Source organism: Triticum urartu, chromosome 2A (assembly GCF_056163025.1).
Source record: "Triticum urartu cultivar PI428250 chromosome 2A, HENAU_Tu73, whole genome shotgun sequence".
NCBI classification, from domain to species: domain Eukaryota; kingdom Viridiplantae; phylum Streptophyta; class Magnoliopsida; order Poales; family Poaceae; genus Triticum; species Triticum urartu.
This window is the reverse complement of record NC_141874.1, coordinates 687,857,634-687,929,722: the sequence shown is the minus strand read 5'-3', so window position 1 is coordinate 687,929,722 and position 72,089 is coordinate 687,857,634. Positions and strand designations below refer to the sequence as shown.

Here is a 72,089-nt window from a genome sequence, read left to right as displayed (position 1 = left end):
TCTTAAAACACCACCCGTCGACTCATGTCCTTCTTAACTATCATATGATGCATCTACATTCAGTTTTAATTGGTAAGAATCCTGTTCTAACCACTTGATTATTTCTTTGACACCATTCCCTGTTTTGGCAATTGGTCTGCGTTGTTGCATGAGGACAGAACCAATACCTTGACCTGATGCATCTATTTAAAAAGTAAATGGTAGGGTCAAATAAGGCAAAGCCATAACAAGAGCAGTGACCAGACAATTCTTCAATGTTGTGAAGGCCTCAATTTGAGCATCTGACCACTGGAATGAATCTTTTTTTAGACAACATGCCCTAAATACTCAACTTGTATTTGTAAAACTAGAATTCAATTTCTGAATCTTTTTTAGACCACTGGAATGAATCTTTTTTTAGCATATATTTGTAAAACTAGAATTCAATTTCTGATTCCAATAAATAGACAAAAAACACTTTGTTTTGCATGACAACATTTCCTGTTCCAAGTTAAGTTGCTCCAAAGTATTTTCCTCACCGGTATCATCAGTCACAAGATAAGGGATAAAGATAGTAGCCCATAGCTCCTTCGTAACTGCCGACGACTAGACAGTTGGATTTAACCCTAAGTAATTGCATATACCAATTGATGAGAGGCGTCGTAGCAAGGCATTGCATTCCACTGTGATAAAGCTTGGTCTATTTTGACATTTTGATTATGTCGTAAATCTAGTATCGACGCATCACTTGACGAGCACACTGACATCAGTTTAATGTCAAATTAGTCGTACGAAATGACAAAACAATCTCTGTCTCTCAGATAGATGAAATCGAGTTGTATGGGCTGTAGCGTAGTTCTGCATTATGCGTTGACTTGTCAGTGTGCTCTTGGCATTTTCGTCCATACTAACAATGTTGGAGAATTAGTATTGCTGCTCTCAGAAAGAATAATGGTTTCTTGATTCCAGTAGATAGAAGAAACCCCCGAAGCCTTTTTTCCAATTCCAATCAGAATTACACCTGTAACAAGTATCAAGTATCATTAAACCAAGCCACATTATGAATTCTTTCATGTGTTAATTATGTACTTCTTGTGCACTGTCGGTGTGGAACGACACCTATGGGATCACAAGAATCCCTACTACAGTTGCCCGGGCGCAGGGTTGCGAGGAGAGCAGGGCTAGTAGACAACACAAAGGTCGTTTACCCAGGTTCGGGCTGCGAGGATGCGTAAAACCCTAGTCCTGCTTTGGTGGGTGTATTTCTGAGAGTTCTTGAGCTCTCGAACTAGCTGTGGTCAGCGTGTGGTTCGAAAGAGCCGAATCCTTCTCCTGGTCGCCTCGGGCCTCCTTTTATAGGAAAAAGGGGCTGCCACAGTGGCACACAGGAGGTGGAGAGGTTTACAGTGGAACGAGGTTACACTACAAAAAAAATACACTTCCGTGATGATCACGTGTTTGTCACAGTAGGTCGCTTTTTTGTCATGCATGTACATCCATGACAAATTTATGACAGAATCAAGATAGTCATACCTGTGTTGTCGTAGAAGTGTTCCATGACATTACCAAAATTATCATCACGGAAGTGTCCACTTCCATGACAATAAATCGTGCGTCACAGAAGTGCTTTCGTCAAGGGTGACCGACACGTGGCATCCACCGTAACGGAACGCCGTTAAGCTATCGGGTCGGGTTTTGGATCCGATAACCCGTTAACAGCCCCGACCAATGGGGATTTTCCACACGTAAAATCATCATTGGCTAGAGGAAACACGTGTTGGCTCATCGTTGGGACAGATGTCATCCACTCACTGGACAGAAGGCGCCTATGATACGTCGATACGTGGCACGGCCCAACAGTGGCCCATTCCTATGAAAAGGCCGGCCCGTTTGATTTGGTCAAAAGCTGGCGGGCCGGCCCATGGAAAGCCTGTTAACGGCCTGTTCGCATATAGCCCATTTACAGCCCGCTAACCCAAGGCCCGTTACGCCCTATCCGAATTAGGCCCAGTAGCATCATTTGGGCCGTCCAATATGATTCCAGCCCGTTTTCACTTCTGGCCCATGTATAGCCCATGACGTCTTTTCGGCCCATATGAGGCCCTTTGTAACTCTTGGCCCATTAGCGGCCCGTGCTGAAACTGGCCCGTAATGAATAGTGTATTACTTTACACCCATTAACGGCCCGTGGTGAAACTGGCCCGTAATGAACAGTGTATCACTTTATACCCATTAATGGCCTGTTATTCCGTTGGGCCGTTTCCAGCCCAAGTTAACTTTCGGCCTTCTGAGGGACCATTTATTCTTGGGCTCATTTGCAGTATTCGGTTACTTACGGCCCGTTACTGTCATTTTCTGCTTGTGGGCCAAATTCAGCCCGTCCTTACAGTCGGCCCGTTTGTGGACCGTTAGTCTGTTGGGCCATTTTCATAGCATCACCAAATACGGCCTATTAACGGCCCGTTATGGTCAGCCCATAAAACGTATGATTTCCATTAAAGGCCCGTCTACGGCCATTAAAGGCCTGTACAAGACCCATAAATGAGCCGGCGACCCATGGATCCTACGAGACGTACAAGGCCCATGGATCCTACGAGATGTAGAAGGCCCATGGATCCTACAAGACGTAGAAGGCCCATGGATCCTACGAGACATAGAAGGCCCATGGATCCTACGAGACATAGAAGGCCCATGGATCCGACGGCCCGTGAAGGGCCATGGTCGGGCAAATTGGCCCCCGTTTGAACGATATAGCATATTCAAAGAATTATCCTACTCAATACTATCACCTCTAAAAATCCTACACTATTACAACAAAGAGATCAAGGCATAGAAAGGTAGAATAATCCTACACTATACAATAAAGAAATTGCAGCCGATTATACCCACTGGGCATTATGCTTCGGCACAGGTGATAATAAAGCATACACAAACAGCAAATTACATACACTGGGCAAATACAGCTCATACATCATGGACGCGCATCAACTTAACTCCATTTGAACTATAATCTCTTCAGAAAATAGGATTGGCCGGATTCAGATAGCACAAATTTCAGTCTGCAAAATCTCCAATTCCTTCATGGTTACCTCAGTGTCTTGTTTCATTTTTTGACTCCTGCATCTAATACCTACATGTCCAGTCTCAACTTGTTGATTATACGTTGACAATCATGTACATGTTTTCTTGCCACCTCTAGTTGATGCTCGAGAACATCAGCACATTCCAATTCCAATCCATAATCATTCAGTAACGGCCATGCCGCACTGCTTGCAGATCTTTGTGTTGATGTCACTTCATCTTGAAATGTTTCTGTAAGTACACATGACTAGGGCAAAAATATAGTTACAACAGTGAAGCGAACAAGACACTATTTTGTACTACATGGCAAAACAGGACTAACAATAATGTTACACCTCACTTTAAAAAAAAAGGGACATTTACATCTATGCCCTTAACTCGAACCCACTACTCAGTTTTGCCTCTAATTTTTAGGTATGCTCAGTTTTGCCCCTCCGCCGTTAGTTTCACTTATAGAAATGCCCTTCTCTGCCGTTACCGTCCGGTCAAAGGTCTTTGACCGTCCTGAAAAAATAGCAAAAAAATCAAAAAAATATGGAATTTGGTGGGATCGAAGATAGTCATGTCCGCAAGGCGCGTGCACATTTTCATGCCGTTCGGACACTCCGGGAGCTCGTGTCATAGGAAAACATAAATTTTGTACGCATGTGAGCAGTAAATTAAAAAAATTAAAAAAATAGAAAAAAATCAAAAGAATATGAAATTTCATGGGACTGAAGATATTCATGTGCGCAAGATGTGTGCACGTTTTTGTTGTGTTTGAACATCGTAGGAGCTCGTGGAGAAAAAAACAAATTTTAGCTCAAAAAAACTTTGAAAAATGCACTATTTTGTTTTTTTCTCTAGAGCGCCTCGTACGTCATTTGATCACCAAAACTTGCAAGCACCTTGTGCACTCAAGCCTCTTTGACGCCAAATAAATTCAATTTTTTTGAACTTTTTTGCTATTTTTTTCGAATTTACTGTTCATAGGCATAAATTATTTTTGTTTTCCTTTGACATGAGCTCCCGGAGTGTCCAACCAACACAAAAAATGTGCACGCGCCTTGCGGACATGACTATCTTCGATCCCACCAAATTTCATATTTTTTTTCGCTATTTTTTTCTGGATGGTCAAAGTACTTTGACCGGACGGTAACGACGCAAAAGGGCATTTCTATAAGTGACACTAACGGCGGAGGGGCAAAACTGAGGATACCTGAAAATTAGGGGCAAAACTGAGTAGTGGGTTCGAGTTAGGGGCAGAACTGGAATTGGCCCTTAAAAAATGTTACACGTCATGAAGCATAAGCAGGTGATATTTTAAAAATTATAAAAAAGATAGTCTGTGCAGCCTGCATACAGAAATCCCTCTTAGCTCACCAGAGGAGCATGATGTTGGAGCCCAATCGAAAACACAGACAAGTTACAAATTTAGACAGCATGTTGCGTATAAGTAAGCAAGCAGTTGGCCATTCTGTGCCTCAATTAAAGTCTCAGGGAGCATAATGAACAGCAGAGGGTTTCATACAAACATACTACAGCAGGCAAAACTATGCAATCATTAGCGTAGTATAAACTAGATTGTGAGCCTCATGCAATAATAGTTGGTTAATAGACTTCAAAGCTTCAGGCACACTTCGACAGAGTAATTAAATGGTAAGACCTTTAATTATGTCAAGTAATAGTGATACAAGTACCGAACATCAGGCATGATTATTTGGGCATCTCATTAACCGAGGACAAATAAAGCAATTGAAAAGAGAAAATTAACTATGCCTGAAACAAACAAGGAATTGAACTGTTGAGTTGCATACAGTGACTTACCTTAGCAGGTTGAAGAGGCTCAGCGCAGCTCCTACTTCTCTTGCAAGGCTCCTTCCTAACATCTTGTACTTGGAAATCCTCAATCTTATCTTCATTGCACCCCCTCCGCAAGGTGACACAAACTAGTTACTCGTCTCCTTGGAAGATAAATATGCATACTTTCCAGTCTGTGAACACAAAATGATGAGATTATAACAAAACAACACCACATAATGAAACATGCCGCATCTCTTGCACTTGCACACAATGAAATGAGCATTTACTATGTCTGCACTATGTAAAAACTAGGCATACCTTCGAACTGGATCTCTAGGTACTCTTGGAGAGCCTACTGTAGTGTACAGCCAAACCTTTATGTCACCTATGAGTTAGACAAGGCCCCACTACAGCAGCCCTTAGTGTTTAAATCATTGACAAGCTCTGTTAGAGTGTTAGGTCAAGAACAACAAGTAATCAAAGCAAACAGTCCTAGTATGGCTGGCTGATGCAAACAAGCAATTGAACAGATGTTTGAGCAAGTCTTACATATCAAGAAAAGAAGCAAAGAAGGAGGCTTAAAGACCATCACTTGACTGACCAGATTTAAGGGGCATTTAAACATCATGTGCAACATATGAACTAATATAAACATTGCATATTCCAGATTCTACAATGGAATGCACACGTATTAGGTTATGCCATGTATGATGATGCCTAAATGTACAGATAGCAGGCAGGAGTGATTCATCATTGCACACACAATTGAATTGCAGGTTAAGGGCCAGTTCGATTCCGCCTTTTCAGGGCATATTGTCAAAATAAGCCATAAAAGATGTAAAGAAGTCATTTTTGAGTTATGGAGGGGGGTGTTTCGGGTAGAACCTCACTAAAAATTGAAGGGAAGGGGAATAGTGAAATGATTCTGTTGTCTGCCTATATTACACTCAAAATGCAACTGTTGACGCCCGTGTCACACCTAACCCTCAAGTAAAAACAAACATGCAAGCATTCATTGCCCCGCCCGCTTGCATCTCCTCTCCCCTTTCCCTCTACCTCGATCCCCTGCCTGCAGCACTAGGGTTCATCCAGCGAGCCGCGCCACTGGTCCCATCTGGCCTTGTCCTCGACGATGCTATGTCCAGCTAGGCTACATGGCCGGCGGGTAGGGGCAAATCTCCCTGGCTTCTCCTCCCTTTGGCGCCGCCCCTCATTCTCATGGTCTCCAGCAGCTGCTCCACTGTGGTTCGTCCAACGCACTACTCCGGCGGGCGCTGCACAACTACGGCTGATGCCACACTGCGGCAGAAGGTACCTTATTCCCCCTCCCCTCCTCCCAGGCCATGGCCTTGAGGTGTTGTTGAAGGATGAGCTCATCCAACAAGGTGAGGATCTCCTCTGATTTTTTGCCAAATTTTCATTCTGATCCACTATACGATGAATTGCTATGAGCTGCTTCTGCTGCTGCTATATGATGCATTGCTATGAGCTGCTCCTGCTGCTGCTATATGATGAATTGCTATGAGCTGCTGCTACTGTATGATGAGTTGCTATGAGTTGCTGCTGATATATGATGAATTGCTATGAGCTGCTGCTGTTGCTATATGATGAGTTGCTACAAGCTGCTCCTGCTGATGCTATATGATGAGTTGCTACAAGCTGCTCCTGCTGCTGCAATACGATGAATTGCTATGAGCTGCTCCTGCTACTGCTATATGATGAATTGCTATGAGCTGCTGCTGGTATATGATGAATTGCAGACTGCTGCTGCTGTATGATGAGTTGCTATGAGCTGCTGGTGCTGCTATATGATGCTTTCAGGTGGTGCTGCTATATGATAATAACTAGCCACTTGGACCATCGAATTTCAATAAATAATTGTTCTTCATTTAAATGTGGGTCATGCGTTCTTCGTTTAAATTAGGCAATGGGATCTCTATGGAAAACATTGACCAAAGTAGATTGTTCCAAGTAGATGGTATCTTTGTATTTGCATTTTGAGAAAATAGTGATGGTATGTTTTCCTATCATATTAATTACTGCATTGGGTTCAATTTGTGATCTTTACAAGTCAAATTAATTTCCATATGGGCAGCAAAATGAAAAAAATATAATGCAATCTAGACTTTCCACTGATCATACCAAAGATAAGCTGAAAACGTAATGAAAAGAACTGGTTGGCTTATTACATGGAGCTTATATTCACAGGTGCTTATTTTCTTAGGATAACTCGTAATAACTGTCCCTAAGAAACTTGGCTAATAGAACTGGCATACAAATAACATGTCACGATGATTGCAATGGAGGAGTGACGTACCATAGCACACTGTATAGGCTCACCGCTGCCTCTCCTTTTTTTGCGATGTTCCATGAAATTGCCACATACATCTTGTACTTTTTCATTGTGTAACCCTATCTGCAAGTTGACACGGCTAATTTCAGACATCTCTAGATGATACTACATTGCATATCCCTTGCGCATATTTAAACCACCAATTAACGATTGTGTGCATACCATAAACTAGCCATGACTCTGTATGCTGGACTAGTAGGCACTCTAAGGGAGCCTAATGTAGTGCACTGGCATTCCTACATGCCACCTACGATTTTGTGTAATGTACTGCCCCTGTTCCTAAATATATGTCTTTGTAGAGATTCCAGTATGGACCACATACAGATGTTTATAGATGCATTTTCGAGTGTAGATTCACTCATTTTGCTCCGTATGTAGCCTATAGTGGAATCTCTATAAATACTTATATTTAGGAACGGAGGTACGAGGTAGTATCATGTATGACATCTACATATCTAATTTAGCAGCCAGTAGTAGAAACCATTGTCTCCACAAAGGGATTACTGGTCGAAAATCCTAGCAAAGCATGCTGGCAGGCACAGAACAATACAAGAGAGAGAGACACACTTACAAGATCATAGCAATGCCTCAGTCCAGGATCTTGGTTGGCCAAGTTGTTAGATCCAGAAGAAACATCATCCTTGTAGTTTTTGCCAGCTGCATAATAGGTAACAGCGACCGGTTAGTATATTTGAAGTACATCGGGCAGGTGATGCTGGACGGGTTTAAAGGTGACAAGTACCTAGGCCGTGGCAGGTGCTTGGCATCTCTCCAGACTGTGGGAATCAGGTTAGAAACATCGAGGGTGATGACACTGCGCTGGCTGTCGGGGTCCAGTAAGGAGATCTAGAACCGTCGAGTAGGGTGTTTGTGGAGCGGCTCCGGTAGGGTGGACTACTGTGTGGGCGAAGCGGATCTATGGCCATGGACGAGGGCGTAGGTGAAGCTGCTCCGGTGGTTGGGTTAAGGATGGTGTCGATGATGCGGATCTGCGGCCGTGGACGGGGCGTCAGAAGCTGCTCCGGTGGTTGGGTTAAGGGTGGTGTCGACGATGCACATCTGCGGCCGTGGATGGGGCGTCAGAAGCTGCTCCGGTAGGTTGGATGAGGGTGCGAGGAAGCGGATCTGAGGCCGTGGACTTGTGAGTTGGCAAAGCGGCCCCGGTAGGGTTGAGAATGGTATAGGCGAAGCTACTCCGGTAGGGTTGAGGAAGGTGTCGGCGAAGCGGCTCCGGTAGGGTTTAGGAAGGTGTCGGCGAAGAGGATCAGAGGCCGTCGACGGGGGCGTCGGTGGGGCGGCTCCGGGGGGTGTGGACAAAGCGTCTCCGGTGGGGAGTACGAATGAGCCGCTGCAGATGCGCGGCGGTTGACGAGAGTACCGACGAAGCAGATCCGGCGCCGTGGACAAGACCGGCACTGAATGGGCTGTGGTACACTCATGGATGAGCAGTCTACTTGTTTCTAGGGGAGGTGAGAGGGGTAGATTCAGCCGTAGAAGCAGATCCGGCGAGGTGGACGCCGCTGGCAGTGAATGGGCTATGGTATGCCAGTGGATGAGCAGTCTAGGGTTTCGAGAGGGGAGGGGAGAAAGGCGATGAAGTACGGACTGCGTGATGTAAGATGCTCTGGTGCTGTGGAGTTAGTGGTTTTTGCGGGAGGGGGAGAGGAAATGGGGGTGCCGTGTAGTGGGGGAACCGGAAGTTACCAAAGCAGCCCCGACCTATCATGTAGATGAGGGCGGTATTGTAACTATTGGTCTCCGTGCACCAAGGACAAAAGGGGGATCTCGCATGCTAAAGACTAAGGTGGCGGAAATTTTAGAAGGAGGCGGGAGATTTTTGCCGCCCGCGGGATCGTCCGTATCCATTTTCATCTATTTTTGGACCGTGCTAGCGGGAAGGTCATGCTAGACTGTGTACACGGGGCACGCGTCAGCAGTTAATAACTGGTGTGAAGTCCACCCTAGAAAAAAGACAATAACTCGGGATGATGCGCCGATAACTTGGACGTTCACACGGGCGCGGCCAATCGTACGGGTGTAGTGGCGCATTCACAAAAAAGGGATCAAACGCTCAGCCTATGTATTTCTCGTGTAAATGGACAATTTAGTGCCATTGGTTATTTACTTTAAACATAATGCATTGACGTGTTAGTGTAGAGGCGCACAAAAAGAAATGGATATTGTAGTCAGCTACTTAAAAGTGTTACCTCATATGATTACATAGCCTCCATTTCATAAGTTGCGTACCCGTTGAATTCATATATGTATATTACATATATTACTTCAAAATAGAAACTTAAATCATCCAAGACTAATGAATTTGAATGCAAGAGTAACAATGGTGCATGTTCATGATAGCTACATTGGTTGTTTGAAGAAACATCACTGTGAATTTGGCATGCACAACTAAAAAGGCTTATTTAAATAGAAAAAATGTGATATGTGAGAGTCCAATCTTTATAGCGTTGAATCGATATTGTACCTTTGGCCACAATACAAAGTAGATATTGACTTATGTTCAAGCGATGCACGTCCACGATCGCTAGATAGTGATACGTGAATGAATTGTGCAATCTCTCTCACACGCATACATATCTCATTTCCCTGTGGGCATTGCAATCACACACGCGCACTTCGTGTATTTCTCTCCCTCCGTCAGGGTTAAATTCGTCTTTCTACCCCGTCCTACAAGTCTCTCACACAGAAACACACACGCTCTCTATGTCTAACACGCCCACCCCTTTAATTCCGCCCACCCACAGCCACTAATGTCTCTCACACATATGCTATCTACCTATCCCTTAATATAGCTAGATATGTGTCACACAAACTCCTTCTCCCTACTAGCAAGATGCCCATGCGTTGCACGGAACATCAAGATGCATTTGTATGAGAAGTTTATCTTGTGGGAGAAAAGGATGGACGAGGGAATGCCTTATTTGCAAATGCGGAGAGGGGTGTGGGTATCTTTTTGCAAAATTTCCATAGTTTCCTTCCTGTCCGTCGGATATAAATCGGATGGCCTATATTGCAGGATGGCAGGAACACCATCATCACCAACTCTGTTTTTTTATAAGAGTAGAGATATGTGAGTGTCACTGCCCCCCACACACCCACACTTCCCAACACTGAAGGAGTAGGGTGACACCTCGATTTTGATACTAATCTATCGACTGGCTTCTCTCTCAAACATACACACACACACACTACCCGGCACCGAAGGAGTAGGGTGGCACATCGATCTTGATAATAATCTATCTACTCCTCTTTCAAACACACACACACACACACTCGCTAGTTGTGCCTCTATGCCTACCGCGCACACTCTCAATACGTCTTTCTCTCCCTCCCCCCCAACAATGACAGCAGAAGGGTGACAACTCGATCTGATCATAATCTGTCAATTGGTTTCTCTCTCAAACATTGTGTCTCGGTGCCTCGCTCGGTAGCCCCCTCGATATGTAGACTTCTCGCGCGCGCAGAGTGATGTCTACTACACAACCTTCTTCTTGTAGACGTTGTTGGGCCTCCAAGTGCAGAGGTTTGTAGGACAGTAGCAAATTTCCCTCAAGTGGATGACCTAAGGTTTATCAATCCGTGGGAGGCGTAGGATGAAGATGGTCTCTCTCAAGCAACCCTGCAACCAAATAACAAAGAGTCTCTTGTGTCCCCAACACACCCAATACAATGGTAAATTGTATAGGTGCACTAGTTCGGCGAAGAGATGGTGATACAAGTGCAATATGGATGGTAGATATGGGTTTTTTGTAAACTGAAAATATAAAAACAGCAAGGTAGCAAGCGGTAAAAGTGAGCGTAAACGGTATTGCAATGATAGGAAACAAGGCCTATGGTTCATACTTCCACTAGTGCAAGTTCTCTCAACAATAATAACATAGCTGGATCATATAACTATCCCTCAACATGCAACAAAGAGTCACTCCAAAGTCACTAATAGTGGAGAACAAACGAAGAGATTATGGTAGGGTACAAAACCACCTCAAAGTTATTCTTTCCAATCAATCCGTTGGGCTATTCCTATAAGTGTCACAAACAACCCTAGAGTTCATACTAGAATAACACCTTAAGACACAAATCAACCAAAACCCTAATGTCACCTAGATACTCCAATGTCACCTCAAGTATCCGTGGGCATGATTATACGATATGCATCACACAATCTCAATTCATCTACTCAAACCAACACATAGAACCTCAAAGAGTGCCCCAAAGTTTCTACCGGAGAATCACGACGAAAATGTGTGCCAACCCCTATGCATAGGTTCATGGGCAGAATCCACAAGTTGATCACCAAAACATACATCAAGTGAATCACGTGATATCCCATTGTCACCACAGATACGCACGGCAAGACATACATCAAGTGTTCTCAAATATTTAAAGACTCAATCCGATAAGGTTACTTCAAGGGGAAAACTCAATCCATTACAAGGGAGAAGAGGGGGAGAAGAAACATAAGATCCAACTATAATAGCAAAGCTCGCGATACATCAAGATCGTGCCAAATCAAGAACACGAGAGAGAGAGAGAGATCAAACACATAGCTACTGGTACATACCCTCAGCCCCAAGGGTGAACTACTCCCTCCTCGTCATGGAGAGCGCCGGGATGATGAAGATGGCCACCGGTGAGGGTTCCCCCCTCCGGCAGGGTGCCGGAACAGGGTCCCGATTGGTTTTTGGTGGCTATAGAGGCTTGCGGCGGTGGAACTCCCGATCTAATCTCCGTTCTGGAAGTTTTACGATACGTAGGTATATATGGGTGAAAGGAGTACGTCGGTTGACCGAAGGAGGGGGCCACGAGGCAGGGGGCGCGCCCCCTACCCTCGTGAGCACCTCCTTCATCTTGTGACGTAGGGTCCAAGTCTATCCGGTAGGTTTCCTTCCAAAAATAACTTCTCCAGTTGATTTCGTTCCATTTTGACTCCGTTTGATATTCCTTTTCCTCGAAACATTGAAATAGGCATAAAACAGCAAATCTGGGCTGGGCCTCCGGTTAATAGGTTAGTCCCAAAAGTAATATAAAAGTGGATAATAAAGCCCAATATTGCCCAAAACAGTAGATAATATAGCATGGAGCAATCAAAAATTATAGATACGTTGGAGACGTATCACACAGCTGTAGTGACGATGACTCTGAACCCAGTGTGCCTTGTTTTTACCGGCCTCATGTGATAGTTTTCACCCTGTTTTTTGTTAATTAACAAGGCAACCTTTTCTTTGTTACTACTAGTGAATCTGAAATCATTCGGGGCAGACATAAAATATATCACTTCAACCCAATTATCGCAGCAACTATTTTAAAAGAAATTAGCTAGCTGCCCGTGCGTTGCACGGAACATCAAGATGCATTTGTATGAGTAGTTTATCTTGTGAGAGAAAAGGTTGAACGAGCGAAGGCCTTATTTGCGAACGTGGAGAGATGTGTGGGTATATTTTTGCAAAATTGCCATAGTTTCTTTCCTATCCGTTAGATATAAATCCGACGGCCTATATTACAGGATGGCACGCACACCATCATCACCAACTCTTTTTCTACTCCCTCCGTCTGAAAATACTAGTCATCAAAATGGATAAAAAGAGATGTATCTAAAACTAAAATACGTCTAGATACATTTCCTTTTATCCATTTTGATGACAAGTATTTCCGGACGGAGGGAGTATTTGTCTTTTTAGAGATTCCAACAAGTGACTATGACCGGACCTTACCAACATACTCAAAAAAGTAGTCCATAATTTTGATGTTACCCTCTTTTCTTGGCAGTGTAGTGCCATCTGGATACCTCATAAATAAATCAAGGACAAATCTGACCCTTCCTGAAAAGACATACGGAGCAAAATGAGTGAATCTACACTCTAAAATATGTCTACATACACATCCGTATGTGGTAGTCCATTTGAAATCTGAAAAAGACAAATATTTAGGAACAAATGGAGTATATATAAGAGTAGACATGGAGATATATCTCCAGCATGGTCTACAACAAAAATGTGCTGGGCTGGTTAACGCCGGATGCTTGCAACGCGATGACATGAGTTCAAATTCTGTCTTTTAACTTTATATTTTTATATTATATATTACTCTACTTATTTAAAATATACTTCTTTCGCTACTGTACTGACAGTGGAACCCACAGAGTACTTAGAATACAAGATTAAGGATGGACTTGTTTCTTTTTAACTTTCTGTACGAAGCTGTAGCCACCCTGCAAGTCACGTGTACACTGTACATGCAATTAACTTTTTATAGAGGGACAATCATACAGGCAATTAACTCAAATGGATTGGACGTCACCAACATAAAGAGCATCTCCAACGGCAGCCGACAAATTTCCTCCCGCTTCCTTAAGCGGAGGACGACATCAAACTCCAGCGGCATACATTTTTACAAATCTAATCAACCAGATGAAATTCGTGCAAACACGGACTGATTTCATATAAGCATGAAGGATTTCGTATATAAAAGCTGGATCTTCATATAAACATGATGGATTTCATTACATTTACATGAACTAAGAGGTGCCAATCCGGCTCTCTTGTATAATTAATACTCCCTCCGTCTGGAAATACTTGTCCTAGAAATGGATGTATCTAGACTTATTTTAGTTCTAAATGGCCGCCCGCGGATCCCTTTGTCTTCCTCATGTCCGTCAGACACTTGCGGGGTCGACGAAGGTCCTCAGAAGAGACGAAGCAGCAAAGAAACCACCTGAATCCGCGGTCGTCGCCTCGGCGGTGGCCTTCATGGGTCCCAAGTGGCGGCGGCCTCCCGTGTTCTACTTCTCCTCGATGATGGCGGCGGACACGGAGAAGCTGGCCACCTTCTCGTCGCTCTCCACGCACCCGGCTTCTGTCTCTGCCTGCATGGCGCGCCCACAGACACGGGAGGCGCGGCCACCACATACACTGGTGGCGCGGTACGACGCGGCAGCGACGGTGCCCGTACCGGCGTGCTCGCCGCCGTGCTGGCGTGGAGCAACTCGCCACTCCTCATCGAGCTGAACTGGAGCGGCGAGTTGCTGAACCACGCACCTGCTTGGGGAGGCAACTGGCTCCGTCAGGCCAAGTGAGGTTGGTGAAGCACCGAGCAGCCTCGCCCGTATCTGGAGGGCTCGGCGGGCCACCCAGCCGGGTAATATGCCGGTGAACGGCTCATCGGAAGCCATCGGAAGAGTGGAGAAAATGGTGAAGGAGGAGATGGGGAAGCGGCGGAGGGGTGTGATTCTTGCCCGCTGTCTGTCTGGCCTCGTGTAAATAGAGGGCGGACGGTAGGAGCTTGGCCGGCGTCTGGCCTCGTTTAAACTGAGGGCGGACGGGAGGAGCTTAGCCGGTGTTGCGTTTAATTCTGGCCCGCTCATGAATGGACGTGTGGCCGGAGTAGGATTCTCGGTTTGCATGCGGGTTTAACGGAGGGGTTTAATGGAGGCGCCGGGCGTGCAGCGGGCGGCGCAGTACTATTCGATTTGACAGCAGTAATGAGCCGAGAAATCACAAAGGCCCTCGCCTCTCGTGAAACCGACCGAGCTAGACTGCCCCGCCCTCTAGCCTTTTAAAAAATGTATATACTCCACTTTTGTACAGTAGTACTAGTATCGATGGATTGCACCATGGAGCAAAACATGAAATTAAAATAAAGGTGGTACATATAGAGAGCGCTCGTCGCCAATTATGCATATAGTACTATTAAAAAGGCTTGTCACAATAATGGTGTCCAGCATAAGTGCACAACCCACCCCTCAAATAAAACTAAGCACCCTGGAATTCTTTGACAAAACTAAGCACCTTGAAATTCTTTGACAACTAAACTGCTAGCTATATGATGTTGGCCATATATATTGTACGTATATAATGTGAAGAAACGAGTGGTTTTCGTAAGATGACTTAATACTCACCTAGACGGAGGGAGTATTCGATTTGACAGCAGGCGGCGCAGTTCCCGATACGGCTTTAATGCAGACGAGGGAGGGAGTAGCGGTTCCCGATATGTTGAACGACCAATGCATCCTCCTTCAATTAATGAATGAGGGAAGTAATGGGAGGAGGTTCGGGAAAAGAGGCTGCACGATGTGAATGCAACGCAGTTTGCCCTCATTGCCCTTATATAAAGGCACCCCTCCATTCCAATGCATCTACCACATCGTACGCACCTAAGCATTTGCCTAAGCACCTACACTAAGTGCAAAAGAGCTCACTCCAGACCCATGGCGGCGATGCGCGTGAGCGGCCAGCGGCTGCGCCAGATGGTCCACGACGCCGGCCTGCGGCATGGTCGTCTCCAGACGGTGTTGGAGACCGGCTGGTGGATGGCCGCCGTCGACGCCAACTACGACTCTCAGTTGGACCAGATGATCGTTGACACCAGCAACAAGTTCACCGTCATCAAGAAGCTCGCGAACGACATCACCGTACTCCTCCAGCCCGCGCGCCCGGGCTCCTCATTGCCTGCCACCCTAATCGGCCTCCATGGCCGGAACCTCTTTCAAGCACTGGTGGCCCTGTGACTGCCCGCCGACGCCACGAAGAATGTCCACCTGGAGGTCGCGCTCGCCGGGAGGCGCCTCGCCCTGCAAGAATTCGTCGACCTACACATCCACGTGTACGAGAAAATAGTGTACATAGGTATCTACAAGGCCAGTGAGGATGCTACGACGTTGGCCTTCCTCAACCGGCTGGAAGCCTTGGATGCCTTTGCTGAGAAGCACCTCGACCTTGCCACAAAAGCTGCCGCTCCTTAGCCGCCGGTCAGTGGCCCAGTGCACTAAGTTGAGGAGGAGGAAGTCGTACGTTCGTGGATCCATCTTTCTTCTTGCCTTCCATAACCATCACTGCGATCGCATCATCATGGCCTTAATTCTTATTGTGCTGTTGCATTCTCGTTCCAGTCAATACCGACATGTGCGATCCCTTTGCTTAACTATATGCATCACTGTAACTAGTACTCCATCCGTCAATTTATAAGTTGTGCTTACCTTTTCCATCAACTTTGTGCAACGCGTGGGCATCTTGCTAGAAACACTACTCCCTCCGTCTAGGTGAATAAGTCATCTTAGATTGTGTGTATGTCATGTGGGGCCTTGGTGTAGCTTGCCTAAGGTGTGGCTTGAACCAAACACTCACCTAAGTTAATCAAACTTGCCTAACCTTACATTCCACGAGATTTTGCCACATGTTAGAATCCAGAAAGCTCCACATGTAGAAGCATAATGCACAAACCACCAGAATCTCATGCGTGCAATGCACGTGTACGTTACTAGTACTAGTTGGTAGGAGTAGTAGTAAGAAACAAATTCCAGTTTTGGCACGAGCTCGTACTGCGGGAGCACCACAAGGCCTGCCGCAGGAGTTACATTTCCCTCTCGGGGCCCACGGGACCGAACTTTAGTGGCTTAGTGCCCGGCCTATGAGTCAATGGCATGCGGACCTTAAATGCGGCTGGCCCACATGTCATTCTCATGGTGGTGCCGTGGTTCGTGACTCACTCGTTCGAGATGAACCAGCCGGTGGTGGCGTGGCCGTGGCGAGGGTGCCACAGCTGGGCGTCGGGGCGTTACGAGGCGTAGATGGCCACACCGGCGGGTACTACATGTAGTACATAAGTATTCCAGCTGAGGATTGATGCCCGGGACGAAATGTGTCAGAGCCGCTGGATGAAAATTCGATGGTGCGGGAGTACAGATCGGAGCAGGCAAACCGCGTCCAATTGGGTATGTCTGTGGTAGAAAGTTGATGGTCGCCGCAGTTCAACTGGCCCGCATGTCATGCACACAAAGGCAGAGGAGCGGTGGGGCCGAGAGGGATGAGGGGCACGTCAGGTGGATGAGGATCCCCTGACGCGAACAATCCTACCATTCTGTCACTGACATGTGGGACCCATAAGCGTGGGTCCCACCTGTCAGCGAAGGAAAGGCAGGGCAAGGCAGTGATAGCCACGTCAGAGGATCCATGTCCACGTCGGGGGACGTCGTGCCGTGGGTTGGAGCGGCGTCGTGGGAATCGCGTGTGGGTGTGGCAGTGGTAGAAACAAGAAACGTGATGGTCGCCGTGGTTCAACTTCCATGGGCAAGCTGTCATGTCTGCTGACACATGTATATCAAAACTAGAGTGTTTATATTTCAAGCACATGAACAAGTATTATTCTACTACTTTGGATCCATTGCAACGCACGGGCCAGCACATTGGTAGTAGTAGTGTCCATCTCTATCTCTAGAGGCCTTCCCTCGTAGATCCTTTTCTCTCACAAGATAAACTACTCATAGAAATGCATCTTGATGTTCCGTGGAATGCATGAAGATGTTTCCTTGGGGGTCTCTCCAGCGCGGCATGGCCGTAGTTGCAAGTTGACGCCCCTTGAGATGCCGACATTGAGGGGCACTCGGATTTCCTCCGATGAGCAGGTAAGATGAGTTTGATCACGTAGTAAATGCATTCTAAAGACTACCTCCATGTCCATTTCCTAATTCTCCCCCTGCCCACTATTTCACAGGTTAGGCTCAGTGCGAGTGGAGATTGGCTTGCATATGTACGGGAGGGTACCAACATCAATTTGCACAACATTTACAACGGTGACACCGTTCCCGTAGAACCTTTTTCCAACATTGGGATCAGCCATGCAACGTGCCACCGCATGAATTGGTACGATGGAACCACTGTGAGATTGAATAAGATAGCACGAACCTTGCACATGGCGGTCAAAGGCGGACCATGCTGTCTGCGGGCGATTTGTTGCCATACGAGTAGGAAGACACTGTGCTCCTTTCTAACGGCATCTTCGCGGTGACAAACCAAGGGACTTATTTTGTATGGGACACATCCTACAATATACTCCCTCTCTCCCAGTTTATTTGTTTTGAATCTTTTCGTTTTATAAGTTTCAAATTCAAATTTAGAGCTCCCCATCACATGTTGAGATTACAATGTCCATTAAATTGTTGCGTGCATGTATAGTAAAGAAACAAATCTCGAGTTTGGCACGAGTTCGTGCTGCGGGAGCACCACAAGCCCTAGCGCAGAAGTTACATTTCCCTCTTAGGGCCATCGGGACTGAGCTTCAGCGCCTTACTACACCTACCTTTGAGTCAATAACATGTGGACCCGATAGGTGACTGGTCCACATGTAATGCTCCCGTAGGCAGAGGGGCAGTGGGGCCAAGAGGGGTGAGCCGCTGGTCGGGGGACGTGTGGTTTCATGGGTTCGAGCGGCGTCATGGGAATCGCGGGTGGCTGTGGTAGAAACTTGATGCTCGCCGCATTTTAGGTGGCCCACATGTCATGCACACAAAGGCAGAGGGGCGGTGCGGCCGAGAGGGGTGAGGCGCACGTCGGGGGGCGTCGTGCCGTGGGTTGGAGAGGCGTCATGGGAATCGCGAGATGAAACGTGATGGTCACCGTAGTTGAACTTCCATGGACAAGCTGTCATGTCTATGGACACATGCACTGCATACCAATCAGTGGAAGGAGTAGCTGCGGATAAATAGTTCCTTATAGTCAAGCGGACCCACGCTACTACTCTGTTCCAAAGACATGCACGCCATCAAAATAGTCCATCTATATCAATATACACCGAGAGGGAATAAATTTTTACAAGAGAGGAAATAGTTCATCCATCCATAATGCCCTCCTGCTGGTGCAACCTTTTCTTCTTCTTTCTTCTTCTTCTTCTTCTTCTTCTTCTTGTTCTCATTCTCTGTGGGAGACGGCTTCTCAACAAGCTCGTTGGACCTTGTAGCTATCTCGAAACTCACATGGGCATCGAGGGCAGCATATGTTATCCGCTCATACGTTAAGGGATAATTCTCCCATCCAGACGACCTTAATGCCACCGTCTCGTCACCCTTCTGAAGATTTGTACCGAGCACAAAATTTTCTATGTCGAATAGGGATGGTGTCTGTTTATCACAAACTTCTACAAGAATTTTGATTCTGGTTTGTAGGTCAGCGATGCTTTTCAAATCAAGGTTGTACGGCTCCAGCTTCTGTTTGTCCCCTTCGATGGCTGCCCCACATAAGTATACGTCCTCCTGAGACAAGAAATCATGAAGCTCACCTGGTATGGATGGCGAGTGTATGATGTGGTACACCAAAACATCATCTTCGAGGCACAGCTGAAGGACGGCGGCACGCTGGATCTTCCCAGGGGCACGCTCCGTGTACTCTGCATCGAGACCGATGACCCTCGTCTCTACCTTTTCGAGGGAGTTGGATACATTGTTGATCCACTGCCGAACAACCCTTGGGTGGACGGTGACGGTGGCAACTATGCGCATCGAGCCTTCGACGAGGACATGTTGGACACTAAAAACCTGCATCTCGATCTCTATCGCCATTTGGAACCGCTAGAACGGAGGGCTATGGTTTGGAGAATTAGGATTAGATGGCTAGTCTAACTGAAGTAGTAGATGATTATTTAAAGAGGTTAAAACAATGTGAACGCAGTGGGGTTTGGATGCAAATGAAGACGAAGGGGAGGTGAAGAAGTCGAGGAGAATCGGTTCCCGATGGAGAAGTAAATGGGAGAAGTGGCGTGCAGGCAGTTGATTAGACGGCTAGGTAGACTAAACGAAAAAGGCTATGCGGGTAGACTGATGAGTCGTACCTGTTCGTGTACATGCCCATCCTTCCTGATAGGTGGGACCTATGCAAACAGATAAAAAATGTGTCGTAGTTTTTTTTTGAGCGCGTGAGTGGGAGACACAACATTCTCTGGTTAAGGAATACTCCCTCTGTTTAGGTGAGTATAAGTCACCTTATGAAAATCAGGTTTTCCCAAAATCTTTAGGCATGGAGCATTAACTTCCTGCTCGATCCCCTCCCAGCCTCGTTAGCCAGCGTTCTCTTCCTCTGCTGCCGCGTTCTACCTTTCCATTTTTCCTCTTCTCAAGTGTGGAACGATCTGCATGCCGTCCTTGATGCACCAGAATGACCACTGCATCCATCGCGGCAGAGCATTGATTGGGCATGCACGAGAATTTGGTTCTGCTCGCAATATGGATGATACCTGAACGATGAAGTGAACAGGCATGCTAGCACGGGAGACCTATTTACGCTATACAATACTGGAGTACTCATGTACCTACTAGTAGTAGTAGTAGTAGTACAACTGTGGTACACTTGATGGTCAAAATACTATTCATCTGGTCCTCATAGTGAAGTGACAACACCCTGCGCCTGACACTTGTCTAGGCGGCGTGTTCGGTTACCTAAGTCAGCCTCACCCTGTGCATAGTGCAGTCTGTCACCACCGCTGTACAGCACATTGGCGCCTCGCCTCGTCTCCCTCTCCGCTCCCATAATACCACTCCATCTCCATCTCCTTCTCCGTCTCCATCTCACTAGCCGCTCCAGCACCGACATCCTTCTCCCCCGTAAATCAAGCCCCCTTCCAAACTCCACCATGGCCGAACGCGAACCGCGCAGCATCCATATGAGCCGCGATTGGAGCAATCTCCCCAGTGACATCCTCAACCTCTGTTGTTCGTGTATGGATATATTGAGCACCCTGCGGCTGGCTGCATGCTCGAGGGACATGCACACGGCCATCGTCAAAGCGAGGCCTAAGCTTTTCAAGACACCCTGCTTGCTGCTATCTGGTCTTGCGAGATTGGCTCACCATGATACGGAGGCGTGCATGATGCCCCTCGACTTCAATCTAATCTCCATTAGCCGAAACTTCTTTGCAGGTATGTAGTGGGTCGCCGTACATCATTTCCCTCGACATTGATCCGATCACCATCGCCTGAAACTTCTTGGCAGGTATGTACTGGGTCGGCATGAACTCCCACTGGATGGCTGCCTTCAGAGAAGACGGTAAAAAGTTGGTGCTCGTGAACTTCCAGACCTCCCATGAGATTATCCTTCTTCCGTTGGATTATATAGAGTATTACCATCGCGGTCCAAGTCATCTAGATTACTACGTCAGTTGGACGGACCTTGTTTTGCAGAATATTGTAATCTGCCAAGTGCCGACATGACATGCGAATTGCGCTGACTTCAAGCTAATTGCCTTGTTCGACCGCGGACTCGCCTATCTTTACGTTGGTGCCTTCTTTAGCTGGAGACAACTCGGCTCGCAGTGGATCATCGTCAAAGCTGATACACACTTCTGTGATGCTATTGAACACAACGGCATCATCTACGCGATCGACAAAGCAGATGGCACCACGTATTGCTGGGACGACACGTGTAAGTTGTTTCCTCTCATGTTAATGATGACGCCATGACACTGTTTGAACTTTTTGTGATGATTGGCATATCTCTGTTTGAGCAGAATTTGAGTAGAACTATGGCAATGTATTAGAGACGCCGTAAATCAGCTATATTTGGAATGAGTTAATTCATGCGATTGTGACCATGTCATTACAGCCAATTTGTACCCTGAATAATCAAACGGTTAGGAATATATGGATATTATCCTTATTTTACAGTAATCTATATACTACTACTAAATATGAGTGTGTATCAATGGCCATGTTAGTTTCCTCATTTTCATGATGTAGAAACATGCACCACACTGTTGGTTTCATCTAACCATACATTAGGGAAGTAAATGTGCATATGGAGAACTCTATATTTGGAAGTAGCGAAATCCTGCAATGCTTACCATGTGTACATACCTATATTCGCCCTTCAGCAATCAATGGCTAGAATAATATCCTCACAAAAATTTTGCCCACAGAAAACGAGTATATAACAATGCATGGTCTATTAGTTACCTTGAAAAATTTGTTTGTGAGGACAGAACATGATTACATTACATGCATGACATGGTAGTTTCCTGTGAAGAATCGATTGCGAGATAACATGAGTATAACCATGCATGACATTTCTATATTTTCGAACCCACTATACATTTCCCTGTATTTTCCTCCCAGTTCCAACAGGGACATATCAATGCTGTTTCTTGCATTATCCTACTCATACTCTGAACAATGCTGATCTTACATTAACAATGCCTGTCCTTTTTGATATGATGCAGTGTCCCTACAGTTACTGCCCTTTGTAATCACACCACCTTTGCCAAAAACAGGGAAGCACAACTGGTTCCTTGCTCGATCAGACGACGGCAAAAGACTGATGATCATTCGGACACATGAGCCGGAAAAGTTATATTGCAAAAAAACCACTGTATACAAGCACCTTGTAATACGTGAGTATCCGGACAGTGGCTGTTACGTCTATGAGCAGGATACCAGCTTGTTGGGGCCTTCAGGATTTTTTAGTTGGAGGCGGGTAAACAGCCTTGGTTCACACTCTCAGTTTCTCGGACTCAATTATTCGATTAACTAGGAGATCACCGTTGGCAAGGACCTTTATGGCAGAGAGGCTCTGTTTGCTATGGAAAACTGTGTCTACACGGCGAGCCCTAGGAGTTCGGGAGCAAACTCCCCTGATTGTCAACGATACAGCCTGCAGCCAAAAGAAGGTGAGAATGACAAAGGCATCCGGATTAACTTTGATCCTTGGATGTCTCAATTACGACAGGCAGTGATGTGGTTCGAGCCTTCATGTTGATAGGTAATTGGGCTGTTGCATCGAAAGGGTGGAGTACTGGTGTCTCCGGATCACCGGTCGCTGAAGCGGGGCTGCAAATTATGATGGTGTTGGATCATCTCTTCGAATGACTTTGTTGTCTTTGCTGCTGGTTCTGGATGGGTAGTTCTTTCTTTTGTTATGCATATTCCTTGTCATTTGGTCATCCTCGTCTATGTCACTCTTACTATGTAATAGTTGCTTCTGTTTAGAATGTCATTCTCGTCTGGATCACAAGAGTCTGAGTGCTGCAGATGGGTGCATTTTGGTGGTGTAGCAAGACTTCTTATGAACTATCATGTCTTGCTGTTTATGTCAGTAGTACTCACTAGTCAGTGTTTGAATGTTGTATATATCGTTGTTTCGAACTGTTTATTGTCTCGAACTACTGGTGGGCTAAATGAGGGCATCACCATTCTCCAGTGTTTAGAGTATATCTCCTTTTTTCAAGTTATATAATTTGAGCTCAGTGTCTTTTCGATGATGTACACTTGTTTGGGCCAGTGAGGTGTTGTTTGAATATGGGCTGAGTAGTAACACAATGCCAAACAGGTCAATTATGACTCTCAGGCCGGGCTCTCAAAAGATCCTGAAAAAAAGGCCGGGCTCTCCAAAAAAGAAAGAATAAGGACTCTTAGGCCGACATGTGGGCGCCACCGGTGTTTTCGTGCGCTTGCGCGCCGAGAGCATATTGGCGCGTGCTCGAAATTCATGCTCCCTTTTCATCCCCAGTCTCCCGCCCCTCCCCCACCTCTGGAATCTCGAGTCCTACTCTAGTTCCCCCAAATCCCCGTCTTGTACTCCCTGTACTCAAGTGCACTATCATGTCGCCGGTCAACGCAGATCTCTGAGCGGGAGATCCTGAGGTCCGTCCTGCCTTCGGTCGCTGCGTGATGTCGCTCAACAGTGGCATGGCGGCGCTTGACGACCAGTTTGCTGGCAAAGTGCTGATGGTAACCATCAACGGCGACCGGCCTCCCGTCTTGCCGGATGACCTTGTCAAAGCTCTTGGCATTGCGCACGACATCCAAATAAGTGACTTGCTTGTCGAAGTCTGTCCGCCACCGGCTGATTTCTTCGTCAGGTTTCGGACAACTTTCGACTGTAGTCGTGTGTTCGAATCTTCCCGGCGTTTGTTCTACGATGGCGCGCTGGTGAGCTTTGATCGGTGGCACCCAGGATGAGGCTCGGTGCCCTCAGAGCTTGAGTTTTTAACAAAGCTTACCTTCCACGGCATGCCTCGACGTGCTTGGAACAGCGAGTCCATGAACGAGCTTATCAACGACCTTGGAGGTGAGCTCGTAAGTATGTTTGTTCCTCCAGACAGCTGGGCTCTGACGGTTATGACATGGATGAAGAAGCCGTCCACCATACCGAAGGTGATTGGTGTTGAGATACCAGTGCAGGAACCGGGGTTGTACTATTCGTCGCCACCAAGGCCGCCGCGGACCACGTTAGGGATGTACCTGTATCGAGTGTTCGTGCATGTCGAAGAAGTGGTCAATCCATCAATCGAAGTCCTGCCGCCGCCGCTGGTGCCAGGGTCCGTCGACGACGTCCATTACAGGAGTCAACGTCAGACTTTCCCTGTGTTGCTCGGAACGATGGATGGCACAGGGCCTACTCCATCGCGCGGCGGAGGCCACTGCTTCTTTGGGAGAAGAGGCAGGGCTGGCTTCCTGGATGTGCTCTAATTTGAGGTAACAACTGAATCTTGTCAGATACTAGTTAAATCCGAGCTATGGGTGTGAAGCACTGATATGCCAGTATATTTGATTGTGACCTGTTCTAATTTTGTACCTAAACTTTTTTTAGAAAGGGCTGAATGTCAACTTAATGTGCTAGGAGAACTTATTGTGTTGTCTGTCTGTTTTCTTTGCACAACATTCAAGATATTTCCCCGTCATTGATAAAGACGATGAACCATTATGTACGACTTCGTTGGTTTCAACATAGCCCTTCCCGTAGCGATCCACTGCTTCCATCCTGATTGTGCCGCCTGCGTGAAATTTTTGTATGCAAGTTCAGTGTGCTATGATGTTCTATATGATTGTGTCAACTATATAAGTTTTTACTGAGCATCAGCAATGCATATGGCTGAAAGATGTATTTACGAGCATCGGCCGATGGGTCTCTCTCTCTCTATCTCTCTCTCTCTCTCACACACACACGCACAAGTGGGACCCGTTGAATTATTTATTTGCTCGTGACAGCTTTTAATTAGGTTCCACTGTAATCTAAATTTTTTCTTAAGTTATTAATTGAGCTCAGTGACTTCAAAAAGTTGTATAGAAGCCTTGTTTGGGCCTTTCCGGCGTCGCTGAATGTGGGCTGAGTAACCATGTTAGGTTGTACTGTACTACACAGGCCTTTTTCGCTATTTTTAAATAATACATTTTTTTATTAATTTTCATAAATATTACGCTGGGTAATTTTTTTTTAAAAATAATACACCATCGGCCCGCTGCAGGCCGACTGGGCCTAGTCGGCCCACAGCAGGCCGATTGGATTCCAGTCGGACTACAGCTGGCCGACTGGCCCCTGTCGGCTGTCGGCCCACTGTGGGCCGACTGGAGCTAATTGGCTTGCTGTGGGCTAATTGTTTTTGCAAAAGTGTTAATCATGTATTTAAAAAATATGTGTATTGTGACCTCCTCCGCTCGCTGTGGGCCCACTGTTGACTAAAAAATATGTTTTAAAAAGTGTTAATCATGTATTTAAAAATTGTTAAATGTGTGTATAAAAAATGTTCCTTATCTATACAAAAGAAATTAAATGTGTGTATAAAAAATAGCTTTTTTTCAACATCAGCAATGCAACTGGGCCGACAGTTGTACACAATATCCGGGTCAACTTGTTATTCTCCGCCCCGCTGGGCTGCAAACTTTCCTAGGAGGTATGCATTAGGCTTAACAAGAAAATGGAATTTAAGAAATAATAAATGGGATGTAATTATAATAACTGGACAGTTACTATGCACCAAACACGTAATTAGTTTGAAAAATATATTATTTTTGGAATTTGAAAATTTTAATTATATTAATTGTTGCACGCGCAATATTTCGTTGGATTTTAACGTAATACAACTTTATTTTGAAATTATATTTAACCTGACTAGAAATTTCAGATAAAAATATTTCGGATCCCATCAAAATGTGGGAATTTTTTTTGAATTCTGTTTTGAGCGGTTGTTTGAAATTATTAATCGTTGTTCTAGCTAGAAGTTGGGCTGTACTTTTAACAAACTGTAAATGGGCTGTAGTAAATTCCATTAGAATTAAAAAATGGGCTGCACATTGTTACAAATCGCAAATGGGCTATATGTTCTTTGCCAAATCCGAGCTGTGGGCCTACTAAGTTGACGCGTACCAAGGGCTTTGTCAACTTAGTCAATATAAACGATTCTAGCTGCAGTGATCGTACGATGTCCATCCAACGACCGTAGTGCTTCTTCAACCTCTGGTCTTCTTGCTCCAGCCGCCCAAAGCAGCGCCGGTCGTGTCGCGTGCTCCTGCCTCCCATGGCCAGCTGTGATGTTGCGGAGGCCTCACCGCCCCGTACTACTCCCATCGCTGGCCAGGCCATCCCTCTACTCACCCACACCCCCTGTTATTCTGCGGCGACGGCGGCCTCACACCGCAGCCGAACCAGTGAACCCTCGTACTCCTCTCCGCGCGGGCTTCCACTGCTGCGTATTCCCCGGCTCCGCGTCATCCCCTTCCTAGGCCTCGCCGTCGTCCAGAGCACCGCCCTGGTGCTCTCGGCATGGCGTGGTCAACGTGGTCAACGACCGACTTCCATCGGGAGAGTACTGTACGTGGAGAGGCTGACAGCTGGGTCCACGGTAGCCGCAAGGAAGTGCCTCCTTATTACGCGCAAAATAATTATTCCTCCACCTGACAGCGGGGACCCACCGGACGGGCCACCGTATTTCGCGAAAAAAACGTTTGCCCCTGACTGCTGGGACCCACTAGCTACATCTTCGCACGCAAGGAAGTGCCTGACAGTCGGGACCCACCTGGTCGAAGCGTACATAGCGTTGTCATTCTGGTCGCGAACGTGTACGTACATATATACTGGTCGATGTAGAGGCGCGCACGTGTCGTAGTAGAGGCGCGCACGTAGCATGTACACGTACGTACAGCGGCCAGGGTGCAAGAAAGAAAATACGGCCACATATGTGTACATACGGGCGGGGTCTCGAACGCCTACTCGCGCATACGTACGGCCAGGGCTCGTGTACATGGCTGGGTTGGAACGGAGAAACAACGTCGTCGTCGTGTTCATGGGGAGGCAACGGAATGCGTCGTGTTCATCGGGAGGGGTTGGACGGAACAGGCGATGGAAACGAGGCCTGGCGTACCGCAGAACGGAGGAAACGGCCTTGTGTTCGACCGACCACGTTCAAAACGGGATCCTGTTCATCGGGAGGGGTCTGGCATACCGCAAATCGGAGGAAACGGACCTCCTACGGTCAAAACGGGGGTCCTGTTGATCGGGAGGGGTGTGGCGTACCGCAAAATGGAGGAAACGGACTTGTGTTGGAGCGCTATGGTCGAAACGGGGGTCCTGTTCATCGGGAGGGGTGTGGCGTACCGCAAAACGAGACTCCACGGGATACTGTTCATCTCCATCGTCGACCCCCTCCAGCCTCCACGAGCTACTGTTCATCCACCGTCGACCTCCTCCAGCCTCCACCTGCGACTGTTCATCCACGAGCTCCTGTTCATCCAGCCTCCATCGCGCGCTACTCCACCGGCTACTGTTCAACCAGCCCTCTCCACGGGCTCCTGTTCAACCACCCCTCTACGGGCTACTGTTCATCCTGCCCTCCACCGTCTACTGTTCATCCTGCCCTCCATCGGGTGGTCCTGTTCATCCAGCCCTCCATGGGGTCCTGTTCATCCAGCCCCAACCGGCTCGATCGATCGGGGTCCTGTTCATCCAGAGGCAACACCACGGGGTCCTGTTCATCCACCCCCACCGGGAACTGTTCATCCAACCCCCCCGCAACGCTCACTGTTCATCCAGAGGCAGCATCGATCGGCTTCAGTTAGCAGCAGTAGCGAAGGAATCGCTCGATCGGGTTCAGTTAACAGCCATCGATCAATCGCTCGGGTTCAGTAACGCGTAGCCTGTAGTGCAATTGCTCGGGTTCAGTTAGAGCCCAATGCCTCGCTCGGGTTCAGTTAGAGCCAACGCCTCGCACACACGTGCGTACATGTACGAGAGAAACGCACATCGCTCGGCCCCGACCTCCCACCGTAACCGGGAACTCCCCAAAATTTTCCTCGCCGTCGCTTCTACCACGGTTTTTTCCGTCATGGACGTCCCAAAGAATGTCATGCAGCTGCGTCTCTGGCCCACCCAGGATGAAAAGCCCATTTTCTGTCATGATTTTTTGTCATAGAAGTAGGAGCCCACCACATCTATGATGATACCGGGTTTTGTCACAATTATCGTCATAGAAGTGTCATATGTATGACAGAAATTTTTTTCGTTCGGCCCAAAATGTCACGGATGTGTCTTTTTTTATAGCGTTATCCCTCGTATTATAGGACAAGGTGCATTTAATGCATTGCTTAGGTGTCCTCTTGCTTTATCGGGGACGGGGGCGAGGCCCGTCTCGTCCGCCGCCGCTCCTCCTCGCTTCGACACGCGCCTTGGCCAGGGATGCGTGCGGTGCCATGTAGTCAGACAGGCAGCTGAGTTGGCGTTGTGGTGGAGTCTTCACAAAGATCTGCATGCCGCCACGCAGGCGCTTGATGAGTTGGCCTGGGAGCTACATGTTGCCATGCAGGTGCCCACCCAGCTGGTTGGGCTGGCAGCTGCATGTGAACGGGGGTGGGAGCTTGGTTGACATGGGATTGGCGGTGGTCTCGCCGGCATCTTTGGCGAGAGCCTTGCCGGGTGGCCCAGCAAGGGTCTTGCCGTGGTGTGCTGTCATCCCCGGCAAGGATCTTGCCAGGGGTCTGGTGGCCTTCCTCGGCAAGGATCTTGCCGAGAATCGTCGTCTTCTAATCCTCATCTGATCTTGAATATGTCTTCACAAAGATCTGCATGCCACCACAGAGGTGCCTTCCCGAGCCTTGGCCCCATGCTGATGATGGCGCTGGGGGCCGTGGGCTCAAGGGTGGCTCGCTCTGTTGGTGCGGGGCGAGCTGTCCCGGCAAGGGTCTTGTCGGGGCCACTGAGGCCGCCCGGCAAGGGTCTTGCCGGGGCCACTGAGGCTGCCCGGCAAGGGTCTTGCCGGGGGAACCTGCTTCGTCCCTCTACTCTTTGTGGTCTTGGCCTTGGCGTTGCTTCGATTGTCTTGGGCTTTGATCTTACCTTGGCTCACCTCCCTCGTTCTGCTTTGTGTGGCCGTGGGCGCGGCTCTGACTGCCCGTGCACAGGAAAAGGGGTACAAAGATGCGCCCCTATTTTTGTACACCGACAGGAGCTCCCGGGCCTGGGCCACACATAAGCGCGACACATTGTTGGGCCAGGCCCAGAACGATGCGCGGGCAGGTGGGGCGGTTTTTACCGTGGTAAGATTCTTCGCGCGCCCCACCTCCCACGACCCGCTCGCGTGGTGCGGCGTGGAGGGGTGTGCGTGACGTGGGCGGCATGCGTGGGGCGGTTCCCACACGCATGTGTCACATCAAAGTAAAGAGGCGGCTCGCGCCTTCCCCGTAAAAAGGGGGAGGCGTGGAGGCGCGGCTCATTTACTGAGCGGGGGCCGGGGTGCGGTCTTCAAGGCATCCACTCCCCACGATCACGGGGTGGAGAGAGGTCGCCTCACCCGTCGCCTCAGTTCTGCACGTCTGCCATGCGTCTTTCATGCGCTTGGGGTGGCAAACGGTGGAGGCGGGAAACCGGGCCGTCGCTGGTTGGGGCAGCGGGTTGGTCCCGATTCCCTGCGCCTTCGGTGTCTGGATTGGCCGAGCGGGGCGGCCGAGCCTCAACCCCGTTCCTTTATAAAGGGGAGGAAGGGGAGATGGCATCCCGCATTCTTCCATCTTCTATCCCCCCTGCTTCTGCTTCTTCCTCTCACCCGCCATGGAGAAGGGGAATCCTGGTCCCTCGACGGTGGCGGCGAGGGTCGCCGCTCGACAGCGCGTCCCTCCTCCTCCTGTACCCGTGGTGGTGGAACCGACTGCGAGGGGAAGGGGGAGGGGGCAAGGCCATGGGCGAGGCCGGGGCAGAGGCCATAGCGCTCGGGGAAGAGGACGGGGCGGCGCACCGGCCTCGCCCCCGCCAATGATGCCCTTCCCGATGGAGGACCACGTTGAAGACCAGCCTTGCGAGTTCTTCATCAGGCTCCGCCGGCCCCCGCGTCGTCGTCTTCGTCTCCCCACCCCATTCGCTCTGGTGATGGAGCATGCCCCGCCCCAGACCCTCAGGTTGCACATGAGGGGCTGCGGGAACAGGGGCACGCGGGTCAATGTCGACTTCCCGGCTCCTCGAGTTATGTATCTCCACCGTGGATGGAAGACGTTCGCCCGCATCCACAGCCTGACGGCGGGGCTCGTCCTCTACTTCAAGTTAATGGAGGACGGCCTGCTCTCCGTTAAGGTCTTCGGAGAGTTTGGAACTCGTCTGAAATGCTGCGTGGAGAGCTCCTTTGATGGACATTCTGATGATGGAAGCTCGTCCTTGAGCGAGAGCGACGAGGAGGACAGCGGGGCGGACAGCGGGGACGAGTCCGACTAGGCGTCGGGCGCCCCGCGCCTGGGCGGGTGTGGCAGTAGCAGCATCTGCACCTGGCCGCTCCTCCGGCAGAGGTTTGTCGGGGGCGGGGCCAGCTCCTTGAACTTCTCGGGGCCGTCTCCTTGGGCGGCTGGCGTCGGGAGGCTGCGGAAGAGGAAGAGGGCGGGCGGCAAGGCCGTCAACTCAGAGTACGCAGGCACCGATGCCTTCATCGCGTATTGCCGGTCCTGCCGCCTCGTCTTCCAGGTCCTTTCCCGGCACCGTCATCACTGGCCCGCCGGTGGGCGGCGACCGAGGTGTTCTCTTGGTGCTTTCTGCTGCTCGTAGCTCGGCTAGGCACCCCTTTTACCCTTTTGCCTCCTTGACCTGCCTCCTGAGGAGAGGGACAAGAAAGGGATTACGGGCATCTTATCTCTTTTTTAGTTTGTAAGCCTGCGGGCCTTTGTTGAATTTAAAACTTGTAATCCCCTTGCTCATATTTTTCATCTCGCACAAACTATACCTGTATGGGATGTTTTTAATGAAAAAGGGATGCTTGCCAGGTTTTTCGTTCGCGGGTAAATCCTGCGACAAGGAGCGAATCCTTGTTATTGTTTAAGATAAACATTTTTCGCCCAGCAACAGGCCTTGCCATCTACCCACTCCACTCGAGCGTTCTCGTGCTCTTGGCGGAGGCAGGGATGAAGTGGGCTTCAGGCTCCTCGTCCCACCTCCTTGCCGCCACGACTACGACCAAATCTGGACTGAGGAAATAATTCCTAGGTATAGGAAAAAAGGGGAGCACGACAGCCTAGAGATAAAAATGAGGTTTCACATGCCCCAGTCCGGGTCCGCAATGCATGCTAGAGGATAAAAGACTTATCTGGATCTGCAGCCCCCGGCAATCTCATCTTGCCGCGGTTGGATCCTTGTGCTTGCAGCCCCCGGCAACTCTGGTTTGCCGGGGTTGGGGCGCCGGTCCATTTCCTTCTTTCTGAGTAGCTCAGCAGAAGTGCTCATGTGCCCTGCGAACCAAAGGAGGACAGAAAAGGAACAGATAGACGTGCACTCGACCTCTAGGCTAGGGGTTAGTCGCCGCTAAACACTATCAACCCTAACCAAGGAAGATACTCGACCTAGCATGCATGCTATAACTTAGGGCGCCAGCCCTTCATTTATTTATGCTAAGGGTCTGCGTCTGGCTTTGTACAAAGGGTCACATGCCTTGTCGGCAAAGCTTGTACAAAAGGTGGCTTGCCGGGAGGCCCGGCAAGCCGCGCCTTATGGGTAAAACTTGCGAAGATGCTCGATGTTCCATGAGTTGCTCACTGGGACGACATCTTCGGTCTCCAGGAGGACTGCGCCAGGCCTGGTGACTCGTATTACCTGATAAGGGCCTTCCCAATTCGGCGTCAACTTGTTGGAATTCTTGGCCGACTGAACGTGCCGAAGAACAAGTCACCTTCCTCAAAGCTTCGGGCATGAACCTTGCGGCTATGATAGCGGCGCAAGGCTTGCTGGTAGAGTGCCGCTCTCACAGCCGTCCGAAGACGATCTTCCTCAAGGAGTGTCGCGTCATCTTAGCGCAACGGCTCTTGCTCAAGCTCATCATAAGAGAGCACTCGAGGTGACCCGTATATGAATTCCGTGGGGAGAACTGCTTCTGCCCCATATACCAGGGCAAAAGGTGTCTGGCCGGTGGCTCGATTTGGCGTCGTCCTGATCGACCAAAGAACCGCCGGCAACTCATCAATCCAGCGCCTTCCACTCTTGTGCAGTTTGTCAAAGGTCTTCGTTCTCAGGCCTCGCAACACTTCAGCATTTGCCCTCTCCGCTTGGTTGTTGCTCCGTGGATGTGCCACGGAAGAAAAATAGACCTTGCTACCGAGGTCTTGGATGTACTGCATGAATGTGTGGCTTGTGAACTGCGTGCCATTGTCGGTGATGACTCTGTTTGGCACACCAAAATGGCAGACCAGTCCTTTGAAGAACTTGACGGCTGACTGAGTAGTCACCTTCCTCACTGCTTCCACTTCCGGCCACTTTGTGAACTTGTCGATTGCAACGTACAAGTACTCAAAGCCCCTGACAGCGCGGGGGAAAGGGCCCAGTATATCGATCCCCGGACCGAGAATGGCCAGGAGAGAGGGATTGTTTGGAGGGCTTGAGCTGGCTGATGAAGCTTCTTTGAATGGAACTGGAACGCTTCGCACTTGGTTACTAGTGTCGTCGCATCCTGGAGGGCGGTGGGCCAGAAGAACCCTTGCCGAAATGCCTTCCCGGCAAGGGCCCTTAACCCTATGTGGGAGCCACATATGCCTCCATGTATCTCCGCCAACAGCTCCAGTCCTTCCTCCCGGGGGATGCACTTGAGTTTCACACTGTTTGGCCTCCTCTGGTACAGGACGTCATCGACGAACTGGTACAGGGCAGACCGACGGGCTACTTTCTCTGCTTCTTCCTGCTCCTCAGGAAGCCCCCTATTTGGAGGAAGTGGACGGTATGCTGTGCCCATGCCGGAGCCTGGGGCTCGACAGCAAGGACCAAAGGCATTTCTTCCGCCATGGGAGCGGCTGTCTCTACGGCCAGGGCTTGACGCCCTGTCGGAGCCAGTTGCTCTTGGGCAGGCTCAGCGCCCGCGGCAGCACCCTTGCCGGCAGCCCCAGGGGGCTCGGTAGGAAAGTACTTGCCGGGACCTGATTTCCTCCGCTTGTTCTGCCCCGCTGATGGTTCGACAGATGGTTGAGTTAACCGGAGCAAAAAGGTACCTGGTTCCACAGGTAGCTTGAATGCGGCACGCTTTGACAGGTAATCGGCGATGTCGTTCTCCGCTCAGGGGACGTCCTCCGCCTGGATACCGTCAAAGCGTTCCACCAGCTTCCTCACCTCATCTACGTAAGCTTCCATCAATGGGCTCTGAGAATCCTTGTTGACCTGCCTGACAACAAGCTGCGAGTCACCGCTGACAATGAGCTTCTTAACCCCGAGGTCTGTCGCGATCCTGAGACCGGCAAGCAATCCCTTGTACTCAGCGGTGTTGTTGGTGGACATCTCCCTGGGGAAGTGCATTTGGATCACGTACTTGAGGTGTTCTCCGGTGGGTGCGACGAGTAGCACACCGGCACCGGTGCCTTGCAGCGAGAAAGCCCCATCAAAGTACATGATCCAGTCGCGGTCTGCTTCCTTGCCAGGGAGAGTGGTCTCCTGGATTTCTTCGTCAAGCGTCAAGGTCCATTCTGCGATGAATTCCACCAAGACTCTGCTCTGAATTGTCGAGGTACTTTCAAACTTTAAACCGAAGCTTGACAGCTCCAAGGCCCATTCCACAATCCTTTCGGTTGCGTCCGGGTTGTGCAGTATCCGTTGCAACGGGAGACGGGTGACGACAGTGATCTCGTGGGCCTGGAAGTAGTGACTCAGCTTCCTCGAGGCCATAAGGAGGCCGAAGAGCAATTTCTGCATGCCGGAATACCTCGACCTAGCCCCCTGCAAGAGGGAGCTGACAAAGTAAACTGGGTGCTGCATCATCTTCTTCCTTGGCAACACTTCACTCGACTGTGCGGGCATTGCCTTGGTGGCACCAGACTCTGTCGGGGGTCGCGCCTTGTCGGCACCAGGCCCTGCCGGGGGAATCTTTGTTTGCCATCCGCTGGTTCTGCCACCATTGCTGCCTCCTCGTCAACCTCCCTCTGTGCCACCAGTGCGGCGCTGACCACTTGATTCGTCGCCGCCAGATATAGCAGCAACGACTCTTGTGGTTTAGGCGCAACCAGTATTGGCGTAGAGGAAAGGTATTTCTTCAGATCCTGCTGTGCTGCCTCGGCTTTTGGTGTCCACTCTATTGGGCCTGCCTTCTTCAAGATTTTGAAGAAGGGAAGGGCGCGCTCGGCGGACTTGGAGATGAATCGGTTCATGGCGGCAACGCAGCCGGTGAGCCGATGCACATCCTTGATCCGCTTGGGCGCCTCGATATGCTCAATAGCCTTGATCTTGTCTGGGTTTGCCTTGATCCCGCGCTGCGACACAAAGAACCTGAGAAGCTTGCCGGACGGAACGCCGAAGACGCACTTCTCAGGGTTCAGCTTGAGGTTGATCTTGCGCAGGTTAGAAAATGTCTCTTCCAGATCTTGCACAAGAGTTGGCCCGTCCTTGGTTTTGACCACTATGCCATCCATGTAGGCCTCCATATTTCTATGGAGCTGAGGTTCAAAACCAATTTGGACTGCTCTTGCAAACGTTGAGCCAGCACTCTTAAACCCGAAAGGCATCCGTAAAAAGCAATATGTACCACATGGGGTGATGAATGCCGTCTTCACTTCATCCTCTCTTGTCATGAAGATTTGGTGGTAGCCTGAGTAGGCATCGAGGAATGATAAAAGATCACACCCGGCCGTGGAGTCAACAATCTAGTCGATGCGTGGCAATGGGAAGGGGTCCTTAGGGCAAGCCTTATTAATATCTGTGTAATCAATACACAGCCTCCACTTCCCATTCGCCTTGCGCACCACTACCGGATTGGCCAACCACGTCGGGTGGAGCACCCCTCTCACCAAACCTGCCGCTTCCAACTTCCTAATCTCCTCTGTCATGAACTCCTGCCTTTCCAGAGCCTGCTTTCTGACCTTCTGCTTGACGGGCCGCCCGTGGGGGCAGACAGCTAGGTGGTGCTCAATCACCTCCCTGGGAACACCGGGGATGTCGGACGCTTGCCATGCAAATTAAACACATCGACATTTGCCCGCAGGAAGGTGACGAGGGCACCTTCCTATTTGTTGTCGAGGGTGGAGCCTATGATGAAGGCCCCTCCCGTGCCATCCTCCCTGACGGGCACCTTCTTGGTCTGCGGCGGCTCGGCTCTGGATCTCTTGCTCTTGTCAGTAGACCTCTCTGGCACGTCCTCAATGGTAGCACAACACTCCGAGGAGGTGCGCTTGCCGGAGTGGGTGCGAGAGGTCTTGCCGGGCTCCTTTTTCCCTCCCGGGCCTTCAGCGTCAGGAGCAGGTGCCTGCTACCTCTTGAGCACTGCGTTGGATTTCCCCGAAGAGGAGAGGATGATGCAGCAACGTAGCATAAGTATTTCCCTCAGTTTTTGAGAACCAAGGTATCAATCCAGTAGGAGGCCACGCGCAAGTCCCTCGTACCTACACAAAACAAATAGCTCAACGCAACCAACGCGATTAGGGGTTGTCAATCCTTTCACGGTCACTTACGAGAGTGAGATCTGATAGAGATGATAGATAATATTTTTGGTATTTTTGATATAAAGATGCAAGGTAAAATAACAGGCAAAGTAAAAAAGAAAAGCAATAATAAAGTGATTGGAGATTGATATGATGAGAATAGACCCGGGGGCCATAGATTTCACTAGTGGCTTCTCTCAAGAGCATAAGTATTCTACGGTGGGTGAACAAATTACTGTTGAGCAATTGACAGAATTGAGCATAGTTATGAGAATATCCAGGTATGATCATGTATATAGGAATCACGTCCGAGACAAGTAGACCGACTCCTGCCTGCATCTACTACTATTACTCCACTCATCGACCGTTATCCAGCATCCATCTAGAGTATTAAGTTCAAGAAAACAGAGTAACGCCTTAAGCAAGATGACATGATGTAGAGGAATAAATTCATGCAATATGATAAATACCCCATCTTGTTATCCTCGATGGCAACAATACAATACATGCCTTGTTGCCCCTACTGTCACTGGGAAAGGACACCGCAAGATTGAACCCAAAGCTAAGCACTGCTCTCATTGCAAGAAAAACCAATCTAGTAGGCCAAACCAAACTGATAATTCGAAGAGACTTGCAAAGATAACCAATCATACATAAAAGAATTCAGAGAAGATTCAAATATTGTTCATAGATAATCTTGATCATAAACCCACAATTCATCGGTCTCAACAAACACACCGCAAAAAGAAGATTACATTGAATAGATCTCCACGAGAGAGGGGGAGAACATTGTATTGAGATCCGAAAAGAGAGAAGAAGCCATCTAGCTACTAACTATGGACCCGAACGTCTGAGGTAAACTACTCACACTTCATCGGAGGGGCTATGGTGATGATGTAGAAGCCCTCCGTGGTGGATTCCCCTTCTGGCGGAGCTCCGGAACAGGCCCCAAGATGGGATCTCATGGATACAGAAAGTTGCGGCGGTGGAATTAGGTTTTTGGCTCCGTATCTGATCGTTTGGGGGTATGTAGGTATATATATGAGGAAGGAGTACGTCGGTGGAGCTTCGAGGGGCCCACGAGGCAGGGGGTGCCCTAGGGGGGGCGCCCTCCACCCTCGTGACTGCCTCATGGCTTTCTTGATGGAGGGTCCAAGTCTCCTGGATCTTATTTGTTGAGAAAATCACGTTCCCGAAGGTTTCATTCCATTTGGACTCCGTTTGATATTCCGTTTCTTCGAAATAATGAAATAGGCAAAAAACAGCAATTCTGGGCTGGGCCTCCGGTTAATAGGTTAGTCCCAAAAATAATATAAAAGTGGAAAATAAAGCCCAATATGGTCAAAAACAGTAGATAATATAGCATGGAGCAATCAAAAATTATAGATACGTTGGACACGTATCAGGCATCCCCAAGCTTAATTCCTGCACGTCCTCGAGTAGGTAAATGATAAAAAGAGAATTGTTTATGCGGAGTGCTACTTGGCATAATTTCTGTCGGCGTTCTGGGAACGGGGGTCCCCAGACTTGCCTGCCTGCGGCCTGCGGCGTGGCTCAAAGGGGGGCCCAGCACGGCCCATCTTCATCAACACAGACCCAAGACCCTCGCGAGGGGCCAAGCCTCGCGGGGCGGACGACACGGAGCTTCCTCAGGCACGGCCTCATCAGGCTGGCTCGCGAGGAGGCGGAGAGATCAAGGCGGGGTACCTCACGAGGTGCCCGTGACGCAAGCCATGATGACCAAGGGCGCCAGGCGGGCGCCAGCCCGCGCAGTGTCCTCCTTTCCTCTTTGGTGCAAATGGAGCAAGCGCAGGCGAGAGCATCAAGCAAAGGCACCCGTTTCGGTGCAACGAGACCAAGACCAGCCCAACGGCAGGGAGGAAGTCATTGTGGAGCCCAAGCCAGCGCCACCACCAGAGCCTTTGGCAGGCGGGGACCAACTTTAGTCAGGATAAGTGTACCAGATATTCCCCTTCAAAATGGCCAATTGTTGGCGCCCTTCCCGCTTAATATTTGGGAAGAGGCCCAGGGCCTTTACCTGTAAATAGGACTAGCCACCCCCAGGGTAGAGGAGATAGAGAATCTAGAAGCCAAGATCCAGAAACAAGCTGGGATCGGATTGAGTAGCATAACACACACACACAGAGAGAGAGAAGGGTGACTGAACTCCTCCTAGCAGTTCATCGCCCCAGCCAAGAACAGACCCTCGCGAGGCTGTTCTTCCTTGTATTACTCATCATCATCAGCCCAAGAGGCAATCCACCACACCACAAACTAGAGTTGGGTATTACACCACAATGGTGGCCCGAACTAGTATAAACCCTATGTCTCTTGTGCTGTTCTTTCCATAGCTTAGATCTTAGCAAGGCGGTGGGGTGCAGGTAGGTAGAAGGCATAATCTCCATGCGAACCCCAGTGTTCGAACCTCAAGGGTATGCCAGAACCCGAAATCCAACATTTGGCGCGCCAGGTAGGGGTGCGCCGGAATTCGTCTTCCACCGCCCCGTTCTCCTCCAACCATCGCGTCCATGTGTGACGCTCGTCAGGCCCACGCTGAGCCGAGCCGCTCTCTCTTCCCGCATCGCCCAGACGGCTCCTGTCGACGGGCCTCCTCGCCATTCCCCGTCACCTGCCGTCAACGCCGCCACTGGCCCGGCGGGAAACGAGCTGCAAGCATCGTCTCAACATCCGTCCGTGCGGCAAGACCCTGGGGGAACCAGCCCCGACCTGCCCTTCCTTGTGACCAAGGGAGAGTCCTCCCCTCCTCGCCGGGCGCCAGCCTCGTCGTCGTCCGGCATGGAGCGGAGGGCCTGGGACTTGCGCCGAGGGAAGGACTCCCCCGACTCCTCGCCAGTCGCTTCAGAGTCAGACTCTCCCGCCTCTTCTTCCCCCTTACTCCTACTGGAGCTGCCGGAGGACATGTTCACCATCGCCAGCGTCGCCAGATCCTCGGGGGCTTCCGCAGGCACCAGCCCCTCACCATTGAAGGTGGGCATGGCGTTCACCACCTGCTCCCAGTCATCGCGGAGGAACAGGGGGACGGGGGCGCCCACCGGGCTCGCCACATCTCCCCCAACCAAGGAATGGAGGGCCGCGACCAGATCCTCGTCGGTCAGGGCCTCGGAGCTCAGGCGCAGGGTGGCGTCCGCTCCCCAAGCCTCCACAATGGGAGCGAATGTTCCTGGAGAGGAGCCACCCGGTGCTCCAAGAACACTCGCAGGAGCGTGGCCCCGGTTAACTTCGCCACCCCAAGTTGCTTGGCCACAGGTCCGCGTTCATCCTCTTCAGCACCGCCTTTGCATGGGGGTCGACGAGCTCCGCGCGGTACCACGCGACAACGGCCTTGGGCTGCCCCATGGGCAACACCAGTCGGGGGTGGAGGTGCCCGATGCCCACCATGACCCACTTGCTCCGGAAGCCTTCGATCCTCTTCCCAGGCTTCGAGATAGCATTGGAGTTGGAGTATGCGATAAAGCTCGCGCATGCGGAAACATGGGCACCAAAAACCCGGAGGGAGAAAAAGTGGCGCAGCAAGGCCACCGAGGGCTTTACCCCAACATGAGCCTCACAATAGTAAGCAAAAATCGCCAGGAGAAAAACAGAGTTGTGGTGGATATGCAGAGCCTGCAAGTTGTATTGGCGGAGAACAACAAAGAAGAATTCAGAGAAAGGAGGCACCAGACCGGCGATGATGGCGCTCACAAAGAGCGGATAGAAGGTGCTCCCCTTGCCCTCCGGCTGGTCAGAGCCGGCCTTGAGCACAGTCGCCCCCTGGTGGCCCTGCGCCACCGTCATCAGGCGCGTGAGGACGAGGTTCTTCTCCGACAGGTTCGGGGAATCCTGAGCCGGCGAGTACCAGGCCTCGGTCGGGGACTTGCGAGGCGCCATGGCGTGCCAGATGAGAAGGATTGAGACAGATCTGGAGGATTTCTGGAGCAAGAAGGAGAAGAACGAGAAAGGGGATCTGGGGCGAGACGAACGAGAACAAAGCAAGTAAGTCTGGCCCGGGCACCTATTTTGTCAGATGGACAGTTGCCGAGGCGGCATGGGAAGCGCAGATGCCCACATCCAATCAACCGCCACGTGGCGCCCAAGGCCGCAGGCTATTGGGGCCCGCTGCGCATCGCGCTTGCCCCTTCGCTTCTCTGCTAAGCCAAGCCCGTGCGCGCCATGGGCCCAGGGGCTACTGTCGGCGTTCTGGGAATGGAGGTCCCTAGACTTGCCTGCCTGCGGCGTGGCTCAAGTGGGGACCCAGAACGGCCCATCTTCATCAGCTCAAGCTCAAGACCCTCGCGAGGGTCCAAGCCTCGCGGGGCGGACGACAGGAAGCTTCCTCAAGGGCAGCCTCATCAGGCAGGCTCGCGAGAAGGCGGAGAGATCAAGGTAGGGGCACCTCGCGAGGAGCCTGTGACGCAAGCCATGACGATCGAGACCAGGCGGGCGCTAGGCGGGCGCCGGCCTGCGCAGTGTCCTTGTTTCCTCTTCGGTGCGAAGGGGGCAAGCACAGGCCAAGGCATCAGGCAAAGGTTACCATTCCGGTGCAATGAGACCAAGACCAGCAGAGCGGCAGGACGGAGGTCACCGTGGAGCCCAAGACGGCGTCATCACCAGTGCTTTTGGCAGCCGAAGACCACCTTTGGTCAGGATAACTTGTACTAGATGTTCCCCTTCAAAATGGCCAATTGTTGGCGCCCTTCCCGCTCATTATTTTGGGGAGAGGCCCAGGGCCTCTATAAATAGAGCTAGCCACCACAGAGTAGAGGCATCGAAAGAGGCATCCATCGAATCAGATAGAGAGACCAAGTAGAACACACCACACTAGCTCAAGAACACCTCTCGCGAGGCTGTTCTTCCTATGTACTGTTCATCTTTAGCCCCTGAGGCAATCCACCACACCACACACTAGAGTAGGGTATTACGCCACAACGGTGGCCCGAACCAGTATAAATCTCGTGTCCCTTGTGTTGTTCATCGTTTCCAGCTTAGATCACGCGAGGAGATCGGACATAGATCGGTAGGGGAGAGATCTCCGCGCGCACCCCAGAGTTCGAACCTTAAGGGTTTGCCGGAACCCGAAATCCGACATTTGGCGCGCCAGGTAGGGGTGCGCCGGAATCTTTCTTCCGCTGTTCGCGTGTGATCTTCTGTCGTGTCCATGGCTGACGCTCGTCGGGCTCGCGCCGAGTGCCGGGCTACTCGCGCCACCCGCGTCGCCCAGACGGCGCCCAGACGGCGCCCCTCGGCGCCCCCCCCGTCGTTCCCCGTCGCCTGCCGCCAACGCCGCCAACGGACCGGTGGGGCACGAGCAGCAGGCCTCGTCCCAGCATCCTTCAGTGCGGCGGGATGGCCGCACCGCCACCCCGTCGCTGACTCCAGCTGGTTCGTCGTCCCACGCCCGTCGCGCCCCCATGGTTGCGCACGCCGCGCTGCTCCTGGCAAGAGAGCTCCTGCACTACCGCCCCATCGACGACCTCTACGAGGACTGGCTCGCTTGCATCACCAAGCTCGTCAGTGCCGCAGGAGGCTCCCCCTTGTCGTCCCTCTCACTGCCTCGCCCTCCATTCCGCGCAGGGGGCGAGGACCAGGAGGCGCCTCCGCCACCTCCTCCCCAAGAAGGCGCCCTGGCTCCAAGGTGTGCAGCCCCAGGGCGAGACCCTCCACGTCCGGCGCCTGCGCAGCAAGAAGGGAGCTGCCAAGAGATTCCACGTCCCCGAGAAGGTGCTCGCGCGCTCCCAGCGCCGGTGTGCCAAGATCGCGTCCCTCCGCCTCCACGACAAGACCCCGCGCTGCTCCAAGCGGCGGTGCGTGGTAATCCCCAGGAGCAGGCCCAGCACCAGCAAAGGGCGCCGGTGGCCACAGCAGGCTGCCTCGCCTTCACCCCCGGGCTATGCGGCGTCACATGGCCAGGCAAGTTCAAGCCTGACCTGCCCCCTCGCTACGATGGCACGGCGGACCCCGTGGAATTCCTACAGCTCTACAAGCTGGGCATCGAAGCCGCCAACGGAGACGAAAAGGTCATGGCGAACTGGTTTCCCATGGAGCTCAAGGATGGCGCCCGCACCTGGCTCCTGAACCTGGCTCCCAGCACGATCTCCTCCTGGAGCGAGATGTGAAACCGCTTCATCGCCAACTTCCAGCGCACTCGCGACCGGCCCCCGTCCGTGAGTGACCTGCGCCACATCAAGCAACAACCAGGGGAAACCCTACAGAAGTACATCCAGCGCTTCAACAACGCTCGCCTCAAGATCCCTAGGGTGACTGAGGAAGCCATCATCTCAGCTTTCTCCGACGGCGTGCGCGACATCAAGATGAAGGAGGAGCTAGCAATCCTGGAAGACCCGTGCACATCCCTGGAGCTGTTCAACTTGGCGACCAAGTGCGCCAGGGCTGAGGAAGGGCGCCTCTCCCTCCCCGAGCTCCCGATAGCCGACCCAGAAGAGAAAAAGCTCAAGGCCAAGCACGTGAAGCGCAAGGGGGCTGTCATGCTTGCAGCAGAATCAGACACCAAGCGAGGCAGGGATCAGCCTGAGTCATCCAAGGGCAGTCGATACTGCGTGTACCACGACCTCCGCACCCACAACACCAACGAATGTCAAGAGCTCAGGGCCGTTGTGACACCCCAAAAATTTGGCCTTGTTTTAATGAATTAAAATTTTTGCCAGGAATTAAAACTTTGAATATCTGAGCTCCATTTTGATTTTTTAAATCATTTACTTCCCTGTTATGATGAGTTTTTCCCAAAGAGAAAACTTTTCAAATATGTTATTGGACTTGTTTAACCTCTCAAGAAAAACTTTTCTTTTATCAGTATAACTAATTACCTAATTAAATTGCTTGATCTTTATTTTCTTGAAAAATGGTTTTTCAAGGTTATATGGCCATATTTGAACTACAACCATTTGATAAATTCACCTAAAATTCCCACAAAAATTTGGAGATGTCATGTGATGTTTTTAAATCATTTTTATACAAAAATATCTTTTTTTCATGTAATATTTTGAGCTCTACACTCAATTTTTCTTCTCTGGTCCAGAGTGCAATTTGCACTACAACCCATTTAAATAATTCTTTCTAGCCTCCACCAAAATTATGGGATATTGGTAGTAACTCATGATTCAAGTTTATGCAAAAACTTGGTGATGTTCTCTGAAAATTTTGAGTGAATCAACCTCACCTTCATTCTGGTCCAGCCTTGTGATTTCTACTACAACCCTATTTAATTTTGCTCCAATGATCTTGTGCTTTCTCCCACTTGTAGGCAGCCCTACCAAACCTCTAAATCCAGGAGCATGCACCCATTGGATTAATTTTGGCTCATGAAATAATGTCATTTATTTCTTGTCCAGAATTGAAGTTTTGTAAAACTTGCACTAGCAAGTTTCTCCTTTTGCCAAACTAACCTCACCACTCTCTCTTGCATCTAAGGAGACCCTGATCTGGAAAATTTGGCCCCTCCAGGACTTGCCTAAGTGCCCTTGGCATTTTGTCAAACACCTGGAGAGCATGACCAGTTTTGACATGAGTTTTGGCATTGCACTGTGAACTTGCACCTCTGATCAAACCAGCATGTCCACTAGACTCCCTGTTACTCCTAACCTAGTCCTGTTTCTTCCCAGCCTCAACCTCGACCTCTAGCACGCTTTGGCATTGTGTCGAGCACGTCCCGCGCACGCCCGGAGCGCGAGCAGAGCGCGCGTATTGCACGACCCGCGCCCGAGCCGACACGCTGGCCCCACGGCTTTGGCTCGCTCCGCGGTATCACGCCACGCACTCCCCTTCTCACCGCTACGCGCCAAGCCGCCCCTCGCCACGCCCGACAGGCCAAGAGCTAGCCGCCGCCGCCACCCGACAGCCTCTGCCCATGTCGGCGCCGCCGAACCTTCCTCCGCTCGCCACCTGGCCCCTGGAGCAGTGCCCGCTCGTCCGCTAGCTCCTGCCGTCATCCCCAGCCACGCCACGATGCCCTGCAGCTACAGAATGGCGGTCGCCGGAGAGCTTATCCGACCGCTGCGGAACCGACCTCGACGAGCTATAAAAAGGAGGCCCCGAACCCATTCAAGTACACAGGCAACCTTAGAATGCTCCCCTAGTTCTCCCGTGGCAGCCAATCGATCCGGAGAGGTCTCCTTCCTCATCTCCGGCAACTGCAGCCGCCGCCACTGCCCCGGCCAATTCGGCACCACCAGGACCTCCCACTCTCCGTTCTCTCCACCAAGAGCTTCCTCATCTTCCCGTGAACCATTCCCACTACTCGATGTTGATCAGGAACCACCGTAGCCCCAAAATCACCTTGCTCCCGAAGTTCCCCTCCGCCGCGAAGCTCACCGCCGACGACCCCGTCCACCCCCGAGACCGTAACACCCACCGGCGGGACCGCCTCGACCCCCTGGGCCCGTGGATGGCTTCGTTTCTCGAACGGAGCCGCCAATCGCCGGCAGCGATCGCCGGAGTTCCGCCTCCGCTCGGGACAGAGAAAGAGGAGGGATAGACTGGTCAAACCTGACTAGTGGGCCCTCTGGACCCACTGTCAGTGACCGCGTGCCTGTCCACGTGGGATCAAGTGGAGGCGTAATCCACGCCAGTACGTTTTCCCCGCTCCGAAAACGTATTCCCCTCTGAAACGTTTTCTTTTCTGTTTTATTTCAAATAACAGATTTGACCAGAACTTTGACTGGCTATAACTTTTGAAATATAACTCCAAATGAATTGATTCTTTTTCCTACATCTCTCAAATAATGTCTAGTTTATTTTAAGATTTATTTGAAAATTTTCCAAACAACTTTTTTGTACTGTTTTTGAAATGTGTGTTAATTCAAATATATTTCAAAATAGGATTTTGGAGAGAGAGAAGAAACTTTCAAAAGTTTTGGAGAGCACCTCACCCCTCCACAACTTAAAGGCAAGCATTCTGAACCCTGGCATAATGTTTTTGGTGTGTTTTTTGACACGTTTATAACACCACCTTATTTCAGAGGTCTTGTTATTTCATGTGACATGATCATTTGCATGGAAGCATATTAGTGATTTCCTTACTGTTGGAAATGAATATAATTGTGATGGTAATCATCCTCATGTGCCTTGCATGCATGCCGGAAAGGAATCCGGGAAAGCCTCGGCCTTGGGTAGGCGTGAGCTTGTCGCCGGTCCCCGTCGGGACGGTTATGTCCGGTATGGCATGGTAAGGTATATTAAGTGGTGATTTTGTTGATTGAAATATATTTGTTTACATGTCATGTAGGGAACTTATAAACCTCCTGAATCGACCGTAGACCGAGTCTTGTTTCCAGTAACCCCCATACTTGCTATGTACTACCACTTGTCCCTGCCGCAGGTAGGGTATGGTTCAGTAAGTCGTCAACCCCTTTCAAGCACACACCGTACAGAGAGGCCATGGTGGAAGATATCGGTTGTAGCCGGTAGGCATGCCACCTGGTCCGGGGGTATGGGTGTTTCCGGTTGGGACCGAGAGGGGAGGCCACCCCTTAGAGCGCGCGATATAAATTTGATCCCATGCTACGCGAGGTTGTAGCCTCCCCACTTAGAGTTTTGCTTAACATGTGTCGTGGGTGATTCCAGACACTGGTGAGTTAAGCTGGTGTGTGCAAGTTAGGCGTGTTTTCAACTAAAAGACCGTAGACGGAATTAGTCCCGATGGACTAAAGGAATCCGTTACTCGTGGGTAAAGAGTACACCCTCTGCAGAGATTAAACCTATTCGAATAGCCATGTCCATGGTTAAGGATTACAGTCTGGGATGGGTCAAGTGTTGGTCTTAGTGTCGGTCTTCGGAGGAGAGATTGTTAAACCAGACCTTGGACCGTGACTTGTGACTTGTGAAGATTATGATTATTATCTTGTGATGGACTAACCCGTTGCATTATTTATATTATCGAGTATCCCTGGACGGTTCTACCTCCTGGATATTCATTGTGATTATTTCTTTTCAAGCCCTTTATGTGGTGTCGCTCAGACGCCCGACTGTGGCATTTCTTTTAAAGCCCTTTATGTGGTGTCGCTTAGACGCCCGACTGTGGCATTTCTTTTAAAGCCCTTTATGTGGTGTCTCCCAGACGCCCGACTGTGGCATTTCTTTTAAAGCCCTTTATGTGGTGTCGCTCAGACGCCTACTGTGGCATTTCTTTTAAAGCCCTTTATGAGGTGTCGCTCAGACGCCCGACTGTGGCATTTTTATTCCCACTCTATTACCGCTTATTCACGTTGCATGATAATAACCTGCTTGCATGCATAAAAGATATTTTATTTATGACTGACGATGTGATCATAAAAAAAATTTCGCGCATGATTATCAATTATATTGTACCTGTGTTCTTAATGTTTGCGAGTACATTCAAAGTACTCACTGGCTTGTCCCTGGCTATTGTCTTGGCCAGATTGCTTGCTTGGAGAGGAGCGTGGCGATGACAGCCTCGAGACCTAAGCAACGGTGATAGCAGCCTCGCGAAGATAGGAGTTAACCTGGTCAGCTGTTCCCGTGGGAAATGGAGTCCCATAGACACTGATGTCTCACAAACTGCTTCCGCCATCAACCACTAGAAACCCAATTGTTGTACTCACAGGCCAGAAGGGTCTTGTACTGCATATTTTGTATTTTGCTTGAGATTTCTGTAATAAGTTTGGAGCCTCATCAGCTAACAGTAATCCTGGGGCTGATGAGCACGACGGTCTTTTCTGGAAATTTATGTCTGGAAAACCCGGTCGTGACAGCCGTGCGAGATGGGCGAATCGGCCGACGCGCCGAGCGTAACGACAGGGGCTATGGCCGAGGAGGAGGAAGAGGTGGAGGACGATGGGAAGACCGTGGCCCTCACCAAGGCTGGCATGACCGACCCCGCGAGGATCGCTGGCAGGACCAGCCTCGTGAGGGAGGATGGAGAGATCAGCCTTGTGAGGATCGCCCACACGGCAATGCAGGCCTTCCTCCTCTGCCACCCCCACCAAGGAGGAACGAAGACCAACATCAAGATGAGGGGCTGGGGGCTTCCAGGAGCCACGCACAATCGCTTGCATCTTGGGTGGCGCCCAGGCCCCAGCCTCACAGCGCATCTTCAAGCAGTTTGCTCGCGAGGTGAATGCAGTCCTCCCCATGCTTGAGGCCACGCGCCCTCTCAGATGGTCTACGTGCTCTATCACGTTCAGCTCACCGGATCAACTCAAGTGCGCGGCAACGGCCGGAGTCCTCCTGATGCTTTGTTCCCCAGTCATCAGTAATGTGCAGGTCACCAGGACCCTCATTGATGGCGGGGCAGGTGTTGGTGTCAAAACCGGTGGATCTCGGGGAGGGGGTCCCGAACTGTGCGTCTAGGCGGATGGTAATAGGAGATGAGGGACATAATGTTTTACCCAGGTTCGGGCCCTCTTGATGGAGGTAAAACCCTACGTCCTGCTTGATTAATATTGATGATATGGGTAGTACAAGAGTAGATCTACCACGAGATCAAGGAGGCTAAACCCTAGAAGCTAGCCTATGGTATGATTGTTGTATGTTGAGGTTGTCCTACGGACTAAAACCCTCCGGTTTATATAGACACCGGAGAGGGTTAGGGTTACACAAAGTCGGTTACAGTGGTAGGAGATCTTGAATATCCGCATCGCCAAGCTTGCCTTCCACGCCAAGGAAAGTCCCATCCGGACACGGGACGAAGTCTTCAATCTTGTATCTTCATAGTCCAGGAGTCCGGCTGAAGGCATAGTCCGGCCATCCAGACACCCCCTAATCCAGGACTCCCTCAGTAGCCCCTGAACCAGGCTTCAATGACGACGAGTCCGGCGCGCAGATTGTCTTCGGCATTGCAAGGCGGGTTCCTCCTCCAAGTTCTTCATAAAAGTTGGTAAACACTAAGGGTAGTGTCCGGCTCTACAAAATAAGTTTCCACATATTGCCATAGAGAGAATAATATTAACACAAATCTAATCTGCTGACATATTCCGTAGTGTGACTTCACGCTGCGGCCAAGTCCTTTATTCGAATTGTTTTTACTTCCCCACCTCAGCGTATTTTGCGAGGCGGTTTCCTTGGCACGTCTTGTCAAAGCAGAGATCGTGTCCCCTTTATTTACGGGATTCTCATCAATACGGACTTGGGTAACCCAATCGTGCCCGTTAGCATGTTTTCTCGATTAAAGGCGAGTCCCAAACGGTTACGGGGAGGGCCCTTGGTATTCAACCTCTTATAAAGATACCAAGGCCTTACTCCTTTCTTTCAATCTCAAACGAGTTCGCCCGTCGCCTCGAGTTCCAACACCCTAGGCTCTAGATTTCAGGCGCTTCGGACCTTCGACAATGTTCGGTTCCGACCTTCAAGGCCGATGGATGCCCTCCTCTGTCACGGAGGAGGACGTGCTAAAGTTGAGAGAGGCCAAGTTCTTGACCGGCGAAATTTCGCATAGGCTGCCTGCTCAAGGGCAGGCTATTCCCAGTCCCCAGCCCGGTGAGAGCGTGGTGTTTGTGTCTCACTTCCTTCGGGGGTTAGGCTTCCCAATGGATCCCTTCGTGAGGGGGCTGATGTTCTATTATGGGCTGGAATTCAACGACTTAGCTCCGGAGTCCATCCTCCATGTTTCCTCATTCATCGTCATGTGTGAAGCGTTCCTCCGTGTTACTCCTCACTTCGGATTATGGCTCAAGACCTTTAAGGTAGAGCCGAAGATGATTGAGGGACGGTACGCAGAGTGCGGAGGCGCAGTTATAAGCAAGAATGCTGATGCTCCATGGCCCGAGGGCCCTTTTCAAGAGGAGCTCGGCTTATGGCAACGAGAGTGGTTCTATATCGCCGCTCCCAGGGGCACCAAGTGGTTGGCGCCGCCTGCCTTTCGCTCGGGTCTCCCAAAGCAGCTAGGGTCGTGGGTCAACAAAGGCCTAGATTGGGGGCCACCCCAGGACATGCCTTTTTTGCAGGGCCGCATCAGGGATCTCTTAGAAAGAGGTCTTAGCCTGGTCAAAGTGATGCAAGTCATGTTGATCCGCCGAACGCTGCCCAGCAAACATCATTCCCTTCGTCTGTGGGAGTTTAATCCTGAGGGACCACGAGCTCTCTAGCATTTTATGGGCGCAACGCCCGCGGAGATGTATAAACTGTTCTTCGTATCACAAGCAATGTGTCTGGATTTGACCGAGGACGCAGGTCTGAGCTGCAATCGCCCGGATACTCAAGTAAGTAGCCTTGTGCCCAGACTCGTTATCCGTATATTTGCCATAAACTTGCCCCTAAAAGAGCTATCCTTTTAAACAGGAGTGGATAGCAAAAGCAAAGCTGATCAGGTGTCCAGCTCCCCTCCCTGAGACCAGGCCGGATCCCGTGCTAGTCAGGATGTTGAAGATTGTGCCTTTGAAGGAAAGTGAGGGAGGGGACAAGGAAACTACGGCCTCCTCGAAGGAGGCTGTTCGGAAGGGAGGAACTGAAAATTCCTCTCCTCAGGGGAAGAAGAGGACCGCCTCTAAAAACCCGGAGACCATGGCCTTAAAGCGGGGGGAAAAATCCTCGTCAGAGGGTCCTACGCCGGGGGATACCTCGGCCGAACTATGCCCTCAAGGGGACCAGCCCTCCAGCGAGCCGTAAGTAGAGAAAGATTATATTTTTGAGAGATGAGAGTAATCCTTGCTTTATATCTGAGAAGATTAACCGGAATTTTACCTTGTAACTCGGACCTCAGCCCTTCTCAGCAGAGCTCGTCTTCGGGGGACCTTCTTCCGGAGATGATGGAGAGCGGAACGCCTCCCCCTGCCGTACCACCTAGCGAGGCGGGCGACCCTGACGTGTCGTCCCGGAGGGATTCTCTGAATCCGGCAGGGGCAGAAGGTAGCCATATGGCCCCCCAAGGTTCTCCGCGTCCGGCCTTCGAAAGAGGCCATAGGACGAGTCCGGCACCGTCCGGTGCTCGGTCGGAGGAGCTGAAGAATCTCCTAGGGCGAGCTTCTATCTCAGAGGAGCACCGTGCATTGATGGGCACGGTGATTGAAAGGATTTCGTCCATGGAAAGCGGATTGCACGAGGCCGTCAGAAGTTTACTGACGGGTTTTGAGGTACGTTAGATAATGTACACTTTTGTCAGTTGCGCATAAATAAGATGCGCCCTATGTAGATAGTAGCCCCTAAGACTCTGTGCGTTGTCAGAAGTGACGGCGCACAGAGGATCATAATCCCAGGTCTAAAATGTCGCCTTTGAATGTAGGTGGCGAAGTGTCCGGGATCCAGCCGAACTGATGATTTTGCCGAGCTAAAGCGGCAACTTGACGTAGCAGATGCCGACATTGCGCTCGTCAACAAGCGGCTTGATGAAGCTCAAGGTATGTAATTCCTCGGACAGCACCTGGTAAGAGGAGCTTTATGCCAGTATCTTACAATGTGTGTTCTTTGACGCAGATGGTGCGGCCGCCGTGGAGAGTCTTCGGGCGGAACTTGCCCGAGCTAAGGAACAAGCCAGAAAAAGTGATGCGGCTGCCGAGAAGGCCCTTGAAGAGCTAAGAGCCGAACAGGCTGCTCACTGTCGGAGCAAAAAAGAGATGGCCGAGATGGCCGTGAAGCTAAAAAGCGCTGCTGACCATTGCAAGCTTCTTGAGAAAGAAGACCGGGCGAGACAGACGGACTTAGATAAGGCCGTTGCTGATGCCAAGGACGCTCACTCTGCGATGAGAGCTGCGAAGGAGGAGCTGCATCAGGCCGGAGAGATTGCTGCTGGAAAGCCCTTTATGCTGTGGAGGAAGTTTTGTGATCCGAAGGTTGCTCCGTTGGACCGGATGTGGAGTGTGACGGACACCTATCTGGATTTGGCAGCGAGTGCTGCTGATGCGACCGAACACTTTCGAGATTAGGAAGATCGCGAAGTGGAAAAACTTTTCTGGTTGCAGTTCCACAATCCAGCGCGTCCACTATCGGTGGACGATCGTCTGGCTCAATGGGCCGAACTGAATAGGTTGTCCGGACTCGCCATGAGGTACATCATGGGTCACCTGTGGCCGGGGAAATCGGAGCCGAAGAGTTATTTCAGCTTGTTGCAGTAGTTCCTTGGTGCGGTGTCCCGTATTAATGCAATTAAGAGGTCAACATGCATAGAGGGTGCGCGGATGGCTCTTGCCCGTGTCAATACATACTGGGCGGAAATGGAGACCATAGCTGTTGCATCCCAAGATTCGGACAGAAGCCGAGTACCTACCGAGCACTATTTTCAGGAAGTTCTGCCAGGCGCTCGTGTAATAGAGTTGCAGTGCTCGAAGGATGCTATGTTTGAATAGCATGTACAATTGTAAAATGTTAGTTTGATAAATTATAGGAACTTTTTATACTTGTGCCTGCATGTATTGTAAAAACACCTCCTGTGCGGCCGTTTAAAATATATAGAATCTGAAAGATGGCAGTCGTCGGCTTCAGCCCCCACGCAGATAATGCGGGGGTGTTCACAAAAGGCACATTTTCACACTTGATCCAACGTCTTGGTCCTACAAAGGAGGTGATAGCGCAGCGAACTAGGCAATCGGACTATAATGCTTTATCACTTTCACTTAGCCATAGGAGCTTGACAGTGGGACTATTTAGGTAGCCCCTGGTGGCGACTGCGCTCGCCCGAGTTCGGGGCGCGTGTGTGCCTGGCCGGGAAACGGCCCTTCGTTAATGCGGAGGAATCCTATAGATTCCGGAGAGTCATCGAGTGGTTGATCAGTCTCACGCTATATCATGACAGTCAGTTTTCGGCTTTCTCTACTGAGGTGCTCGCTTGGCCGAACCGGGGCACAATCGCAGTAGTTCTCCTGGTGTCGCCTTAGCCGATAGAGCGGAACGTAAGGCAGCCGAACACAGGAGCCGGGCAACCCAACATTTGACCAAAGACATGATTCGGAGCTGATGCATATAAGGCCAAAACCGCGACGCCGAACACTACCTAAGGTATTCGGTCTTTATGAGAGCGGGCGAGGCAAAGCTCTTAGGTATAAGCCCCTAGTGTCCAGGTACGAGCAAAAATTCTGACGTGGCCACATGCCAAGATGCCAGCCTCCTCCTTGGTTATACTACAGAGAACCAGGGGATGTGTATCAACAGGAGACATTAAAAAAGGTTTACGCAGGGTCTTAATCTGAAAAGAATCCTTGTAATAGGTCCCTGTTGCACGTCTGCGCCTCTGTCTCCGTTGTGCCGTATCCTGGACGGGCGCAGCACGATATTCATCTGTAAAAGAGAGGAACTAAGTTGAAAAAAAAGGTCGTGCCGAACAAAAGTTATATTAAATAAACAAAGTATAAAGTAAAATATGTAAAATTGAGCTTCATTGTCTCTTATTTTATATGTGCGGAGCCCCTAGGGCAGGGGTATATGGCCACTAAGCCTTTATCAATGATACTTTTGTGCCGGACTCGTCTATCCGTGTCCGTGGTCTTAATGACCTGTTCAGATGTTTTGGCTGGTGAAGCCATGTTATTGCGGGGCTGTTAAAGCGGCCGCACAATCCTCCGCTCGGGGGAGGCGCACTCAATGCTTCCCCTTCAAAGAGATAATGCCTCGTGGATCGGGCATCTTAAGCATAAGAGATGCATAATGCGATATTGCGTTAAAGCGGGCGAAAGCTTCGCGTCCCAGCAGTGCTTGATAGCGACTTGAGAATGGGACGATGTGGAAAGTCAGCTTTTCGCGGCGGAAGTTATCGGTAGAGCCGAATATAACTTCGAGCCGGAGAAAACCCATGCAATGGGTGTCCGGGCCTGGCGTTACCCCTTGAAAGGAGGTTTTGCTGTGGCGAATTCTTGTTGGGTCTATCCCCATGTGGTGGATTGTGTCCTGATATATCAGGTTTAGTCCACTGCCGCCGTCCATCAAGACATTTGTAAACTGGAGTCCGTCAATTATTGGATCGAGTACCAACGCAGTCCAGCCTGCGTTCCTGATACTTCTAGAATAGTCCAGATGATCGAAGATGATTGGTTTTGACAACCAGTGGTGAGTCTCCTTTGGGATAGGCCGTATGGCGCGTACCTTTATGGGTGCGGCACATTTTGCAATGTGAAGTAAGTTTACTCTTTTCACTTCTTGTGGGAAATTCTTTTGTTTCCTGGTGCTCTGCTTTTGGGATTCATCATCGTCTTCGCTTGGTGTGTCGAGCCCCTTGTGTTCGGCGTTGAGTCTGCCGGATTGTTTGAAAACCCAACAATCTCTGTGGGTATGGTTAGCAGGCTTCCCGGGAGTACCGTGTATTTGACATATCATGTCCAAGATTTTGTTTAGGTTGGATAAATCATCTCTGTTATCCTGGAGGGGCGGCTTTTTCTGATTTTGTCGTGAGCTTTTGAATCTGGCGTTGACTGCCGTGCTTTTCGGACTGTTTTCCTTGGTCCGGCGATGATCCTTGTTGCGTCGCGGTTTTCCATTTCCATCCATAGTTTCGGATGTACTTGGGTCGCTGGTGCTACATCTTGCCAACCAACTGTCCTCTCCTGCGCAAAAGCGGGTCATGAGGCTTGTCAATGCGGCCATTGTTCTTGGCTTTTCTTGGCCGAGGTGTCTGGCGAGCCATTCGTCTCGAACGTTGTGCCTGAAAGCTGCTAGGGCTTCGGCGTCCGGACAGTCGACTATCTGATTCTTCTTAGTGAGAAATCTATTCCAGAACTGCCAAGCTGACTCTCCGGGCTGTTGGGTTATGTGACTGAGATCGTCTGCATCCGGAGGGCGGACATAAGTCCCTTGAAAATTTGCTCGGAAAGCATCCTCGAGCTCTTCCCAACTTCCAATTGTGTTTTCAGGAAGGCTTTTAAGCCAATGCCGGGCTGGCCCTTTAAGCTTGAGGGATAAGTATTTGATGGCGTGGAGGTCATCTCCTCTAGCCATATGTATGTGGAGGATATAATCCTCGATCCAGACTCCAGGGTCTGTTGTTCCATCATATGCCTCTATGTTTATGGGTTTGAATCCCGCTGGAAATTCATAATCCAGGACCTCATCGGTGAAACATAGGGGGTGTGCGGCGCCCCTATATTTGGGTGTGCCGGATTCGGATACTGGCTTTATTGCATTGCTTACGAGAGCTTGCTTTCTAGGCCCATAAATGGACCTGGCTGGGCCATCTTTTTGATGTGAATCCTTAAGTGGGTCGCGTGCCAGCTTAAGTGCGGCGCCTCTTGCCGCTTTGTGCTGGCCATGGGATCGTCTATCCGACCGGGTGGCTTTCTTATTTTTTGAATGCGAGGGTTCTAAGGCCTCTTCGTCGAATTCGGGCAGTAGCTTTCTCTTCGGATAGCTTTTAGTGTGGCGATTGCCGCCGTATTTGTCTGCGGTATTGATTACTTTACTCCATCTGATTCTGAGTGCATCTTCCGCAGTTTTTAGCTTCCGCTTCTGCTTTTTCAGGCTGCGTGCGGTTGCGACGAGCCTTTTGTGGAGGTTCTTCTGCTTCGTGGGCTTATCCGGCGTAAAGTCGTTCGGAATGCCATTTTCGCCGGGGGAGGGTTGTTCGGTTTATTTATCTGGGTTGCCCTGTTCGGACGGTTGCTCTAAGGCCTGCTCATCGTCTGCCGGCTCATCCTGCTCTACGGCTGGGTCTGTATCGAGGCGAGGCTTGGGGCGGCATTTACACCGACGCTTTGATTGTTTTTCGAGAGATCGGTCCCTCGTTCCATCCCCGTGTTCCTCGTTGTCGTTTCCTTTAGGGGTATCCACCATGTACACATCATGAGATGAGGTGGCTGTCCAATGCCCTATAGGCGTTGGTTCATATGCGTCTCCTGCATCGTCGTCCATGCCATCGATGTCTTCGGAGTCGAAGTTGAGCACGTCGTTTAAATTATCGATGGTGGCTACCAAATGGGTGGTGGGTGGGTTTTGAATTTCTATATCATCCGTATCCCATCCTTGCTGACCGTAGTCCGGCCAGGGCTCTCTTGATAAAGAGAGAGACTTTAGTGACTTCAGGATGTCGCCGAAGGACGAGTGCTGAAAGATGTTTGCGGCGGTGAACTCCATGATCGGCGCCCAATCGGATTCGATTGGCAGGCGCACAGAGGGCTCAGAGTCTGGAGAGGAATCCGGCTCCTTGGAGTCACGGGCCATGCAGAGTGCAGGGCTGGTGTTCGGCTCGATCGCCTTTGAGATCGCAGCCCCCGAGGTGGTGTCCAACCACTCATCCTCGATCGGCGCGGTAGGCTCCGAATTAAGGGTCGGAACCAATGCGCGTGCGGCCTCCAGGACACTGTTCGGCGGCAGAGCTAGATCATGCCCATCGAGACAGTGCGGCGCGCTTGGCTGTGGCTCGAATCCGTCGAAGATCAAGTCCCCGCGGATGTCAGCCGTGTAGTTTAAACTTCCAAATCTGACCTGATGGCCAGGGGCATAGCTTTCGATCTGCTCCAGGTGGCCAAGCGAATTGGCCCGCAGTGCGAAGCCGCCGAGGATGAAGATCTGTCCGGGGAGAAAAGTCTCACCCTGGACCGCATCGTAGTTGATGATCAAAGGAGCCATCGGGCCTAAAAGCGACGACATAGAGGAACTCTCAATGAAAGCACCAATGTCGGTGTCAAAACCGGCGGATCTCGGGTAGGGGGTCCCGAACTGTGCGTCTAGGCGGATGGTAACAGGAGACGAGGGACACAATGTTTTACCCAGGTTCGGGCCCTCTTGATGGAGGTAAAACCCTACGTCCTGCTTGATTAATATTAATGATATGGGTAGTACAAGAGTAGATCTACCATGAGATCAAGGAGGCTAAACCCTAGAAGCTAGCCTATGGTATGATTGTTGTATGTTGAGGTTGTCCTACGGACTAAAACCCTCCGGTTTATATAGACACTGGAGAGGGTTAGGGTTACACAAAGTCGGTTACAATGGTAGGAGATCTGAATATCCGCATCGCCAAGCTTGCCTTCCACGCCAAGGAAAGTCCCATCCAGACACGGGACGATGTCTTCAATCTTGTATCTTCATAGTCCAGGAGTCCGGCTGAAGGCATAGTCCGGCCATCCGGACACCCCCTAATCCAGGACTCCCTCAGCAGGACTCAACGTCCTGTCCATCGAGACGTTCGACAATCTCCAAGTGCCGTACGATCAGCTTCAGCCAACCAAGCCTTTCTCAGGAGTCACTGATGGTTCCACTGTTCCGATAGGGCAGGTTCGCCTTCCAGTCACCTTCGGGCAGCACAACAACTATCGCACCGAGCTCATCGACTTCGACATCGCCCATATTCGCCTGCCGTATAACGCCATCCTCGGGTACCCAGCCCTAGCCAAGTTCATGGCAGTGACTCACCATGGTTACAATGTCCTCAAGATGCCAGGAAGCGGTGGAGTCATCACCGTACCCTGTGAAGAAAGGGAAGCGGTGTGTTCGCTTGAGCGTGCGTTCCAAGCCGCAGCAATCGAAGACCCAGATCACAGGAGCGGAAGACTTCCCGAGGCGAACCTCAAGAAGAAGAAGGCTTTGGCTGGCCCAAGCCACAAGGAGGCAGGCGCCTCTGGAGGTGTTGCGTCAGGGTTCGCGCCCGATCAGGGAGCGCCACCCTCTCACGCATAGGAAGGCGCACCCGGCGCCCTCCTCAGGCAGGGCTCGGGGGCTCTTTCTTGGAGAGCCACCGACTTTGCCAAGGTCGCGAGGGAGGTGCTCGGGCACCACTTGGAAGGGTGCTTCCAGGCACGTTTCCCTCAGGAAGGTACAAGGCAAGGAAGACCAAACCCTCAGGAGTTCATCGCAAGAAACACCCAGGAGCTACAGGATTCGAGAGTCATGCGCGACAGCCGCCGCTTGCCCGCCGTAGCCCCACATCCAGGCGAGGATGGTGGGCTGCACATCTGCATCGACGTACCAGGGCTCAACCGAGCCGCGTCTCCGGAGCGCCTCTGGCCTTTGCACGTGGGGCGCTGCGAGGGGCCACCTCACAGCTACGTTCGCATGCCTTTCGGCCTTCCGAACGTGGTCGCCGCTCATCAGCGCCTGCTGAGGAGTCTTCTGGAGGCTCAGGAGGTCAGGCATCGTGCGGTGCTGGCAGAGGTGGAGATGGCCCTCGAAGACCCACCCGTGCCCCCGGAGCCTCCCGAGGCTCCTGGGCCCAGGGGCTCGTGAGGACCGGCATCTCCACCGCACATCGCCCGCTTCTTCAGCATCACTTCATCTTCAACAGCATCAGGTGATATCTTTCAAAGTTCCATTTTCAGCTGGGAGCGCCCACAGGGCCGCATCATTCCCAGGCCGCGTGGGTCCGTCCCCGCGGCATGTATTCGTTTTGCTTATGCTCTTTACCTACCTTATTAGGGGTGCCCCTCGGGATGCATCATCCCCAAGCTGCTCGGGCCTGACCCAGCGGCGTTTTTCGCATCTACTTAAAATGAATTTGCTCTTTCGCGCTTAATCTGGTTCCCATGATTATCACCTGCTGCTTATCGCGGACTTCTCCGCTCTCATGCAAAGCGCTTGCACGTTAAAAGGGGGGGTACCTGAGCATCGCGACTCATGGGCTCCTACTGGCTCTCCAGCCCTCACCCCCTGGCCTTGACCCACGGCATTGCGACCTGTCATACCAGTGGTGGCTGAGCTCGCTCGAGGGCCGGGACCTGAGGACGTAGAGCATTTGCATTCTAACCACCCTGCAGGAACACACCATTGATAAAGGCCCAGAGCCGGGTGCAACCTGCCTCGAGGTAGGGCCTCGTGAGTCCCGCGCTGGCTCACGAGTGCCCAGATACACCTCTCCTAGCCCTACCATGCCGGCCACGTGTCAGGGCGGGGCTGTACATGCCCCGGGGGCTCCTCCCGGAGGGGAGCCCCCTCCCACATGCTAGTGTAAGCACCATGCTCCATGTTGGCTGACGACACTGCCGAGGAGCGGCTATGCCCGTACACATACGGAAGCGCTATCCTCCGCACTGGTGATAAACAACTGAAGGCGGCCCACGGCCGTGCCAACCTCAGGGAGCCCGGTGCTCAGTGTTCGGCACCGTCGCAATGCCTCCCCTCGGGAGCACCGCGCGAGGGGGCTGGACGTGGGGGCTACGCCCGGGCCTTGCCCGAGCGCACGCCACCCAGCCAGGTCCCTCGGACCTGGTCGTCGCACGCCCTCCCCGAGCGGAGCCAAGGTATGAAAACCCGTTTGAGCGTCAAGGGGGACTCCTGAGCATCGCGACTCAGGAGCCTAACTTGCCACGTAGCCCCTCACTCCTTAGTCCCGTCCTGGTTTCCACTCGGGGCTAACGCTGGGTGAGGTCGCGCGGGGCCGGGCCCTGCCGACGCAGAACGACCAATCCACTCCTTGCTCCCCCCCTTCCCTACTTGTTGCTCGCGCGTCAAGGGGGACTCCTGAGCATCGCGACTCAGGAGCCTAACTTTCCACGTAGCCCCTCACTCCTTAGTCCCGTCCTGGTTTCCGGTCGGGGCTAACGCTGGGTGAGGTACGCGCGGGGCCGGGCCCTGCCGACGTAGAGCGCAAGCAAGTAGGAGAGGAAAATGCAAATTCCAGGAAATTCAAAGCAAATATTACAAACCATAGATTGTTTCACGGCACCAAACACAAGTTTAAACGCCTTCACGAGGCATGGTGCATGTTGCAGGAATAAAAACAGGACAAAAGCCGCGAAGGGATCACTCTCCAGTGGCGCCGTCGCTGGTGGTGGAGTCACGCTGGGCGACTCTGCCTCCTGAGGTCGCGGAGCTGGCGGCACCGCGCCCGGGCAAGATGCTGAAGGAGCGGAACTTCCCCAGAAAAGCCTCGGCTTGGCCTTTCATGGCCTCAGCGGCAGCGGTGGCACGGTCGCCGCTCACGGGTTCCAGCAAGCTGTCGAAGTCGACGTTGGGGTCGCGCAGGTAGACGTGGCTGAGGACATGCGTCAGCGCCGCAGAAGACAGGGCACGCGCCTCGGCCTCGCCCATGGGGCCAAGGCCATCTGCGACATCTTCAAGCGCATTGACCAGGAAGGGGAGCAGCTTGGCGGGGCCGTCCTCCACACTGGCCAACGGCTCCTCCAAGCCGCTCTCGTAAAGCGTCTTCAGCATGGCGCGTGCCTTCTTCTCCAGCTTCGCAAAGTCCACCCGACCTTCCGCCAGGATCTTCGCATTGGCGTCTAGCTCGGTCCTCTCCGCCTTCAGCGATCGCTCCAGCGTCTCCAATTGGCCGTGGCAGTCATCAAGCTTGGCATCCCGGTCCTTAACGGCAGCCTCCCTAGCCTTCATCTCCTTCTCCTTCTCCAGGCGGCCGCGCACCTCCTTGGCGAGCTCGTCGCGCAGGCCTTGCAACTCCACCTCCAGCGCCTTGCAGCGGCCCTGGGCGGCCGTGGCGTCGCCCAAGGCAGCGTCACGAGCGGCCTTGGCTTGGCTGGTGGCCTGCTTCTCCCCGTCGGAGGCCGACACGACCTGGCTCAGCGCTGCTCGGATGGAGGCGGCAGAACTGGCCCAGCCAGAAGCTAGCTCCAGGCGCCCGGCCACTACGCGAGGGTCTACGCTCAGAAGATCCTCCTGCAGCTGGCTCAGTTCGTTGGCAACCTAGTCCAGGACGGCGGCAGCAGGAGCAGAGGAGACAGGAACCAGTGGAGCGGGCGGAGAGGACGGCAGCGTGATCACAGCTTGACAGGAAGGAACCCCCTGGGCCTTGGCTGCCCCGGTTGTAGCATTGAGCACAGTCGACTCCTGGGTCAGCGGGGCCACGGGGGCTGACTCCTCGCCAAGGTGTCCCAGTTGACCTCGCGAAGATGATCGGGCCAGGGAGGCGCGATCCTCACTGCCTTCTTCCCCAGCGGATGAAGGCGCCGCCCCGGCAGATGGACTCGCCCCAAGTAGGGCCGTGGAGGCCCCTCTCAACCTCTTTGCTGCAGGTGCCGTCCTAGCAAAAGAATGCAGATGTCAAGCCTCAGCGGTAGAAACCAAGCAAAGCACGGATCAAGCACTTACTGGTCGTCGTTCGTGGACTCAAGCAACCTCCGGCCAAACTTGAAGCCCGAAAGCCTGCAGCTAGGGTCGGCCCTGGGAGGCCCGAAAGTAGAAGGCGCGTCAGGAGGGCCGGACCTGGCCTCAGATCGCCCAGAGACTAGAGGAGACCCTGGGGGAACCAGCCCCGACCTGCCCTTCCTTGTGACCAAGGGAGAGTCCTCCCCTCCTCGCCGGGCGTCGGCCTCATCGTCGTCCGGCATGGAGCGGAGGGCCTAGGACCTGCGCCGATGGAAGGACTCCCCTGACTCCTCGCCAGTCGCTTCAGAGTCAGACTCTCCCGCCTCTTCTTCCCCCTTACTCCCGCTGGAGCTGCCAGAGGACACGTTCACCATCGCCAGCATCGCCAGATCCTCGGGGGCTTCCGCAGGCACCAGCCCCTCACCATTGAAGGTGGGCATGGCATTCACCACCTGCTCCCGGTCGTCGCGGAGGAACAGGGGGACGGGGGCGCCCACCGGGCTCGCCACATCTTCCCCAACCAAGGAATGGAGGGCCGCGACCAGATCCTCGTCGGTCAGGGCGTCGGAGCTCAGGCGCAGGGTGGCGTCCGCTCCCCCAAGCCTCCACAATGGGAGCGAATGTTCCTGGAGAGGAGCCACCCGGTGCTCCAAGAACTCCCTCAGGAGCGTGGCCCCGGTCAACTTCGCCGCCCCCAAGTTGCTTGGCCTCAGGTCCGCGTTCATCCTCTTCAGCACCACCTTTGCACGGGGGTCGACAAGCTCCGCGCGGGACCACGCGTCAACGGCCTTGGGCTGCCCCGTGGGCAACACCAGTCGGGGGTGGAGGCGCCCGACGTCCACCATGGCCCACTTGCTCCGGAAGCCTTCGATCCTCTTCCCAGGTTTCGAGATAGCATTGGAGTTGGAGTATGCGATAAAGCTCGCGCATGCGGGCACATAATTCCTGTTTGCAAAAATAAGAACATCATTAATTCTTCCCATAGGTTTCTTAATAGTGGAATCCGCAAGATGCAACTTTAGAGAGCAATCATCAAAATCGCGGAAATCTAGCAAATCACACAAAGTTTTGGGACTAGTGGAAACACTAGCACCCAAATCACATAAAGCATAAAATTCATGATCCTTAATCTTAATTTTAATAGTTGATTCCCACTCATCATAAAGTTTTCTAGGGATAGAAATTTCCAACTCAAGTTTTTCTTCATAAGATTGCATCAAGGCATCAACGATATGTTTAGTAAACGCTTTATTTTGACTATAAGCATAAGGAGAATTTAGCATGGATTGCAACAAGGAAATACAATCAATTAAAGAGCAACTTTCATAATTAAATTCCTTGAAATCCAATATGGTGGGTTTAGCAACATCTAGGGTTTTACTCTTTTCAATCCCACTTTTATCAATTTCATCATCAAGATCTAAAAACTCCGAATTTTTGGAACGCCTTCTAGGTAAAGGTGGATCATATTCAGTTTCATCAAGATTCATATTGCAAAACAAATATTTAATAGGGGACACATCAATAACTTTTAGATCTTCATCTTGATTTTCATAGGAATTGGAAGAATACGCTTTAATAAAGGCATCTTTTGTAGCACGCATCCTAGCGGTTCTTTCCTTGCACTCATCAATGGAAATTCTCATGGCTTTGAGAGACTCATTGATATCATGCTTAGGAGGATTAGATCTAAGCTTTAAAGAATCAACATTAAGAGAAATTCTATCAACGTTCCTAGCCAATTCATCAATTTTAAGCAATTTCTCTTCAAGCAAAGCATTAAAATTCTTTTGTGAATTCATAAACTCTTTAACACTAGTCACAAATTCAGAGGGCATCTTATTAAAATTTCCATAAGAGTCTTTGTAGGAATTTCCATAATTATTAGAAGGATTACTAGGATAAGGCCTAGGATTAAAGTTCCCTCTATACGCGTTGTTACAAAAATTATTCCTACCAACAAAATTCACATCCATAGATTCATTATTATTCTGAATCAAAGTAGACAAAGGCATATCATTAGGATCAGAAGAAACACTCTTAGTAGCAAACAATTTCATAAGTTCATCCATCTTTCCACTCAAAACATTAATTTCTTCTATCGCATGCACTTTTTTATTAGTAGATCTTTCAGTGTGCCATTGAGAATAATTAACCATAATATTATCTAGGAGTTTAGTAGCATCTCCTAAAGTGATTTCCATAAAAGTGCCTCCCGCGGCCGAATCTAAAAGATTTCTAGAAGCAAAATTCAATCCGGCATAAAAATTTTGTATGATCATCCATAAATTTAAACCATGAGTAGGACAATTACGTATCATTAATTTCATTCTCTCACAAGCTTGTGCAACATGTTCATGATCAAGTTGCTTAAAATTCATAATATCGTTCCTAAGAGAGATGATCTTAGCGGGAGGAAAATACTTAGAGATAAAAGCATCTTTGCACTTGTTCCAAGAATCAATACTATTTTTAGGCAAAGACGAAAACCAAGCTTTAGCACGATCTCTAAGTGAAAAAGGAAATAGCTTCAATTTAACAATATCATTATCGACATCTTTCTTATTTTGCATATCACATAAATCAACGAAGCTATTTAGATGATTAGCGGCATCTTCACTAGGAAGGCCGGCGAATTGATCTTTCATAGCAAGATTCAACAAAGCAGTATTGATTTCACAAGATTCAGTATTGGTAAGAGGAGCAGTCGGAGTGCTAAGGAAATCATTGTTGTTGGTATTGGTAAAGTCACACAATTTGGTATTATCTTGAGCCATCGTACAAGCAAGCAATCCAATACACGAGCAAACAAAAAGGCGAGCGAGAAAAAGGCAAACGGAAAAGAGAGGGCGAATAAAACGGCAAGGGTGAAGTGGGGGAGAGGAAAATGAGAGGCAAATGGCAAGTAATGTAATGCGAGAGATAAGGGATTGTGATGGGTACTTGGTATGTTGACTTTTGCGCAGACTCCCCAGCAACGGCGCCACAAATTCTTCTTGCTACCTCTTGAGCACTGCGTTGGATTTCCCCAAAGAGGAGAGGATGATGCAGCAAAGTAGCGTAAGTATTTCCCTCAGTTTTTGAGAACCAATGTATCAATCTAGTAGGAGGCCACGCGCGAGTCCCTCGTACCTACACAAAACAAATAACTCAACGCAACCAACGCGATTTGGGGTTGTCAATCCCTTCACGGTCACTTCCGAGAGTGAGATCTGATAGAGATGATAGATAATATTTTTGGTATTTTTGATATAAAGATGCAAGGTAAAATAAAGTGATTGGAGATTGATATGATGAGAATAGACCTGGGGGCCATAGATTTCACTAGTGGCTTCTCTCAAGAGCATAAGTATTCTACGGTGGGTGAACAAATTAATGTTGAGCAATTGACAGAATGGAGCATAGTTATGAGAATATCTAGGTATGATCATGTATATAGGCATCATGTCCGAGACAAGTAGACTGACTCCTGCCTGCATCTACTACTATTACTGCACTCATCGATCGCTATCCAGCATGCATCTAGATTATTAAGTTCAAGAAAACAGAGTAACTCCTTAAGCAAGATGCCATGATGTAGAGGAATATATTCATGCAATATGATAAATACCCCATCTTGTTATCCTTGATGGCAACAATACAATACGTGCCTTGCTGCCCCTACTGTCACTGGGAAAGGACGCCGCAAGATTGAACCCAAAGCTAAGCACTTCTCCCATTGCAAGAAAAACCAATCTAGTAGGCCAAACCAAACTGATAATTCGAAGAGATTTGCAAAGATAACCAATCATACATAAAAGAATTCAGAGAAGATTCAAATATTGTTCATAGATAATCTTGATCATAAACCCACAATTCATCGATCTCAACAAACACACCGCAAAAAGAAGATTACATCGAATAGATCTCCACGAGAGAGGGGGAGAACATTGTATTGAGATCCAAAAAGAGAGAAGAAGCCATCTAGCTACTAACTATGGACCCAAAGGTCTAAGGTAAACTACTCACACTTCATCGGAGGGGCTACGGTGATGATGTAGAAGCCCTCCGTGGTAGATTCCCCTTCCGGCGGAGCTCCGGAACAGGCCCCAAGATGGGATCTCGTGGGTACAGAAAGTTGCAGCGGTGGAATTAGGTTTTTGGCTCCGTATCTGATCGTTTGGGGGTACGTAGGTATATATAGGAGGAAGGAGTACGTCGGTGGAGCTTCGAGGGGCCCACGAGGCAGGGGGCGCGCCCTAGGGGGGGCGTGCCCTCCACCCTCGTGACCGCCTCATGGCTTTCTTGACGGAGGGTCCAACTCTCCTGGATCTTATTTGTTGAGAAAATCACGTTCCCGAAGGTTTCATTCCGTTTGGACTCCGTTTGATATTCCGTTTCTTCGAAACACTGAAATAGGCAAAAAAATAGCAATTCTGGGCTGGGCCTCCGGTTAATAGGTTAGTCCCAAAAATAATATAAAAGTGGAAAATAAAGCCCAATATGGTCCAAAACAGTAGATAATATAGCATGGAGCAATCAAAAATTATAGATACGTTGGAGATGTATCAGTGCCTTGACGGCAGCTGCTGCAACTGCTTCCCGGTAGAGTTGGTTGGCGCAGATCAGCGCGTCCTTCTTGTCGGAGGGGACGGAGATGATGGTCAACGGCCCGGGCATCTTTAGCATGTTGTAGGCGTAGTGTGACGCCGCCATGAACTTGGCTAGTGTCGGACGATCGAGGATCCCGTTGTAGGGAAAGGGGATCTCGGCCACGTCGAAGACGATCCTCTCCATCCTGTAGGTCAACTCTCCTCCAAATGTCAGGGGCAGTGTGATCTTTCCCTTCGGCTGGCTCCTCCCCGGATTGACCCCTTGAAACGTTCCCATTTCCTCGAGGTCTCCATCAGGGATTTGCAACCTTTTGATCACGACAAGCGAGATCAGGTTCAGGCCAGCCCCGCCTTCAACCAACATCTTGTTCACCCTGAGGTTGCGTATCATTGGCGAGACCAACAATGGAAAACACCCGAGCGCAGTAGTGCGGTCAGGGTGGTCCTCGGCGTCAAAGATGAGGGGCGTGCTGGACCACTTCAGCGGCTTCTGAGCATCGAACGACGGCTCTGCTGCTATAATCTCACGCGCCCACTGCTTGAGCTGGCGGTGAGAGGTATGCAGCGAGGCGCCGCCATCAATGCACATGGCCTCCGTAGCCTTCTGGAACCCTTGCTCACCAGACTCTTCGCCCTCGTCATGATCATCGTCTTCTTGTTTCTTATCATGGCCCCGGGCGGGCCTCTCTTGCTGGTTGTCCTTGCCGGGGCGGCCTCCTTGGCCGCCATGCTTCTTGACGGATCCCTCAGCACCGTCCTGGTCCTTCTCCCTGTCCCGCCTTTCGTACTCAGTCTTTTGCTTCTCAACAAGCAGCTCGACTTGTCGGCAGTTCTGGAGGTTGTGGCCCTTGGTGCGGTGGATCTTGCAGTATTGCTTGCCGGAGCTTCCCGGCTTGTTGGTAGCCGCCAGGGCCTGGCAGGCGGCGCACCCGGCAATCTCCTTGCCGGGGGCGTCTTCCTTGACCTTCTTGCCAGCACCGGTATCGTCAGATCCCTCAACAGCAAGCACGGCCTTGCCTTTGCATTTCCTGTTGCGACGCCGCCTCTTCTTCGTTGAGGTGGCAGCGTCTTCATCGGCAGAGTCGGTTTCCGCGCCGGCATCTTCGCCGGGGTACTTCCTTCCCTCTTCAGCCTGGGCGCACCTATCGGCCAGAACGTATAGCTCGGCCACATCCTTAACCTTGGTCATCGCTAGCTCCTCGCGCATCTTGTGATTGCGCACGTTTTGGTGGAACGCGCTAATCACAGCGGCGAGATGAACGTCGGGGATGTTATACTGCACCCGGCTGAATCTCTGGATGTACTTGCACAGGGTCTCCCCTTCCTTCTAGGGAATGATATGCAGATCACTAGCCTGGCCATGATCTTGGTGGCCTCCTGTGAAGGCGCCAACGAACTCATGGCACAGATCTGACCAGGAAGAAATGGAATCCACCGGCAAGTGCATCAACCAAGACATCACATTGGGCTTGAGCGCCAGCGGGAAATAGTTGGCAAGCACCTTGTCGTCGCGAGCTCCAGCAGCCTGCATCGCGATGGTGTAGATGCTGAGGAACTCGGACGGATGGGTCTTGCCGGTGTACTTCTCGCCGACGTCGGGCTTGAACGTACGGTGGGACGGCCACTGGAACTGCCTCAGCTCACGGGTAAAAGCCGGGCAGCCCACCTCGTAAGGTAGGCCGCCGGGGCCCCCCGATGCCGGGTGGTCCATAGCGGGTCCCGCCCGCTTGTCCGACTGGCGGCGCGTTTCGCGTCGGCGCTTGACGGTGGTTCGAGCGTCTTCGTGAGCTCGCTCCCGAAGGACCTGGCGCTGGTCGCGGAGGGTCCGCGGGTCGGACGACGCTATAGAGATGTTATCACAAGCGTCATCGCGACGGGCCGACGCCCACGGCAGCTGGCAAGGAGGAGGAGAGTGCATCGTGGTCGCAGCTCCCCCGGTCCTCCCAGCGCCAGCATGTGGTGGCTTGGTGGAGCGCAGGCCTGAGGGCCCCGCCGGTCGCGGATCGTCTTTGTTTGCGACGGCGAAGAGGCTCCGGATGGTGGCCCTCCACTCGTCGAGCTTCAACGCAGCAGGAGGGAAGTCGAGGAGCAGCTATGCGCGTGCCAAAGCTTCCTCTGGCGTGGGCGGCGGCGATAGCTCCGTGGATCACGGCGCACTTTGACTTCTAACTACGTTAGAAGGAGCTCCTTCACGACCCAGCGGCTGCGTGCCATTTTCACCAGCGTTTCGGCGAGTGTGCTGAACCCCCTCATCTTGCCGATGACACACAGGGCTCTTCCCACGGCGGTGCCCAGGGTCACCATCGTGGTGATGCTGCTTGGCACGCACTCCATGGGAAGAATGCCGGTGGTCGCCGGTGTAGGCGTCCTGGAGGTCGCCGCGCCACCCGGAGTCGGCACAACGACGCCCCTGGAGGGCCCCGCGCCGCCTGCGGGGGCCCAGCTCCATCTTTGGATCCGACGATGTGGAGCCGGTCATCTGGTGCGCGAACGACGCCACTCGCCAGGCTCCGACTGCCTGGGCGATGCTGGTGCTCGCGGGCCGCGGCACGGGTCCTGTCTGCGACCGGTCCGCTGCTCGTCCGCACCGGCGCGGGTTGTTCGGCTCCCAACGAGTCAACTGCCATGGCCGTCTTCTTCTTAGGGGCCATGGCGATGAAGAACTTCTAGGCTGACTACTAGACCAGATTCTCACAATCGCGCCCCCTACCTGGTGCGCCAAGGATGTCGGATTGGAATGACACCTATGGGATCACAAGAATCCCTACTACGGTTGCTGGGGCGCAGGGTTGCGAGGAGAACAGGGCTAGTAGACAGCACAAAGGTCGTTTACCCAGGTTTGGGCCGCGAGGATGCGTAAAACCCTAGTCCTGCTTTGGTGGGTGTATTTCTGAGAGTTCTTGAGCTCTCGAACTAGCTGTTTTCAGCGTGTGGTTAGAAAGAGCCGAATAGTTCTCCTGGTCGCCTCGGGCCTCCTTTTATAGGAAAAAGGGGCTGCCACAGTGGCACACAGGAGGTGGAGAGGTGTACAATGGCACGAGGTTATCCCTCGTATTACAGGACAAGGTGCATTTAATGCATCGCTTAGGTGTCCTCTTGCTTTATCGGGGACGGGGGCGAGGCTCGTCCCGTCCGCCGCCGCTCCTCCTTGCTTCGACACGCGCCTTGGCCAGGGATGCGTGCGGTGCCATGTAGGCAGGCAGGCAGCTGAGTTGGCGCGGTGGTGGACTCTTCACGAAGATCTGCATGCCGCCACGCAGGCGCTTGATGAAATGGCCTGGGAGCTACATGTTGCCATGTAGGTGCCCTCCCGGCTAGTTGGGCTGGCAGCTGCATGTGAACGAAGGTGGGAGCTTGGTTGACATGGGCTTGGCGGTGGTCTCGCCGGCGTCTTTGGTGAGAGCCTTGCCGGGTGGCCCGGCAAGGGTCTTGCGGTGGCGTGCTGTCGTACCCAGCAAGGATCTTGCCGAGGGTCTGGTGGCCTTCCTCGGCAAGGATCTTGCCGAGAATCGTCATCTTCTAATCCTCATCTGATCTTGAATATGTCTTCACAAAGATCTGCATGCCACCACAGAGGTGCCTTCCCGAGCCTTGGTCCCACACTGATGATGGCGCTGGGGGCTGTGGGCTCAAGGGTGGCTCGCTCTGTTGGTGCTAGGCGAGCTGTCCTGGCAAGGGTCTTACCGGGGCCGCTGAGGCCGCCCGGCAAGGGTCTTGCCAAGGGAACCTGCTTCGTCCCTCTGCTCTTTGTGGTCTTGGCCTTGGCGTTGCTTCGATTGTCTTGGGCTTCGATCTTACCTTGGCTCACCTCCCTCATTCTGCTTGGTGTGGCCGTGGGCGCGGCTCTGACTGCCCGTGCACAGGAAAAGGGGTACAAAGATGCGTCCCTATTTTTGTACACCGACATGCACTAATATATCAATGCAAATATCCCACCGTCCATATTTATGCATGTCAAATTATTTGGGTCAATTATGTATGTGCATATACGCCTTATTTCAAGCAAATAGATAGTTGTCATGTTACACGTCTGTACTTTTCAAACATTCTAATTAAGAGCAATGTAGCAGAATAGATTATCTGAGTTCTTCTTTGTGTACTAATTCACAGGAGGATGACGATGATGTGGGGTATGACATGGACAGCAGGCACAGCAAGAGCCACTACATCATGAGGCAGCTGATTGCTGGAAAATTCAAGTACCGTTTCTATGGAAAGCTTGGCTGCCCCTTCTGTGCCAAGGCGATCAAGGGTGGCATAGATGGCTTGATGCAGCATGCCGTCTCCACTGGAAACTCCTACAGTAGGAAGCAAAATGCCAGTACTCTGGCAAAACATGCGGCCTACGGGCGCTTCCTCAAGATTGTCAAAGTCAATGAGCCCTACTACATCCCGCCGCGTCGCCGCTGAACAAGGGAGACAAGTGATGTGCTGCTAGACTGCTGATGCTGCCCCAGGACCGCCGTGACATTTTATGTTATCGGTATTCGCTGGTCGACTCTAAAAATTATGGTCTATGGTGTGTAAGAACTTATGTCCTATGGTCTATGGTGGGTGTGAACTTATGGTGTGCGGTCTGCCGTTTAACTAAGTGTTTGCTGCTAATCTGCTTAAGTGTGGTCTAAGTTGTTATTAGTACTATTTTGCTGATGCATGTTAGGCATTGTACAATGGTAGATGCTAAGGGTGATGCTTAGAAAAATAAACCAGGTTTTTCTGAAGCACCATTGCCTATTCCTACAAGACAGACGCCTAGTTAAGCGTCTACCCTGTACAAATAAGCACCGGTGCTTAAGAAAAGCCTGGTTTATCTCTCTAAACACCTCGCCTAATCACCTTGCATTGACAAGGCCATAGCAACTCAAGTATCGTACGGTGGTCTATGTTATGTTTGCCGTGTTATTCTTCCGTTCTAGAATCATACGGTGATGCATGCTAGGAACTCTACTACGATGACTATGGTAGTTATAGCTTGGCATGATTATGTTCAGTTTATAACTCAGGATGTTCCAGCCATATCTATGACCAGTTACAACTGAACTATGCATTAGTTTTTGCCAAAAGTAAAGCATGCAAATGATTGCCAATTCTACCTATTGCCATTTGAAGCTTTGTACTGAGGATGCATTAGTTATTGCAATAAGTAGAGGATGCTCATGTTTCCCAGAAGTGCTTGTTTCCACTTTCTGGTAAGAACTGAACATGTATCAAATTATGCTAAAAGTAGACCATGAGCATGAACATGTATCAATTGCTGCTTCCTATTTGTGTTTGAATGGGCTCAACATATCTGGTGATGATTTAGGGTCTCTGCGTGATCGTGATGATAACTCAAGATGTTACAGCCATATCTATGACTAGTTATAACTCAACTATGCATTAGTTCTTGCCAAAAGTAAAGCATGCAAATGATTGCCAATACAACCGTATTGCCTGTTCAATTTTTGTACTAAGGATGCATTAGTTATAGCAGTAAGTAGAGGATGTTCATGATTGCCAAAAGTACATATATCCACTTTATGATAAGAACTGAACATGTATGAAATGATGCTAAAAGTAGAGCATGAGCAAGATCATGTATCAATTGATGTTACCTATTTGTGTTTGAATGGGCTCAACATTTGTTTGGCTATGGTCTTGCTGTCAAATTTAAGTTTGAGTTGTACTGGGCTTTTCTCCGTTACGAAGACTTTTATCTGAAACTGACATTGCTGGCTCGTATGCAATGATGCAAACCGGGTCAATTAATCTGAAGACAATAATTCAAAGATGAATAAAAAAATTAGCAGTCAACTAATATTAAAAAAATAAGTGGATCATTAAACATATGATCCACTTATGAGTTTAAGCACACAACCTATTTCGTTGTGCATAAAATAAGCGCAGTTTAACAAGGGTATCCAATTGCTTAACCACGTGAAGTTGTGCAAACCCTATGAGGGTTCAACTACTAAAAGAGCGGCCGACAATGATTAAAAAAAGCTACGATCAGGAAATACCTTCTCTCGAAGATGGCGGCGCTGAGTTGATGGCCGCGGATAGTGCGTGGCAAACTAGAAGTGCCCGTATAGCGTGGTAGACGGCGGCAAGGATATACAGCGCGTTCACGCGAGGACGGAGCGGCGAGAAGAACACTGAAGTCCGACCCCTCATGGCGGTAGTGGTGGCCGACAACTCTTGTAATCCGTGTGAGCCCGGGTCTCTGATCTAATCTTGCAGTGGTCATGGGAGCTGTGGATGGCACGGCCGTGTGGTTAGAATGAGGCGCTGTAATCGCGGGATTTAGGGAGGGGTGGGCCGCATTGAGTTATGTGAGATTTCGATAATATCACAATGATATCCCAAAAGATCTAGAAAGTATTGTCCTTGCTTTTTTAGTGTTAACAATGGTTTCTTCGTGTCGCATATGCCCGAAAAATGCCATACGTGACAAAACTTGCAATACATGTTGAAAATGGTAGACATTGTACTAATGACCGAAAAAATCACGCATGTGACGAAACATCCAAAATTTGTTGAAGATGGTTGATTTGGAGATGTTCTACAATTTCAGTGCAATATTACAAATTTATTTTATAATTAAAATTCAATGATGCAAGGTTTTACATGTTTTTCAATTATTTTCAAACTTAAACTTTTCACACATGTCCAAGAAAGGCAATGTGGCAAGGTTTTACATGTTTTTCATTGTTATCAAACTTAAACTTGTCACATAAGACACGTGTACCTGAAAAAAGGAAGTGTTATTTTAGTATAAGTCAAAATGTCACATAGGCAAAAAAAGAATTCATACAAAAAAAGCCCACCTACCTAACATGATATTTCACACACCACAGCCCGCATACGACTACAAATCCAGTGATATGGGCCAGGATGCAGGCCCGTTGTGGGACTAAACTCAGACACATGCGCACCCAGCAGTGCACAGAGCGCGGTTGCCACGACGGACTGCAACTGCACCCCACCACAACTACCCCCACGTCCTAGATGAACCGCCTCCCCCACGTCCCCATCCCAGGCGTGAAAAACCCCCAAATCGACTACATCACTGCCTCATTCCGAGAACCTCCATTGCCGCTTCCATCTCTTCTGCAAACAACCCACAAACATCTCTCTTCGAAGCCCGTAGTCGCAGGAGGAGGGCAATGGCGGAGGAAGCGTCTGCCAAGCGTCATTGTGGCCAGACGTCCACGAGAGCGGAAACCTCGACGTCGTTCACGTTCCCGGTCAGAAGCGCGAGTACACCGTAACCCTCAAAGGGGTTGCGCTCCACGGCAAGGAGACGCTGGAGGTCATCTGCACCAGCGAACCAGACAAGGCCGACGAGATGATCTCTAGGATCAGGAGGAGCGCCTGCGGCTCGTACCCCCACATCATGGGCGTTGATGTGGAGTTTACCAAAGATGATGAACCTCCGCAGATGGCAGCAGTTCTACAGATCAGCGTGGAGGGTCTTTGCCTCGTGTACCACATCGCTGCGGCCACAAAATGGAGAAAAATCATACTCATTCACCCTCTTCCATTCATCAATACTGCTCCCTCGAAATTTCATTAGACTAGTTTCATACTAGATGTACTAGTGTAGTTTGTGAAAATGGATGCACTAGTGCAGTTCCTCAAAGTAGATGCACTAGAATATATTTTGACCCTGATGCACTTGATTAGTACCTGAAACTGTTGCACAAGATTAATTTATGAGGTTGATGTACCAGTGTTGTTTCTCATCTTGATTCATTAGTGTAGTTTCTGAACTTGATGTAGTGAAGTAGTTTCTGAACTTGGTCTGGTGTTATTTTCACCACCAAAAAAACTTAAGAACTTGGTGAAGCAGAGGTATATGTTATTTTATTCAACATAATAAAACTAAACTGGCACTAAGAAAGCAAATAGATCATTGACTCAACTATATATTCCGAAAAGAAAAATAACATGGTGTACTTGATTTTAATTTCAGAACTTTGTGTACTAGTTTCTGAACTACATTCATCCATGACTTATACTGTATAAGCATCTACTCCATGTACTATTCACTTGTAAACCGTAAAAA

General features: G+C 50.7%; 1 protein-coding gene across 1 annotated transcript; it reads right to left on the bottom strand.

The window, feature by feature from the left end:
• Positions 1 to 35,176: 35,176 nt before the first annotated feature.
• On the bottom strand, positions 35,177 to 64,631 carry LOC147986744 (uncharacterized). Its single transcript, XM_087540137.1, has 2 exons — positions 64,005 to 64,631; positions 35,177 to 35,416 (listed from the first exon to the last, which is right to left on the bottom strand). The coding sequence occupies exons 1-2, from the start codon at positions 64,629 to 64,631 to the stop codon at positions 35,177 to 35,179; spliced, it is 867 nt and encodes a 288-aa protein (XP_087396263.1).
• Positions 64,632 to 72,089: the final 7,458 nt, after the last annotated feature.

Excerpts from the sequence above, each read along its gene's own strand:
- LOC147986744 (XM_087540137.1), bottom strand. The coding sequence starts at position 64,631 with ATGTGCATTGATGGCGGCGCCTCGCTGCATACCTCTCACCGCCAGCTC. Across the intron at positions 35,417-64,004 it reads TTGCAGCAGCTGCCGTCAAG|GCACCTGCTCCTGACGCTGA; the intron begins GCACTGATACAT and ends AAGAGGTAGCAG.